The sequence below is a fragment of the Mirounga leonina genome, unplaced genomic scaffold (genome assembly GCF_011800145.1).
Source record: "Mirounga leonina isolate KUSES-001 unplaced genomic scaffold, KU_Mleo_1.0 Mir_115, whole genome shotgun sequence".
NCBI lineage: Eukaryota > Metazoa > Chordata > Mammalia > Carnivora > Phocidae > Mirounga > Mirounga leonina.
The window spans coordinates 43,703,605-43,775,693 of record NW_023270268.1 but is presented as its reverse complement, the minus strand read 5'-3'; the positions used below and the strand labels follow the sequence as shown (position 1 = coordinate 43,775,693).

General features: G+C 39.2%; 3 protein-coding genes across 14 annotated transcripts in view; all 3 read left to right on the top strand.

The window, feature by feature from the left end:
- The window catches only part of TM4SF18 (transmembrane 4 L six family member 18), a 23,916-nt gene extending 13,546 nt beyond the window's left edge, over window positions 1-10,370 (top strand). For both annotated transcript variants that reach the window (XM_034996747.1, XM_034996755.1), the window contains 2 exons: window positions 2,473-2,653; window positions 9,454-10,370. In XM_034996747.1, coding sequence (XP_034852638.1) covers window positions 2,473-2,653; window positions 9,454-9,468 — 196 coding nt within the window. In that variant the 3' untranslated portion in view covers window positions 9,469-10,370. The remainder of the gene's footprint in view (window positions 1-2,472; window positions 2,654-9,453) is intronic.
- Window positions 10,371-31,203: 20,833 nt separating this feature from the next.
- On the top strand, window positions 31,204-61,223 carry LOC117999426 (ceruloplasmin-like). Its single transcript, XM_034988526.1, has 20 exons — window positions 31,204-31,358; window positions 32,183-32,433; window positions 33,709-33,921; window positions 34,401-34,571; window positions 35,601-35,853; window positions 38,209-38,370; window positions 40,268-40,398; window positions 40,775-40,900; window positions 41,033-41,059; window positions 41,191-41,402; window positions 43,010-43,160; window positions 43,785-43,997; window positions 46,171-46,378; window positions 47,140-47,279; window positions 49,398-49,526; window positions 51,531-51,637; window positions 52,536-52,737; window positions 55,986-56,125; window positions 59,928-60,090; window positions 61,097-61,223. Exons 1-19 carry the CDS (start codon window positions 31,204-31,206, stop codon window positions 60,084-60,086), a joined length of 3,150 nt encoding a protein of 1,049 aa, XP_034844417.1. The 3' UTR covers window positions 60,087-60,090; window positions 61,097-61,223.
- A 7,048-nt stretch (window positions 61,224-68,271) lies between these two features.
- Window positions 68,272-72,089, top strand: part of LOC118004980 (ceruloplasmin) — a 59,570-nt gene continuing 55,752 nt past the window's right edge. For 6 of the 11 annotated variants that reach the window (XR_004677751.1, XR_004677750.1, XM_034996614.1 and 3 more), the window contains exon 1: window positions 68,544-68,686. Coding sequence is in view for 5 of the 11 variants with exons in the window: in XM_034996614.1 (XP_034852505.1) it covers window positions 68,544-68,686 (143 nt within the window). In the remaining 6 variants the exon portion in view is untranslated. Of the gene's footprint in view, window positions 68,687-72,089 lie in introns of all 11 variants that reach the window. The other 5 variants (XR_004677756.1, XR_004677753.1, XR_004677754.1 and 2 more) reach the window with 1 other exon arrangement.

The window sequence follows — 72,089 nt, the reverse complement described above, 5'->3', positions numbered from 1 at the left end:
AAATCTTTAAAAACAAAACAAAACTGTATGATGACCTTAAACAGATATCCCTGAGTCTCTGTAAATCATTTCCACCTCACAGAATTGACAATTAAATGGAAACAAAGCACAGATTAAGATTTAATAAATTTTTAGAATGAGGCAGATTTTATGATTAACATCATTACCGGGCACAATGTTTTATGGCTCCATCTGCTGGGTAGTCAGTAGGCTCAATCACGGGCATGGCGACTGCTGGGGATCCTGAATCAGTTCCATTCAACAAGCATTTGTGGATCTTTGCAATGTGCCAGGCACTGCCTTAGGTCTTAGGCCTGGCTATTCAGGGGTGTAGAAATCAAGGTAGGGCTCTCAGAGTACACAGCTTAGTGAGGGAATAGATATAGATACAGATAAGACAGACTTACAATATAAGGAAGTAAATGCTGTGATAGAGCTTTATATGGAGGCTGTGGAGGGAAGGAGTATCAGAAATAGCATCTCCATTCCTTCCAGACCCTACTAGTGCATTTACTACTCTGTGGTTTACAGGAAGAATAAATAAGCACCACAGTCCAGAAGAAAAATCAACACCATGGAGGTCATCTTGCTTTCAGGTGTTGGGTGATCTGTGCAGAGCGTGTACTGGGAAGTCTAGAGTGAGGATCTTGAAGGGATTAGCTTCCCTGATGGCTGAGACTGAGTTCAGAGTATGAGGGTGTATGGAATGGGTCTAGGGAAATAGTAACAGGAGATTTTATCTGTATCAGGCTTTACAGGTTCCACAGCATTTTTACACACCTTTCACCGAATTTTCCTAATAACCCCAGAGTTCCATATGTTAATCCCATTGTCCAAGTAAGACTCTAGAGGTCAGAGATGTGAAGTCTCTTGTCCAAGATCATACAGAACCAAGAGCTCCCTACTGAGTACTTTTGCCGCTTGAGACTTAAGTGCCTTTAGAAAGATCAGGAAATTCTCGGTGCTTCTGAGGGTCCCGAAGCATAGAGAGTAGGAACTAAAGAAAGGGAGGAAAGAGAGAACTAAAGGAAGGGAATAGGAGAGAAACGGGGCAGAGTGGGGGGAGGGTAGGGGAGAAGGAAAAACAAAGAGAGGAGGGAAGTCATTCATGGTGGTGGTGTTCCCTGAACTGCAGAATTCACCGGTCCCACCACAGACATCAGTGCTCCAGGCCACTTGCCCAGTAGGCTCTTTGCCTTAGCCGCCGTCTCAGGAAAAAGCATATTGCTATTGACAAGGTATTTATGAACAACTCTGCCCTACAAATAGGTTTGATTATCTTTGTTTGGAGAATTCTCTGAGGAGACCAGTTTTCCATTTTGATTCCATTGGACAGAGTGTCACCCTTCGGAGAAGCACTGCGGGGCATGCTGGATCTGGAAGTGAGCAAATGTCAGTCGGATAGATTCAGCGTGCTTTCAAGATCATCTTGGGGCATGGTTGAATTCTCGCAATCCAGTGCTAAACTAGACTGATGGAACCTTCCGAGTTTTTGCATTCCCACCTCATCACTTAAATTTTAGCAGCAGCAGAGCGCAGCAGTGTTCTAAAGCAGACGTGCTCGCACTGCGGACTCCAAACCAGCCGCAGCCGCCGCCACACTGGGAACTTAGAAATGCAAAACGTCAAGCCTCATCCAAACCTTCTGGATCAGAAACTCGGTGGTGGGGGTGGGGGTGGGGTGGGGTCTCTGCAAGCTGCATTTTCACAAGCCCTCCAGATAATCCTGGAACCACTGTTTGAAAGGACTCTGGGGACAGAGTCTAGGAGTTTCTTTTTCTTTTCTTTCTTTTTTTTTTTTAAGCAAAATAGGGCTTATAAGGGATTTATTTTTTTTTTAATTTTATTTATTTATTTATTTGAGAGAGAGCACAAACGGGGAGCAGCCAAGGGAGAGGTTGAGAAGAAGGCTCCCCGCTGAGCGGAAAGCCCAACACGGGACTTGATCCCAGGATCCTGGGATCATGACCTGAGCCGAAGGCAGACACCTAACCCACTGAGCCACCCAGGTGCCCCGAGTCTAGGAATTTCTAGCAGCATTTCCCTTTGTTATTTGGCACATCTGTGATCTTTTATATCTAACACAAGCTCAGCCTTGTCCCGGACAGCCCAGGCTAACTTCTGGACTTTTAGGGAATGAGCAATCTTTACCTTTCTTGGTATTGACACGTGCTGCCTTTTATTACTAGTGAACCCTTCAGAATGTGTCTTGCCTTCTAACTGAATTAAAATTGTCTCTGAGACAGGCTCCCTGTTTAAAATAAGCATAGCCCAATGCTTTATGCATGCTATATACTCCATATATGTATTTGAATGATTTTTTAAGTGCTTTCATTCACATTTAATAATATTATGTATTTCAGTAATATATATTAATTTCCCAAACATACAAACATCTGGAGCCTTCTTACTTGGACCAAGTATGTTGGCTTGGCCACGAGTCTTGTTGACTATATCCCTCCTCTCTCTCAGTTTCCTTACAGACTCCAGCATATGGACCGAGTGCCTGGAACCTGCACACGTAGTGGAGTGGAACATCATTTTATTTTCTATTCTCATAGCTCTCAGTGGGCTTCAAGTGGTTGTTTGCCTCATCAGAGTAGTCACTCATTTATCCAAGATACTGTGTGGAACCTCTTCAGTCGTCATCCAGGTAATAGATCACTAGTGGCACGTCTACCTCCTCCATTTTACCCCCCATTACCCAAGATTCAATGACTCTGGTTGAAAGGTTTTCTTTCCATCCCTACTGCCCTCAACAAATAGCTCAGTTTTTCCCCCGATATTCCAATGTGTCTGTTGGCTTGCCTATGTGGATTAAATCAATGGAATAGTTATAAAATCTGCACTCAGTCCTGAATGGTGAAAACGGCACAAGTGTTTTGAATGAGCCACAGCTTTGTGTAGAAATAACTCAGAGCACAAAGAGGTCTTACTATTTATTGAGAATTTCCCTGTTCATAAGATAATTGAAGGCTCACAACATTATCCCATTGAAATAATTTCTCTTCTGAATGCTGCTACATGAACCTAATAATCATTCTTTATACTGAATCATTAGTAATTGGTTTTAAAGAAGAGAAAGATGGTTTTTAAAATTTTTATTGTTATGTTAATCCCCATACATTACATCATTAGTTTTAGATGAAGTGTTCCATGATTCATTGTTTGTGCACAACACCCAGTGCTCCATGCAGAATGTGCCCTCCTCAATACCCACCACCAGGCTAACCCATCCTCCCACCCCCCTCCCCTCTAGAACCCTCAGTTTGTTTCTCAGAGTCCATAGTCTCTCATGGTTTATCTACCCCTCAAATTCCCCCCTTCATTCTTCCCCTCCTGCTATCTTCTTTTTTTTTTTTCTTAACATATATTACATTATTTGTTTCAGAGGTACAGATTTGTGATTCAACAGTCTTACACAATTCACAGCATTCACCATAGCACATACCCTCCCCAATGTCTATCACCCAGCCACCCCATCCCTCCCACCCCACCCCCCACTCCAGCAACCCTCAGTTTGTTTCCTGAGATGAAGAATTCCTCATATCAGTGAGGTCATATACATGTCTTTCTCTGATTGACTTATTTCGCTCAGCATAACACCCTGAAGTTCCACCAGTGTCGTTGCAAATGGCATGATCTCATTCCTTTTGCTGGCTGCATAATATTCCATTGTATATATGAACCACATCTTCTTTATCCATTCATCTGTCGATGGACATCTGGGCTCTTTCCACAGTTTGGCTATTGTGGACATTGCTGCTATGAACATCAGGGTGCACGTACCCCTTCAGATCCCTACATTTGTATCTTTGGGGTAAATACCCAGTAGTGCAATTGCTGGATCATAGGGTAGCTCTATTTTCAACTTTTTGAGGAACCTCCATACTGTTTTCCAGAGTGGTTGCACCAGCTTGCATTCCCACCGACAGTGTAGGAGGGTTCCCCTTTCTTTGCATCCCCGCCAACATCTGTCGTTTCCTGACTTGTTAATTTTAGCCATTGTGACTGGTGTGAAGTGGTATCTCATTGAGGTTTTGATTTGGATTTCCCTGATGCCGAGCGATGTTGAGCACTTTTTCATGTGTCTGTTGGCCATTTGGATGTCTTCTTTGGAAAACTCTCTGTTCATGTCTTCTGCCCATTTCTTGATTGGATTATTTGTTCTTTGGGTGTTGAGTTTGATAAGTTCTTTATAGATTTTGGATACTAGCCCTTTATCTGATATGTCATTTGCAAATATCTTCTCCCATTCTGTCGGTTGTCTTTTGGTTTTGTTGACTGTTTCTTTTGCTGTGCAAAAGCTTTTCATCTTGATGAAGTCCCAATAGTTCATTTTTGCCCTTGCTTCCCTTGCCTTTGGCGATGTTTCTAGGAAGAAGTTGCTGTGGCTGAGGTCGAAGAGGTTGCTGCCTGTGTTCTCCTTTAGGATTTTGATGGACTCCTGTCTCACATTTAGGTCTTTCAACCATTTGGAGTCTATTTTTGTGTGTGGTGTAAGGAAATGGTCCAGTTTCATTCTTCTGCATATGGCTGTCCAATTTTCCCAACACCATTTGTTGAAGAGACTGTCTTTTTTCCATTGGACATTCTTTCCTGCTTTGTCAAAGATTAGTTGACCATAGAGTTGAGGGTCCATTTCTGGGCTCTCTCTTCTGTTCCATTGATCTGTGTGTCTGTTTTTGTGCCAGTACCATACTGTCTTGATGATGACAGCTTTGTAATAGAGCTGGAAGTCCGGAATTGTGATGCCACCAGCTTTGCTTTTCTTTTTCAACATTCTTCTGACTATTCAGAGTCTTTTCTGGTTCCATACAAATTTTAGGATTATTTGTTCCATTTCTTTGAAAAAAGTGGATGGTATTTTGATGGGGATTGCACTGAATGTGTAGATTGCTCTAGGTAGCATTGACATCTTCACAATATTTGTTCTTCCAATCCATGAGCATGGAACGTTTTTCCATTTCTTTGTGTCTTCCTCAATTTCTTTCATGAGTATTTTATAGTTTTCTGAGTACAGATTCTTTGCCTCTTTCGTTAGATCTCTTCCTAGGTATCTTATGGTTTTGGGTGCAATTGTAAATGCGATTGACTCCTTAATTTCTCTTTCTTCTGTCTTGTTGTTGGTGTATAGGAATGCCACTGATTTCTGTGCATTGATTTTATATCCTGCCACTTTACTGAATTCCTGTATGAGTTCTAGCAGTTTTGGGGTGGAGTCTTTTGAGTTTTCCACATAAAGTATCATATCATCTGCAAAGAGTGAGAGTTTGACTTCTTCTTTGCCGATTTGGATGCCTTTTATTTCTTTTTGTTGTCTGATTGCTGTGGCTAGGACTTCTGATACTATGTTGAATAGCAGTGGTGGTAGTGGACATCCCTGCCATGTTCCTGACCTTAAGGGGAAAGCTCTCAGTTTTTCCCCATTGAGAATGATATTCGCTGTAGGTTGTTCATAGATGGCTTTTATGATATTGAGGTATGTGCCCTCTATCCCTATACTCTGAAAAGTTTTGATCAAGAAAGGATGCTGTACTTTGTCAAATGCTTTTTCTGCATCTATTGAGAGGATCCTATGATTCTTGTTCTTTCTTTTGTTAATGTATTGTATCACGTTGATTGATTTGTGGATGTTGAACCAACCTTGCAGCCCAGGGATAAATCCCACTTGGTCGTGGTGAATAATCCTTTTAATGTACTGTTGGATCCTATTGGCTAGTATTTTGGTGAGAATTTTTGCATCCATGTTCATCAGGGATATTGGTCTGTAATTCTCCTTTTTGATGGGGTCTTTGTCTGGTTTGGGGATCAAGGTAATGGTGGCCTCATAAAACGAGTTTGGAAGTTTTCCTTCCATTTCTATTTTTTGGAACAGTTTCAGAAGAATAGGTATTAATTCCTCTTAAAATGTTTGGTAGAATTCCCCTGGGAAGCCATCTGGTCCTGGGCTTTTGTTTCTTGGGAGATTTTTGATGACTGCTTCAATTTCCTTAGTGGTTATAGGTCTGTTCAGGTTTCCTATTTCTTCCTGGTTCAGTTTTGGTAGTTTATACATCTCTAGGAATGCATCTATTTCTTCCAGGTTATCTAATTTGCTGGCATATATTTGCTCATAGTATGTTCTTATAATTGTTTGTATTTCTTTGGTGTTGGTTGTGATCTCTCCTCTTTCACTCATGATTTTGTTGATTTGGGTCATTTCTCTTTTCTTTTTGCTAAGTCTTTGTTAATTCTTTCAAAGAACCAGCTCCTAGTTTTGTTGATCTGTTCTACTGTTCTTTTGGTTTCTATTTCATTGATTTCTGCTCTGATCTTTATTATTTCTCTTCTCCTGCTGGGTTTAGGCTTTCTTTGCTGTTTTTTCTCTAGCTCCTTTAGGTGTAGGGTTAGGTTGTGTATTTGAGACCTTTCTTGTTTCTTGAGAAAGGCTTGTATTGCTATATACTTTCCTTTTAGGACTGCCTTTGCTGCATCCTAAAGATTTTGAACAGTTGTGTTTTCATTTTCATTGGTTTCCATGATTTTTTAAAATTCTTCTTTAATTTCCTGGTTGACCCATTCATTCTTTAGTGGGATGCTCTTTAGCCTCCATGTATTTGAGTTCTTTCTGACTTTCCTCTTGTGATTGAGTTCTAGTTTCAAAGCATTGTGGTCTGAAAATAGGCAGGGAATGATCCCAATCTTTTGGTACTGGTTGAGACCTGATTTGTGACCTAGGATGTGATCTCTTCTGGAGAATGTTCCATGGGCACTAGAGAAGAATGTGTATTCTGTTGCTTTGGGATGGAATGTTCTGAATATGTCTGTGAAGTCCATTTGGTTCAGTGTGTCATTTAAAGTTTTTATTTCCTTGTTGATTGTTTGCTTAGATGATCTGTCCATTTCAGTGAGGGGGGTGTTAAAGTCCCCCACTATTATTGTATTGTTGTCAATATGTTTCTTTGCTTTTGTTATTAATTGCCTTACATAATTGGCTGCTCCCATGTTAGGGGCATAGATATTTACAATTGTTAGATCTTCTTGTTGGATAGACCCTTTAAGTAGGATATAGTGTCCTTCTTCATCTCTTATTACAGTCTTTGGCTTAAAATCTAATTTGTGTGATATAAGGATTGCCACCCCAGCTTTCTTTTGGTGTCCATTAGCATGGTAAATGGTTTTCCACCCCCTCACTTTCAATATGGGAATGTCTTTGGGTCTAAAATGAGTCTCTTGCAGACAGCATATCAATGGGTCTTGTTTTTTAATCCAGTCTGATAGCCTGTGTCTTTTGATTGGGGCATTTAGCCCATTCACATTCAGGGTAACTATTGAAAGATATGAATTTAGTGCCATTGTATTGCCTGTAAGGTGACTGTTCCTGAATATTGTCTGTGTTCCTTTCTGATCTATGTTGCTTTTAGGCTCTCTCTTTGCTTAGAGGACCCCTTTCAAAATTTCTTGTAGGGCTGGTTTCGTGTTTGCAAATTCCTTTAGTTTTTGTTTGTCCTGGAAGGTTTTTATCTCTCCTACTATTTTCAATGACAGCCTAGCTGGATATAGTATTCTTGGCTGCATATTTTTCTCGTTTAGTGCTCTGAATATATCCTGCCAGTCCTTTCTGGCCTGCCAGGTCTCTGTGGATAGGTCTGTTGCCAATCTAATGTTTCTACCCTTGTAGGTTACATATCTCTTCTCCTGAGCTGCTTTCAGGATATTCTCTTTGTCTCTGAGACTTGTAAGTTTTACTATTAGATGTTGGGGTGTTGACCTATTTTTATTGATTTTGAGAGGGGTTCTCTGTGCCTCCTGGATTTTGATGCCTGTTTCCTTCCCCAAATTAGGGAAGTTCTCTGCTATAATTTGCTCCAATATACCTTCTGCCCCTCTCTCTTTCTTCTTCTTCTGGGATCCCAATTATTCTAATGTTGTTTTGTCTTATGGTATCGCTTATCTCTCAAATTCTGCCCTCGTGATCTAGTAGTTGTTTATCTCTCTTTTTCTCAGCTTCGTTATTTTCCATCATTTGGTCTTCTATATCACTGATTCTCTCTTCTGCCTCATTTATCCTAGCAGTTAGCACCCCCATTTTTTATTGCACCTCATTAATAGCCTTTTTGATTTCGACTTGGTTAGATTTTAGTTCTTTTATTTCTCCAGAGAGGGTTTATCTAATAACTTCCATGCTTTTTTCAAGCCCAGCTAGTATCTTTAAAGTGATGATTCTGAACTCTAGATCTGACATCATACTAATGTCCGTATTGAGTAGGTCCCTGGCAGTCGGTGCTACCTCTTGTTCTTTTTGTTGAGGTGATTTTTTCCCTCTTGTCATTTTGTCCAGAGGAGAATAGGTGAATGAGAGAACAAAATGCTAACAGGGTAACAACATCCCCAGAAAATATACTCTAAACAAATCAGAAAAGACCTGAAGCTAGGGAAAAAGAAAGGGAAAGAAAGAAAAAAGAAAAGGAAAAAAAGAAAAAGAGAAAGAAAAAGATAAAAACAAACAAAAACAGAACAAAACAAAACAAAAAAACAGAATATGATCAAATATGATCAGGCTGGTGCATAGATCAGTGCCACACACTAGATTTTGGGTGTATTTTGGTCCGTTAGAAGAAAGTGCCTCCCAAAATTTTAAAGAAAGAAAAACTTATATATGTACAAAAATAAGGGTTGATATGATGAAGGGATGGAATATGACTGTAAAGATGAAAATTATAAAAAATTTTATAAAAGGAATTGATAAGAAGTTGTTTGAAAAAAGAAAGAAGAGGATTTAAAAAAAAAAAGGAGAGGATGTGATCAGGCAGGAGACTACAACAAAGCCATACACTAGAGATTTAGGGTATATTTTGATCTGTTAGGAGAAACTATCTCAAAATTTTAAAGAGAGAACAACATATATATATATATATGCCCTATATATATATGCCCTATATATATATGCCAAAAATAAGGTTAACTACTATGAAGGGATAGAATATGACTTTTCCAGAAAGTGGTCGCTTTTCTGTTCAGAGAGTTGTTGCTATTCTTTTCTTCAGTCTCCTGTTGAGTTTGTAGGTGTTCAGAATCGTTTGATCCCTATCCAGCTGAATTCGTGGGACCAGACGAAATCCAGGTCTCCTACTCCTCCACCATCTTGCTCCACCCCCCTCCGAGAAAGATGTTTTTATCCCTTCAAAACTGCTTCTGCTTCATTTGCTAAAATACTGATGTTAATTTCATTATGATGGAAATTGCTAAAACTACCCAGCAAGTCCAGAGTGAAGAGAAATCATGAACGAGTTATCTTGTGTCTTATTTAACAAAAAATAACGTATACCCTTCCTAGTATTTTCAAGTAGATATTTTCCTAATTCATCATGTTTTGAATATGAACTATAAATTTAAGTTGCTACCTGGATCATGGATCATTAATCAAGCCAAATTTACTACTTTATTCATTTTCTTTTTCTTTTTTTATAGCCTGGAATCATTTGAATGACAACAAAAATATTTTCCACTATCAAGATGCCATCCATCTGTCTCATATCTACTATAGACCTTAAGGCAGTATTTAAATGATGGTGATTTCTCCGTTTGGTGTTTTTTGAGCCTGCTTATAAAATTGATAGTCCTCACTGAAAGTGCCAACTATGTCACCCTTCAATTTGGAATTTTTTTCTAAGCAATATGTGCCAGGATCTTCAGGAATATCCATATTCTTTGGTCAAACAAATCCATTTCCAATAATCTATTCTATGGAAATAAATAAGAATAGAAGATAAAACTTTATGCAAATACAAATAATGCAATATTATTTAATATTCTAGAAAATTAGAAATACCCCAAAGTTTAACTTTAGGGGAAGGATTAAATCAAGAGTAGTACATTAGTTGTAATATTATATAGTCATTACAAATTATGATACACAGTCATTACAAATTATATTTTAAGATTATGAATACTGTTAATTTAAAAAGCAGATTACTAATTTATGTTTACAGTATAAACATAACCATCTAAGATAAACACCAAATAATCAAAATTTAGGAGAAAAACTCAATCTAGAAGGATTTACAGAAAAATGTCAACTGTCATTTGTCTGGATGATAGGTGACCCTTCCTACTTTTCTCTATTTCCCAAGTTTTCTTTATCATGTTTTATAATTAACACATATTTTAAAACTCATATTTCTACTATTAAAAATGTTTGCTTTTAGCCAACCTTTAAAGATATATACTTTTTCCACATGTTTTCCCACCTTGAGTATCTGTAAACATCATAAAATAATGCTTCAACCCTTCAATAAAGAAAGTATTGAGATAGAAAAGACAAAAAAAAGGGGGCACCTGGGTGGCTCAGTCGTTAAGCGTCTGCCTTTGGCTCAGGTCATGATCCCTGGGTCCTGGGATCAAGCCCCGCATGGAGCCCTGCATGGAGCTCCACATTGGGCTCCCTGCTTGGCGGGAAGGCTGCTTCTCCCTCTCCCACTCCCCGTGCTTGTATTCCCTCTTGCTGTCTCTCTCTCTGTCAAATAAATAAATAAAATCTTTGGAAAAAAGAAAAGAAAAGGCAAAAAAAGTTATACAAATTTATATAATCTAACTGAGCCTTTAACCTTATTGTCTCACTCCTGAGGATGAGTGTGGTGGGCTACAAGAGGTAGCCTTGAAATAAATGAGCAGTCGAGGACATGCTCAATGGGTTAAAAAAAAGTGACCATTGACTGGTTGATACCTATGTCATAGGGAGTTACCACTACCTGTATTTATAGACAAAAAAATTTTAGTGAAACATTTAGAAACTTTCTATCTATACCCTATACTTACTATGACCTCCTTGAGAACAGCAGCTATGTTATATATTTTCCCATTCTCCTTAGGACATAGCACAAAGAGGTATAGCAGACACTCAGTGTTGGATATTCATGCCAGGCCCATCTGCCCTTCATGGCTGCTCTGCTGAACACCTGTCTCCATCATAGGCCCCACTGGGCCATAACACTTCTGCCCCTTCCCTGTTGCTCTCCTCCATGAACATTGTCAACAATGTTCTGTCAATACCTGCTCTGTACCAAAGCCGGGCAGCAGCCTGGGGGAAGAGGGAAAAATGCTTCTCTCCTTGGCACCTGCTCTGCCCACATCCTCCTTTAAAGGAAGCTGCCCTGACTGCAGCCTTTGCTGATGTGAGTGTCTTGAAAGCAAGCCATGTTGTATATCAGATGACTTCCATGCCTGGACCCAGCCAAAAGAACTGGGATGGGCACCCAAGCCATGGGCAGCCTATTGTCACCCTACTAGCTCTGACTTAGCCAAGAGTGAAACACCATCCAAATGAAATTAGTGGTCATTCTTGTTTGAGAATTTGAACTCAAGGAAGCCAAGAAAAAAGCAACCTAATCATTGCTGTCAGGAAAATAATTAAAGGATGAGAAAGGACACCAACATACAGAGAGTATCTGATTACTCCACCCAGCCCATAAACTTGTCATATTTATCATCCACCTTTCTTAGTTCTCCCAATGACTCCTTTACCCTTTACCCTCCGGTAAACAGACTTCTGGCAGGTCAACCCCACCAGTTTGTCTGACATAGTCAGACTGTCTCAACCTTGTTTAGATTCAATATGGCACCATGCCTTGAGGGGACCATGAGCAGATGTCAGCTGAACGACTCCATTGGAAACATTGCCTAAGAACACGGTTGCAGCCAAATGCAGTAGAATATTTGTATCTGTAAATTAAATATTAACACAGCAACCCCACATCTTTAATTTAAAGAGCATCTGCTAATAATGCAGGTTTAAGGGGAAAAGCTGGATACAAATCTATGTGTGCACTGTGAGCCCAAATTTTTTAATAACCATATGATTACATGTAGACATGTGCAAACCTTCAGATACAGACAAAAAAAGACTGGAACAATACCTAAATGCTAGTAGTTAATAATTATCCTCTAATGGTTGGATTGTGACCATGTTTCTTTTCTCTACATTGTTCTATATTTTCAAATTTTCATTTGAAAATGCGTTACCTAAATAATGAGAAAAAATAAATACCATTTTAAAAGGAAGTAGTCTCTCATCCTTTTTGTAAAATCTGCTTAAGGAGCTTAAAATAGAAAAGCACTAAACATGAAGGTAAGTGTGTGATAGCCCTTTTTCTTGTTCTTTTCATTTTCTCATTCTCAGAGAGACCGAATATTGCTATTCTAATTGAGAATGAATTCTATTTTATGCATTTATTTTTTATATTTGCTATTTCTCTCTTATTTCCCTTGCTTCTCTCTCACTGTAATTTTTCTAACTTCTTAAATTGAATGCCTAGCTTAATTTCAAACTTTCTTTTTTTTCCTTAAAATAATCATTTAAGACTATACACATTTTATTTAAGTGTCAATTTGGTTGCATCTCCCAAGTTTCAATATGTTATATTTTCCTTATTATTTAGCTATAAATTTTTCTACTTTTCTTTAGGATTTATTTTTCCATCTATGTGTTTTTAAATGTGCTTTAAAATTCCCGAATATATGAGTTTGGGTTTTTAAAAAATAATCCAATCAAGAAATGGGCAGAAGACATGAACAGACATTTTTCCAAAGAAGGCATCCAAATGGCCAACAGACATATGAAAAAGTGCTCAACATTGCTCAGCATCAGGGAAATCCAAATCAAAACCTCAATGAGATACCACCTCACACCAGTCAGAATGGCTAAAATTAACAAGTCAAGAAACGACATATGTTGGCGGGGATGCAGAGAAAGGGGAACCCTCCTACACTGTTGGTGGGAATGCAGGCTGGTGCAGCCACTCTGGAAAACAGTATGGAGGTTCCTCAAAAAGTTGAAAATAGAGTTACCCTACGACCCAGCAATTGCACTACTGGGTATTTATCCACAGGATACAAATGTAGTGATCTGAAGGGGCACCTGTATACACACACACACACACACACACACACAAGGGAATATTACTCAGCCATCAAAAAAATGAAATCTTACCATTTGCAAGGATGTGGATGGAACTAGAGGGTATTATGCTAAGTGAAATAAGTCAATCAGAGAAAGACACTCATATGTGGAATTTAAGAAAAAAAAAACAGAGGATCATAGGGGAAGGGAGGAAAAATGAGACGAAATCAGCTACCATACGACCCAGCAATTGCACTACTGGGTATTTACCTCAAAGATACAAATGTAGTGATCTGAAGGGGTACGTGCACCCCAATGTTTATATCAGCAATGTCCACAATAGCCAAACTAAGGGAAGAGCCAAGATGTCCATCAACAGATGAATGGATAAAGAAGATGTGGTATATATATACAATGGAATATTATGCAGCCATCAAAAGGAATGAAATCTTGCCATTTGCAATGACGTGGATGAAACTGGAAGGTATTATGCTGAGCGAAATAAGTCAATCAGAGAAAGACATGTATCGTATGCGCTCACTGATATGAGGAATTCTTAATCTCAGGAAACAAACTGAGTGTTGCTGGAGTGGTGGGGTGCGGGAGGGATGGGGTGGCTGGGTGATAGACATTGGGGAGGGTATGTGCTATGGTGAGCACCGTGAATTGTGTAAGACTGTTGAATCACAGACCTGTACCTCTGAAACAAATAATACATTATATGTTAAAAAAAAAAAGAAGATAGTAGGAAGGGAAAAATGAAGGGGGGCAGAAATTGGAGGGGGAGATGAACCATGAGAGACTATGGACTCTGAGAAACAGACTGAGGGTTCTAGAGGGGAGGGGGTGGGGGAATGGGTTAGCCTGGTGATGGGTATTAAAGAGGGCATGTATTGAATGGAGCACTGGGTGTTATATGCAAACAATGAGTCATGGAACACTACATCAAAAACTAATGTTGTATGGTGATTAACATAATATAATAAAATTTAAAAAATTCACAGTAAAAAAAATTGATTTCCAACTTGATTGTATTGTGATTATACAATGTGGTCTATATGATTTTGATACTTTGAACATTTTTAAAACATGTTTTATGGTTACTATTTGTAAATATTTTATGTACTTTAAAAGTGAATATTTTTCCAAATATTGGGTGCAAGATTCTACAGTGTCCATTAGGTGAAGTTGTTAATTTTGTCGTTCAGAGCCTCAGTATCTTTCCTTTTGGTTGTTTGCTTGATCTATAGTATCCATGAAGATTATATGGGTGTGTATATATATATATATATATATTAATTTGTATAATCTTATTTACATATTATATATTTATGTATCTCAGATATGTGTATCATATATATATATGTATATATATATATCTCAGAAAACAGTGTTTGGCATATGGATGTGATTTATAAGTCTATAACGTAGTGGTTTAAAGATGGTTTAAAGTGGTTTAAAGATGGTTTAAAGATGTACTCTGGAGTCAAAATGCTCAGATTCAAATCGGGACTCTGCCTTATTAGTTGTACAATCCTGGTCAAGTTAACTTACAGTATCTGTGCCTCAGTTCCTGAATTTGTAAAGGAGGAATAATAATAGAGTGTGTGAGCCTGCGTGGCTCAGTCGGTTAAGCAGCTGGCTTTTGATTTTGGCTCAGGTCATGATCTCAGGGTCCTGAGATCAGCCCCATGGGTCAAGCCACACACATCTGGCTCTGTGCTGGGCATGGAGCCTGCTTAAGATTCTCTCTCTCCCTCTCCCTCTGCCCCCACTCCCCTTCTAAAAAAATAATACTAAAAAAATAATAGAGGTGTTATGCAGATTGTGAGTTGATACATATAAAGCTCTTAGAACCCGGGTGACTGAAATCAGAACTCAGTGTAGCTGGAGCAGATTTGGGATGGCTGAGATGTGGAAATACCACAAATATAACAGAAGGGGAAGGGAGTAAAGGAATGTCCTACAGTTCTAGGGAGAAGATAGGGTCAGAAGTCTGGGGAGGGAAAGTAGGCAGAGGTAAGAGGCAGGCATTTCTAGGCTAGACAAAGTGCAAGACAGGCCTGCACTTCCTTTTGTCACATGTTTGGAGAATGTGTGTCAGAATATAGCTGTCAGAATCAAGTTCCTGAGTGGTTCAGTGGGTTAAGTGTCTGCCTTCAGCTCAGGTCATGATCCCAGGGTCCTGGGATGGAGCCTCGCATTGGTCTCCTTGCTCAGCGGAGAGCGGGCTTCTCTCTCTCCCTCTGCTGCTCCCCCTGCTTGTGCTCTGTCTCCTTCTCTCTCTCTCTCTCTGTTAAATAAATAAATAAAAATAAAAATAAAGAATCGGGTTCCTAAAACCTCAGCCTCTGGCCTATATACTTCCATCCCACTGAAAAGCCACAAGGAAAGGGGGCAACTCAAGGGTACTATTATGAAAACCCCAACTATTTATATTCAGAATGACTCCTGCCAGTTCTACTTCCTGGTTTGTGAGATGAAGCTGAGAATTAGGGACAAGAGCCCAGTCTCAGAGGAACTGGGATTTCTGGTAGGAAACTGAGGCAAGAAATCAAGCTTTAGTGTGTAATTGGGCAGGTAAGGCAGGACACAAAAAACCTGGCCACTAAAATCCTTTTATTAGATGTGGTGCCTGGCCACTGCAGTCAGAGCCAACCCAAGCCTGACCCAAGGAAACATAACCAATTCAAGTCAAATGTTTTTTCTGCATTAATATGAAAACACACACACACATCTAATTTCACTCCTGCCTAAAATCACACTAAATTTATAATAAAGATTTTTTTAAAGACATAAACCAACAAATATGCAGAGATCAGGAGAGGAGACAACAGCAATAAAATTGTGGAAGCTACAAAGCATACTGATAAAACATAACTGACAAAACCAATTCATGAAACATGAAAATCCCAAGCTCTGGGAGTGGGGGTGGGGAGCAGAGAGCCAGCGTAATCTACATGTCAGAATCTTCAAAAGACTCCCAGATGGATAGCACCAGATTCATCTGGAACTGGGAGTAAAGGAAGAATACTAAAACAAGAAGGATTGAGTGCCTCCCTGTATCCCTTCTCCTCTCTATGTCACTAGAAAGTGGCAGATATTTGAAAGTTTATTCTCTGGAAAAGGTAAAATAGAGGGTCTCTGAATTGGAGGGAATTAAACTCACCAAAGATATGGACACTGCAGCAAAACCAGAGACATTAAGTGACTGGTTCATCCTGAATGAGGAATGCTGAGAGACACCTGCCCCAAACCCCTTTAGTCCACTCAGATCTCAGAATACTGGTAGCCACATTTTACCTTCCAAGTTGGAGCCTCTTGTAGGGAGTCTGGCCAGTGTAAGAGGGAAAACTTAGATACTGATTGTGGTAGGCTGAATAATAACCCCCCAAAATGTCCATGTCCTATTCCCAGGAGCCTGTGAATATGTTGCCTAGAAATGGACTTTGCAGATGTGAATAATTAAGTATTTTTAAATGGGGGAGATTATCCAGGCAAATCCAATGTAATCACAAAGGTTGTTACGGAGGGAGACAAGAATATCACGTTCAGAGAGAGAAGATACAAAGATAGGAACAGAAATCCGACAGGGGAGAAGCTGCTACACTTCTGGCTTTGAAGATGGAGGAAGGGAATCAATCAAGGAATGCAGGCAGCCTGTAGAAGCTGGAAAAGTCAAGGAAATGGATGCTTATCTAGAGCCTCCAGAAGGAACTCAGGCTTGCCAGCATCTTGATTTTAGTCCAGTGAAACTGATTTTGGACTTCTACACTCCAGAACTGTAAGATAATAAACTTGTGTTGTTTTCTGTCACTAAGTTTGTAGTTATTTGTCACCATAGCAATAGGAAACTAATATAGTGACATTTGCAATTCTTCAACAAACGGCTCACCCAGTTTACCCAACAGTGAAGTTCAGAGTCAATAAGCCCTACACATACACTCAACTTGCAATCAGCTCTTCTCTTCATTCATAATTATGAGCAGATAGACAAGGGTCCTCACACATCTAAGGAATGCCTCTCACATGAAAGATAGAGAATAAAGCAAATATAAACACTGATTTGGAGGAAACAAACTTGGAAAGAAGAAAACCTTAAAAAATATTTACCATGAATTCCTCATAAAGATAATTTCTGTGTTCATGAGAAAAGACAGGAATGCTATTTAAAAAGAAGCATTCAAAGAACAACAACAACGACAAAAACTCTTAGAAATTAAGAATAAGATAGCATAAATGAAAAACTCAGTAGACGATTTGGAAAATGAAGTCAAGGAATCACTCAGAGACTAGAGCAAAAAGAGTAAGAGTTTTTTTTTTTTAAATGGAGCAAAAACTAAGGAAAATTAGAAAACCAATCAGTCTAAGAAGTCAACACCAAATAATATGAATTTCTAGAAAGAGATAACAGATAAAATGGAGACAGAAATTTAAGATTTTATTTATTTATTTATTTATTTTAGAGAGAGTGAGAAAGAGCATGCGTGAGTGGGGGAGGGGCAGAGGGAGAGGAAAAGAATTTCACACAGACTCCACACTGAGCATGGAGCCTGACTTGGGGCTAGATCTCACGACCCTGAGATCATGACCTGAGCTGAAACCATGAGTCAGACGCTTAACCGAGCCACCCAGGTGCCCCAGGTGAGAAATAATTTTAATGCAAGAAAAGACTTCATGAAACTGAAGAGCATGAGTATCCAGATAGAAAAGGTATACCAAATGAAGTTTTAAAACCTCTGACTGAAAGAGGATATTCCATAACCTTCTGGATAAAAAAGAACAGCTCACATAGAAAGTATAGGGAATCCTATTGGCTTTAAACTTCTAAACAGCTAAATTAGAGAAAGACTGGAGCAATGCCTTTTACATTTTGAAGGAAATTATTTCCATGACACATGACATTTTCTGATGAGTAAGTTCTCAAAATATCACCTTCCTAGGAAGCTCCTGGAGAACACACTCCACCAAAATGAGAGAATTCTCCCCCCACAAAGAGGAAGAAATAAGGTTCAGGAAACAGGAGATAGATCACAGAGGAGAGCTTAGAGGAATTCCCAGGAAGAAGGAAAAGAGTGTCCCAGAATAACACCTGCTCACTAGGTGTTGAGCAACCAGTCCCCGGGGCAGTAGGACTTGAGAGACAGGTCAAGGGCAGTCGTCACCAGGAGCCTTGTTGCAAATGTACTATCCTTTTAACTTAAGGACGGCATGACTGGGTGAGATTTTTATCTCTACTTGGTCTGGCTTCACCACGTGCTGCTGATGTTCCTGATCTCCCTTCTGTTGTCCACCATTTGCATTGGCTGAGGACACTCACTTCACTCTTCGGGACTGTTCCCCTGCCCACTTCCGAGAGCGGGCAGGCCATGGGAACCACACTCATTTGCACTGTTGCCTCTTTTCTAACACAGACAAGTTTATGTTTGGTATTATTTTTTTCTTCTTCAAAAGTAAATAACATATTGTTTTGGGACCTGAATCTATCAAGTCCACTGTGGTGGAAATCTCATAGAGGAAATCTTTTTTTTTTTTTAAGATTCTGTTTATTTATTTATTTGACAGAGAGAGAGAGACAGTGAGAGAGGGAACACAAGCAGGGGAAGTGGGAGAGGGAGAAGCAGGCTTCCCGCGGAGCAGGGAGCCCGATGCAGGGACCTGGGATCCAGGACCCTGGGATCATGACCTGAGCTGAAGGCAAATGCTTAACGACTGAGCCCCATCATGGAGGAGTCTTCTGTTAGCTTCTCCGAACTGGAAAATGAGGCTCCTTGGAGCCTTTTGGTGTTCTTGGTTATGACGGGGCAAGTCTCACTGCTCTGCCTCTGAATTCTAGGCCTACTCTTCACGTATTTTGGCAGAGGCAATAGTACCCAGCCCTAGGGGTAAGGGCAGGAAGATTGAAGAAAAACATTTGCAAGAATCCTGGAGGCAATTCCTGGTATCGTGGGCCAGTTTCTATAATGTCACAAACCCCTAAGGATCAGTTCTTTAGACTGAAGATCTAAAAGGATAGCCAAGGGGAAAGATTAAGGCAGGCTCAAAGAGTTCAGGGACCCAGGTGAGGTTACTTTCATTAATTATAGGTTTTTTGGAACTCAGCGATTAGAGATAAGGTTTGATCCCTTATGTTAATAAGAGTTATAAGCCACCTGGGTGGCTCAGTCAGTTAAGTGTCTGCCTTCGGCTCAGGTCATGGTCCCAGCATCCTAGGATCGAGCCCCCCATCAGGCTCCTTGCTCAGCAAAGAGTCTATTTCTCCCTCTGCCCCTCCCTGCCCCACTCCTGCTCTCTCAAATAAATAAATAAAATCTTAAAAAAAGAAGTTATGAATGAATGATAGTAAAATCATTGAGTAAAACTATGTTTGGGGAATAAGACGTTTACTCAAAGGTCACCTTTGAAATTACTTATAAATTACAAAGGGGAAAAGATACCTTTTGAATGGAGACATCTGACGTCACCTTCTCTAAGTGACCCAACTGAGTGTAGCAGACGTGTCAGTACCTCTCACATTTCCCCTTGGTTCACCCTGTAGGGCTTCTGCAGATAGTCCAAGTACAGGCAGATGACTTTCTGCATTTCTCTACCTGAATATATTCTCTGGATGTAGGAGCATGCTTCCACAGCACATGGGGAGGCCAGAAGTGCCTAGGAGTCAACAGCCCAGCAGTGACCTTCTGGTGGTAAATTCCATACCCTCCTTGCTCTTCAATAGGATAGTTCTGAGGGGGTATTATTACCAAGTTTCTCAAAGAATCCCCAGCCTGACTGAGCCCCAGTTACCCACAGCATTAACTCACTCACTTTTTGGTTTCTCTCCCTTCTCTGCTTCACTTCCCAGTGCCAATTAAATGTAAATATTGGAGCACTTTCAAGTCACTGAAAGTAATAGAGAACTACTCAAATTACACACAAGATCTTGACAAATAAGGATCCGGCAGAGTTAGGTTAGCAAATGTTTGAAGAAATGTCAAAGAATTATGACAGGTTAAATGTGTCAAAAGAATGATTTGAGTATGATAGATTTAGAGATGCCTTTGGGTTCCCTTCAATATTTAGGCAAAATGACCCTCTTTGTGAAGGTGCTACATATATCAAAAGTGAAATGGAGTCTACATTGTGCTCTCTCAAAGCTTTGTCAACAAAAATGATAACATTTAAATCCAAGTAACACTTGATTTGTTTTAGCTTCATCCTAAGATTTGGTGCAGACTTATAGGCCTAATCAAAATTGTGTTAAATATTAGATGAAACCATGTGAAACTCATCTTTATAAATCAAAAAAGTAGGATTTCAACTGATATAAAGTAAATAAGCTTATTCTCTTATTTGGTTTCATTTCTAACAATAAAATCCTAATCAGGTATTTTATTTCCAGTTTCAAATGGATTTACTTTAGGTGGCCATGTTTCAGTAACAATGTTCTTTGGTTATTTTATCTATATTTGGGATTACAATGTCATTTGGAGGGCAGAGGTGGAATGCATCCACCACTCAGAAGACTACTTCATTGGGAGAAAAGTCATCCTGAAGTCCAAAGGATGAATTACAAATTAATTTTTGCAATCAACCCACTTTTTTTTAGCTGATAGCAGCTGAAGAGTTATGAGTGTGACATAGTGTAACTATTTTAATAAGAAACACACCAGACGGTTCATATTCTAGTGAACACAGATATTCTCAAAGTCATCAACCTGGGAAATTACACAGACATTTTCACAGTAAGGTCATGGTTCCAGATAGTTGTTGGGTCTTCTCTTCTGGTTGCCCTAAAATTCTGTGGCAATAACTTTTTTTATACTTAAATTTATTTATTTTTAATTTTTTTTAATTTAAATTCAATTAATTAACATAATGTATTATTAGTTTCAGAGGTAGAGGTCAGTGATTCATCAGTCTTATATAATACTCAGTGCTCATTATATCATGTGCCCTCCTTAATGTCCACCATCCAGTTACCCCATCCCCTCATCCTCCTCCCCTCCAGCAACCCTCAGTTTGTTTCCTATGATTGTCTCTTATGATTTGTCTCCCTTTCTCCTTTCGTCTTGTTTTCTTTTTTCCTCTCTTCCCCTATGAGCCTCTGTTTTGTTTCTTAAGTTCCACACATGAGTGAGCTCATATGATAATAGTCTTTCTCTGATCGACTCATTTTGCTGAGCATAATACCCTCTAGTTCCATCCATGTCATTGCAAAAGACAAGATTTCATTTTTTTGATGGTTGAGTAGTATTCCATTGTATATACATACCACATCTTCTATATCCATTCATCTGTCAAAGGACATCTCGGCTCCTTCCATAGTTTGGCTATTGTGGACATTGCTGCTATAAACATTGGGGTGCAGGTGCCCCTTCGGATCACTACATTTGTATCTTTGGGGTAAATACCCAGCAGTCCAATTGATGGGTTGTAGGGTAGCTCTATTTTCAACTTTTTGAGGAACCTCCATACTGTTTTCCAGAGTGGCTGCACTAATTTGCATTCCCAACAGTGTAAGAGGGTTCTCCTTTCTCTGCATCCTTGCCAACACCTGTTGTTTCCTGAGTGGTTAATTTTAGCCATTCTGACTGGTGTGAGGTGGTATTTCATTGAGGTTTTGATTTGGATTTCCCTGATACCAAGTGGTGTTGAGCACTTTTTCATGTGTCTCTTGGCTATTTGGATGTCTTCTTTGCAGAAATGTCTGTTCATATCTTCTGCCCATTTCTTGATTGGATTATTCTTTGGGTGTTGAGTTTGATGAGTTCTTTATAGACTTTGGATACTAGCCCTTTATCTGATATGTCATTTGTACATATCTCTTCCCATTCTGTCAGGTGTCTTTTGGTTTTGTTGACTGTTTCCTTGGCTGTGCAAAAGCTTTTTATCTTGATAAAGTCCCAAGAGTTCATTTTTGCCTTTGTTTCCCTTGCCTTTGGAGATGTGTCTAGCAAGAAATTGCTGCAGCCAAGGTCAAAGAGGTTGCTGCCTGTGTTCTCCTCAAGGATTTTGATGGATTCCTGTCTCACATTTATTTTGAGTTTATTGCCACAGACTGCAAGGATATTTCAACATCCTTTCATCCATTTTGAGTCTATTTTTGTGCATGGTATAAGGAAATGATCCAGTTTCATTCTTCTGCATGTGGCTGTCCAATTTTCCCAACACCATTTGTTGAAGAGACTGTCCTTTTTCTATTGGATAGTCTTTCCTGCCTTGTCGAAGATTAGTTGACCATAGAGTTGAGGGTCCATTTCTGGTTCCTTTGATCTATGTGTCTGTTTTTTTGTCAGTACCATACAGTCTTGATGATTACAGCTTTGTAATAGAGCTTGAAGTCCGGAATTGTGATGTCACCAGCTTTCGTTTTCTTTTTCAACATTCCTCTGGCTATTCAGGGCCTTTTCTGGTTCCATACAAATTTGAGGATTATTTGTTCCAGCTCTGTGAAAAAAGTTGGTGGTATTTTGATAGGGATTGCATGAATGCATAGATTGCTCTAGGTAGGGTAGACATTTTAACAGTATTTGTTCTTCCAATCCATGAGCATGGAACGTTTTTCCATTTCTTTCTTTCTTCCTCAATTTCTTTCATGAGTGTTCTATAGTTTTCCAAGTCCAGATCCTTTGCCTCTTTGGTTAGGTTTATTCCTAGGTATCTTATGGTTTTTTGGTGCAATTGTAAATGGGATTGATTCCTTGATTTCTCTTTCTTCTGCTTCATTGTTAGTGTATAGAAATGCAACTGATTTCTGTACATTGATTTTATATCCCGCGAGTCTGCTGAATTCCTGTATCACTTCTAGCAATTTTTTGATGGAGTCTTTTGGGCGTTCTAAATAGAGAATCATGTCCTCTGTGAAGAGCGAGAGTTTCACTTCTTCTTTGCTGATTCAGATGCCTTTTATTTCTTTTTGTTGTTAGATTGCTGAGGCTAGGACTTCTAGTACTATGTTGAACAACAGTGGTGAGAGTGGACATCCTTGTCGTGTTCCTGACCTTAGGGTAAAAGTTCTCAGTTTTTCCCCCATTAAGAATGATATTCTCTGTGGGTCTTTCATATATGGCTTTTATGATACTGGGGTATGTACCCTCTATCCCTACACTGTGAATAGTTTTAATCAAGAAAGGATGCTGTACTTTGTCAAATGTTTTTTCTGCATCTATTGAGAGGATCATATGGTTCTTGTCCTTTCTTTTATTTATGTAGTGTATCACACTGATTGATTTGCAGTTGTTGAAACATCCTTGCAGTCTGTGGCAATAATTTTTTTAAATGTTTTTTTTTTTAAATGGCAGCTACTCATCCACTGAAGATAGGTTGATTTTAGTAATGTGGTAAGTAAATAAGCCAGACAATATATTTGAGAATACAAGCAAGAAATGAGGTTTGTGTTTTTGTCTGGCCATACTTTATGTGTGGTTCTACCATCAGCCACAGACACTCCTCATTCATTATACTGCCCTATTTTATAAATGTCATTACTCCCCTAGTGATTGGCATAAGGCTGGGCACATAAAAACTCTCCATGAGCATCCACTGAATGTTGAATAAATGAGTGAAGACATGACTTCCTATTTATGAGTGTCATTGACATGCACCGTGAAGTAGAAATGGCTCATAGTTGGTAAACAAAAGGGGCAAAAAAATTTTTTTCCAATACAGTTTTCTATTAATCCCACCATTTTATATCTCAGTATTCCTGGCCAGTTGAATATCTCTGAGCTGTACCAGACTCCCTCAGTCCCTCCCCCACAAAAGTCCTTGATTGCTCCTAAAAGCAGGAGTGGGGGCTCTGCTAGTTTTGGTTAATCTGGCTATTTAAAATTGTTCTGTTTTCTTTGAAGAACTTTGATTTACAAAATCACTGTTTGCTCATTCTTTTTTTTTTTTTTAAGATTTTTATTTATTTATCAGAGAAAGAGAGAGAGAGAGCACACAAGCAGGGGAAGCGACGGGCAGAAGGAGAAGCAGGTTCCCTGCTAAGCAAGGAGCCTGATGCGGGACTCGATTCCAGGACCCTGGGATCATGACCTGAGCTGAAGGCAGACGCTTAACCGACTGGGCCACCCAGGCGTCCCTGTTTGCTCATTCTTACAGATACTAAGGGAACTTGGACAGGCAGGACTAGCCAGCATTGTATTATCATAGCAGGAAAAAAAAGTTTACTCATGCACAGTTGTGTGATATTTGCATCTGAAAAGAGGAAGTAGGAATATTCTGAAGGATCTGCAATGTGGTGTCCACAGAGCCACCAGGTCCTAGTTCCATCAAGTCCTTATCTTATAACTTAGTCTGAAAACCATCAGCAAAGTAGATAAAATAGTGAAGCAGAGTGACATTCATCCAGGTTTGTGGATAAGGAAAGATCCTTTAAAATAATCTGGCACAACAGTTTGTAATGAAAAGGAAAATGCTTGAAGTACAGAGAGGATAATCCACTTTCTCAACATAGCACATTGTGAACTTGAGCTCTGGAGACCAAATACCTGGGTGTTCAAATTCTGGCTCTGTCTTTCACCAGCTGTGCAGCCCAGGGTAGGAGTCTTTTTCTTTTTTTTTTTAAGATTTTATTTATTTATATGAGAGAAAAAGAGAGCACAAGCAGGGGGAGGGGCAAAGGGAGAGGGAGAAGAAGACTCCTGTTGAGCAGGGAGCCCGATGCAGGACTCGATCCCAGAACCCTGAGGTCATGACCTGAGCTGAAGGCAGATGCTTAACCGACTGAGCCAACCAGGCGCCCCCTGGGTGGGAGTCTTGCCTTCTTCCTGCTTTAGTTGTCTCACTTTCAAGGTTATAGAGATTAAATGAGTTAAACTCATAAAGTGCTTAACACATAGAAAGCACTCCAAAATTGTCATTATTGTTGCTGCTACTGTTTTTCCAGGTCACATAGCCAGTTTCAGGGTATCCTACCATGCATTCATTCAGCAAATATTCATTAGGCACATACTTTGTGCTGAACACTGTTTCAGGTGCTAGGGATACATCAACAAACAAAACCAACAAAATTTTGTGCCCTTATGGAGCTTACATTTTAGTATAAAGAGACACACAATAAATTATAAACCGGATAAAGAAGAAGATTGTATAGTAAATTGGAAGATACGTGCTGTGGACAGAAGGGAATCCCACGTGCTAGGGAGAAGAAAAGTGGAGCAGTTGTTGATATTAAATCATATGGTCAGGGTAGCCCTCATTGAGAGGGTGACATTTAAATTAAGACCTGGTGGAGATGAAGAAGGGAGCCATGAGGATACCGGAGGGGAAGTGTTCAGGCAGAGAGAAGAGTCAGTGCAAAAGCTTTCTGTTGCAGGTGTGGCTGGTAGGTCCGAGGAGCAGCAAGGAAGCAAGCCTGGTTGGAGCAGAGCGAGTGAAGGAGAGAAGAGTGGAGATGGGCAAAAAGAGGTAATGGGAAGTGAAGTCATTAAGGAGCTTTGAAAGCCATAGAAGGGATCTTATACTGCAGGAAATAGGGAGTCATTGCAAGACTTTGAGGAGTGACCTGATGGAATTTATATTTTTAAAGGGTCACTCAGGCTCCTATGTTAAGAACAGTTGGGAGGGAGGCAAGAGTAGAAGCAGAGAAACTATTTAGGAGGCTCTTACAGTTCCTTGGAGGGACACAACTATGGCTTGAACCAGGGAATTATCAGTAGAGGTGGTGAGAAGTGGCTGGATTTTAGGTTATACTTTGAACAGGTGGCAGACTGGTTGTGAAACATGAGAAAGAGAGGAGCTAAGGATGAATCCAACATTTTTGACCTGGCTTTATTAGAAGACTGGAGGTGCCATTAACTGAGATGAAGAAGGCGGTGAATGGAATGAATGGCTTTAGGAGGATGAGCAAGATCATTCCAGTTTAATAATTCTTATTCTTGTTTCTCTGTAGAGAAGATACTTTCCTCTTCCTAACTTCTTTCAAGATTTTCTCTCTAGATTTGTTCTTCTGTAGTTTGAATATGATATGCTTAAGTATGGGGCTTTGTTTTTTGGTATTTATTCTAGCATTTGTTCTCTAAGCTGCTCGAATTTGTAGTTTGGTATTTGTCACTAATTTTGGAAAGTTCTCGGTCCTTATTATTTCAAATATTTATTTTACTCCATTTCTTTCATTCTTCTTCTTCTGGCAATCCAATTTTGTTATATCTTTTGAAAATATCCCATAGTTCCAAGATAGTGTGTGTGTGTGTGTGTGTGTGTGTATGTGTTTGTTTTTTGTTTTTATTCTTTTTTCTCTTTGCATTTCACTTTTGGAAGTTTCTATTGACTGCTCTTGAAGGTCATTGATTTTCTCCTTGGTTGTGTCTAGTCTAACGAAGCCTCAGAAGCACCTTTATTCCTATTACAGTGTTTTTTGATTTCTAGCATTTTCTTTTGATTCTTTCTTTTAGAATTTTCATCTCCCTACTTGCATTACTTCTCTAATGGGTTTAAGAAAAGTTGTTGAGGGGCGCCTGGGTGGCTCAGTTGGTTAAGCAACTGCCTTCAGCTCAGGTCATGATCCTGGAGTCCCTGGATCGAGTCCCGCATCGGGCTCCCTGCTCGGCGGGGAGCCTGCTTCTCCCTCTGACCCTCCCCCCTCTCATGAGCTCTCTCTCTCTCTCATTCTGTCTCAAATAAATAAATAAAATCTTTAAAAAAAAAAAAAGAAAAGTTGTTGATTTCCAATTTGTCCAGTGCTTCTTGTTATAAGGATGTTGGAGCTAAGAATGAAAGTCTTAGAAGTTCATATTTGGGCATGTTGAGTTTGAGATGTCTATTTGGTTGTTGCTACGGAGAGTATGGTTCATAGACCTGCAGCGCTGGCATCACTAGGGAGCCAGCACAGAAATGCAGAATACTGGGCTCCACCTCAGACCTACAGACTCAGAATTTGCATTTTGAAAGACCCTCAGATTTTTCTGAGGATTCATCTGCACATAAGTGTTTGTGAATTGCTGTACTAAACAGCTAAGTGAAGATGTCGAGTAGACCACCATATGTACTGGAATTAGGCAGAGAGGTCCAGGTTGGAGACATACATTTCTGAATTTTTGTCATGTTGATAATATTTTAATAGTAGCCATGTTATAGATTTTTTTTCCTAGGGGAAATTAGTGTCAGTGCTCTCTAATCCAACCACAGGAATATGCCTGTAATTGAGTAAGTTGTGTTTATTGCTTGTTGCAATGAAAGACAACACATACCATAGAGAATCACGGAGTATCTCAGAAAGAAGGTGTTACAAAGGGTTTACAGGATTGGTGCTTGTGTTAGGTGTTTTGAGGGATGTTTAAGGAAGCAGGGCTTTGCTCTGGATTGGATGCAGGAGGGTCGATTCTATGACTGGATGTCTTAAATCTTATCTATAAGTCAGGAGGAACAAAGCCAAGCTAAAGCTATAATTGGTGAAGAAGCATTAGTCAGTTATAGCCAGGATAAGGGAATGCTTGGTTATTTGAAAGGTTTGGGCAATGTTCATGTTCCTCCTGTGTGTTCAGACATTATTTTGGAGTGGACCTATTTTTGTCTTGATTCATTGTGGTCACAGTGGTGTAGTCTGATGTTAGAGTTCAGGACATTTTGTGTCCAATAGGAGAAGAACACCAAGGTCTAACTGTGAGTCCCAGGACAAGGCCCAGCTGATAGTATCAGGCCAGTTCCAAATATCAGGGCCTGCTTTTCTCTTTCCTCTTGGTCCTCAACATTTCCCACTCTTTCCTTCTATGCCTTGTTCTGTGGCCATCTGGTCCCTCATGGAGTCTACCCCATACTATAAAAGCTTGCAGTTTACGTAGTTCCAACCTGAGAAGGACACAGGGCTCTAGCCTAAGTGTACCTATCTGCCCCAGCTGCCTGTTGCTCTACTTATTTAAACTCTTCTGATCTGGTTGATGGTTGCTCAGAGTTGCCCAGAGTAGGAGGTGGGGAGTTTAGTAGTAAGAACATCCACCAGGCTTTAAGGTCTGTGTTTAAATTTGACAATAACACCTACTTGCTTTGGTCAGTTCTTTAAAGCCCCCAAGTTCTAGTTTCCTCAACTATCAAAAGAACTTAATGAACTTTCCTTTCAGGATTTGCTGACACAATTAGAGTTACTGTTTAGAAAATGACTAAGGACCATCTGACTTTCAACAAATAGTGGTTATTGGCAGAAGAAACAGAAAGAATGGAAGTGGATGTAAATGTTGCTAACATCTTCCTCATTGTCTTTAAACTCCCCATCCTGTCGCCACGTCATTTATATCCCATTGGTCTGCTTTGTTGGAAGATAAAATTAGAGTTATATGTTCTGAGCAAAACTTAGCATTTATTAATAATGGAGAAGTATATGCACTTAAATTATGGAAGCCAATTAATAAGGTCACACAGGAGAAACATTTGATTTGGAATCCAGGGATTTCTGTTTGAACCCTGGCACCATAACTTGGAAGTGTGCATCATGCAGTGAGTTCCTAGACCTTCTGAGCTTTAGATACTTCATTTATTTAACAGGTATAAGAGTTGAGGTGAAGGAGAGTGTTTTGAAGATTACATTTTGAAGAATAATTTTTTAAAGGTAATTTTTATATATTGTAAAGCTTTTTTGCAAACAAGGTACTAGTGTCATTAGAACCTTATGCATATTTTCATGTGCTCTATTTCTGCTTAAACCATTTTCAGCTGTGGAATGGAAAAACCAGGAAGGAATCCAAATTTTCCTCCAAGGTGTTTGAACTTACACCTTTGGGCCAAATTCAACAAAGCTTAGCTAAGTAAGTTGCCTTATGCTCTTGGGCTACAAACCAAGAAAATAACCAAATAATGGTGACCAACTTGAAATACTGCTGTACCAAAAGACGGATCTATTGAGGTCTATGCAGGAAGGGAAGGACAGAAATTGTCATCTTTCCAAGCCATAAAATATAACATCACCTAAGAAAAAGTGCTGCCTTCCAGTCTCACCCATTCACCCCCACCCTCACACACACACACAAAGCCAGTTTCCCTAGTTATTTCTTGAGAAGAAGAACAGTGAGTGTTTACCAACACCATTTTCATTGTCTTGGGGAGAGGATGCTTAACTTTCTTTGATAGGCTAGAAGGTAAGTCCTCACAGCGGCCAGGAGCTTTAATTGTTACTACCTTTCTGTTATAGATAAGGGGACTTGGGGTTCAGAATGATAATGCAACTCGTCCCAAATCACATAGCTAGTATATGGTGGAGTTGGGAGGTGGGGATACATCTGTTTGATTTGAATACACTAGACTTTGCACTTCTTGGGGTGCTTACTAAATAAAAAGAAGAAAAAAAGGCAGCTGAACGGGTCTTCTATTATCCACGTTCCAAAGTAAAATCAATGTTTCTGGGAGGATGAGGAAGGAAGTCACAGAATTTCGGTATAAAGGGACACTGGAAAGCCCACTGAAGGAATCCCTCTCCCTGCCTGCTGCGTGGCGGGTCTTTCACAGCTCCTGGTCTAGGCTACAGTGACAGGGAAGGTCATAAGGTTCTTCCATATACAGAGCTAAATATGTGAGACTAGAGCTTCCAACTATTCCAACCCATGGGTCTCCTCCTTGAGGCCAGAGAGGCTGTCTCTAATCCCTCTCTCATGTGAGACCCAGCAGGTCTGATGTGAGTCTTCTCTCCAACCCTTTCAACTGTTTCCCCAAGGGTGCCACTTGTGAAACCCTTCCTCTTCTTGATTTTCCTGTGGGCAGCTTTTCTACACACCGAGGTCCCTCCAGGCTTAGCTTTTCTGACTTCCTTCCAGCATCTGCTGGTGACATTAAAACCTGCCAAAGCAGTGGACTGTTTACCCAACTTGTTTTTAAAACTCACCTATGAATTCACAAATGTGAATAATTTTTGTGATACAACAGCCTGGAAGTTTTGATTTCTGTAGAATTTAGCAACTATTGCTTATAAGGAAGATTCAGAGTCCCGTTATTTTTTAATCCAAGAAAGAAAAAATGCAAATACTTTGTTGATTTTTTAAAATCAAGTAATATAGAAATGTATCCTCCTTGTAAAAAATAATTTAAATATAATAACCCTCTCTCTTCTCAGAGCTGTATTTAGTTTGATAGGTACCCTTTTGGGCACCTCCTTAAGTGTGTATAGACATCTGTATGTGCACCCAGGAAAAATATACTTTGATTTTGTGTGTTTTAAAAAATAAATGAATTACATTCATAATAGAAAAAAAATGCTACAATTGGAATGAAGGAAGTAGACTTCTAGGCAGTGATATATAAAGGTCTCTAAGACACGTAGTTGAGGAATAAAAGCAAGCTGCAAAACAATACATGTTATATGATTGCCCCGCCTTAATATTTCTAAGTGTGGGTTTCCAAACCTCAATCAGGATACCACTTTAACTGTTGAAAGGCGTTGTGGCTTTCCGATTGTAAAGTCTCAAACAAGACCCAGTGGTAATAGGTATCCCAATAAATGATGATATACAAATCAGTGACAAAGATTCCTGTTCCTTTCCTTACGTACTGTAACTGTAGCCAAGGGACTTTATTTATTTGTTCCTAAAAATTTTTACATTTCTTCCTTGACATTTCTAGAAGATACACAGAATAAAAAGAAGTAATCTCTAGGATTTATAATCTAATGGTGGTAGAGAAAATACATGTATATTTAAACAACAGTACAAAACTGTGTAGTTAATTACCAGGCCTGGACACAGCTGGTGAATTCAGAAAGAGAGAAGTGTCTATAGGCTGAAATAATCAGGGAGGTCTTCACTGAGGAGGTAAAGTTTCAGGAGGCTTGCAAAATGGGGACAACTTGGATAAGCTGTGTCCCTAATAAGTCAACTTCCCCGAGGGAAGGGGTCCTCTAAGTGAATTATGCAGATGAACGTGGAATATCAGATTAGGGGCAGATTATGGACAGTCTTAAATTTCAAGAAATTTGAGAATAAAAGTATCAAATGACAAGGAATTTAAATTAACATCTAGAGCAACGAATTATTAAAACTAACATGCAATGAAGAATTTGGGAGAACGTGGAGGCTGGAGAATAAATTGGAGATGATTCTTATAACCTAGGAACAGAAAGTAATTGTTGGGGGATGGTGTCGGGGGATAATCTGGTAGCCCATCTACCCAGTAATTCAAGCAAGCTCTGATACCGGCCAAGCACCAGTATTCTCTATGGGTTGTGCAACATTTCACTCAGCCTGACTAATGAAAACTAAATGCATTTGGAATGGAAATGATGTATGTGTAGATGAAACCTGATGGGCTCTTATGCAACTCGTACTTATTATGTAAATGGACACAAATAAAGGAAGAAAGCCTGGGTTATAAAAGAAAGGCAGGCATCACTCACTTAGACTCTCCAGGATTAAGGTTTGAACATGAAGGCCCTTTCCCCACTGATCTTTCTGGTTTTTATTAGTTCTCCAGGTTGGGCAAAAGACAGGCACTACAGCATTGGTATTAAAGAAACCACTTGGAACTATGCTCCTACTGGTAAAAATATGCTCAATGGGAAGCCTTTTTCAGAAGATCAGTAAGTAATACCTTTGCAACGAGAAAGTCACTCTCAGAAACAGAAGTTGGTAATTGTTATTCACTGATAAAATGCTAATGAAGAATTTCCCATCGTTGACCCTTTAAGGGCACATTTGCTATTAGAACTGCTTCCTTTGTTTTCTTGATAGAAATCAGAAATTATTCTTTCTGAGAATTGTCGCCACTTCTGCCAACATGGCACAATATTTCAAGGATCATTTCTAATTCTGTGCTTATCATCAATTTTGTTTGTGTGGTGCTCAAGATATAAAACAACACTTTTCCTTCTGATATGGAGGGTATGGCAGAGATTCTAAAACTGCAGCTCTGTTCTTGATTTCTCTTTTCAAGTAATTGGGAGGGAGAAATCTCGTGGTTATGCGTGGGGGTTTGGATTTACCCTGTTTGTTGGCCAAAAAGACCCTAAGTCTACCAGCAAATCCACAAATCCGTATAAATGGGTAAACAATTCTAAGTCACTGGGATTGATCTAATGCTTGAGCTCTAAAGTGACCTTCAAGTGGGGTTAGAAGCCTTTTTGTGGCTCAGTGTGGAGAGTTTGGTAAGTCTTGTAAGCCAAAATGCCACGCATATTACTGGCTACACTTGTATTTGATCCCTTCATCATAGACTCCAACGTTCTCCTTGCTTACACCACCTTTTTTGATTCCCTTCACATTTTCTCCCGTGTCTGAGTTTTGTCTATCAAAATTAGGTTGTGAAGCTTCTTACTTCTAGTTTCAGTTGACTTAACATTTTTTTTCTTTCCTGTCAAACTTTATTAAAGTTCTCTCTTTTTGTTTCTTTGTTTATTTTTTACAGAGAGTTTCAGTCCTATAAATATCTAAAACAAAGCCAAGACAAGATAGGATCTGTTTATAAAAAGGCTTTGTATTTTCAGTATACTAATGACACATTTCAAACCATCATTAAAAAACCATCCTGGCTGGGATTTTTAGGGCCGATAATTAAGGCAGAGACTGGAGACATGGTTTATGTTCATGTAAAAAATTTTGCTTCAAGAATGTATAGTTTCCATCCTCATGGACTCACCTACTCTAAAGAAAATGAAGGTAAGTGGATCCTTTTTTCTTATATTCCTGAGCTGTTGCTTATGGGAAGTATGAGCCCAAGACCTCAGGGAAAGCAGGGTAATTATGAACTGGGAGTAGTTTGGGGTGAATGCAAACTCTTATTTTTGATGTCTTTAATGTTTATACCTGACAATCCTTTTTCAATTTTTCATCTTGAGTAAGTGCCCACCCTTGTGCAATTCTTAGGAAAGAAAACACACTTTTCACTCACAATAATAATAATACAAACTAATGAACATTCATGGCTTACTAGAGAAAGCATGGGCCACTTTTTTTTTTTTTTTTGGTAGGAGATGCTCATGAGCAAATGTTAGGTTGGCAGAAATACTATTCTACCCCCACCTCATTTCATTTTCTAATAGATGAGGATTTGCCTCTTGAAAACATCACTGTCAAGAGAAATCATTATTTTCCAGGAATACTATTCTACCCCACCTCATTTCATTTCCTAATGGATGAGGATTAGCCTCTTGAAAACATCACTGTCAAGAGAAATCATTATTTTCCAGACAGTATCCTGTCTCCTAGACATCTACACTCACAGCTGCCCAATGGTGTTAGAAAAAGAGAGGGAAGAGAAAGCCAAAAAAATAAGGTTTTATGTTCACCATGGAGCAGGGGGGTGCTGGGATATGGGTAAATATGAGAGGTTGGCCATGCTTCAAAGTCTTCTATTGAATGTAAGAACTTTATTCATAGTTATGAGGACTCTAGCCTCAAGAGATAAAGATCCGAGGTAAAAATTCTAGGAAAAGAAGAAAGAAGGAAGAGAAAGGCCCCAGATTCAGAACTGGGGTAAAAGCTCAGGGTAATGTAAGCTATGCAGAGGGCCACTTTTGGGCTCCAGTGGTCTACTTGGAGGACACATGAATACCTCTTGATGCCCTGGGTCCCAAGTGTGAAGAAAATATGGAAGGCCTGTCAGGAGTCTAGGTTTTTGTATCTGAGGTCTAGGCATATAGTAGATATACAGTAAATATTTTTGGAATCCGTCAATAATGGTGATAATAGTCTGCAATTATACTGCCTATCTCATTCCGGTTTCGTCTAGAAACTAGACAAGCTGGATATTCAAGTGGAAGTCAGCTAAGGAAGAAGAGACAGGAGACAGGAAAGAGGAGGGGAGGAATGCACACTTGATTCCAAAAATAGAAATTAACATACATTCATGGCTTACTAGAGAAGGCATGAGTGATATTCAAAATACTGTTGCCCAATGGTTACTGTGACCGCAGTGTGGATTATGTTTCCTAGGTGCCCTCTATCCTGATAATACTACGAGCGAGCAAAAGGAAGATGACCGTCTGCAACCAGGGGCACGATATACTTACAAGTGGTTTGTAGAAGAAAATCAGGGGCCTGGCCCCGATGACAGTAACTGCGTGACAAGGATTTACCACTCCCATGTAGACACTCCAAGAGACGTGGCTTCGGGTCTTGTTGGACCAATTCTGACCTGCAAAAGAGGTAACATATTTTTAAAATCTCACTGTAGCAATAGAACCAGAATAAGTGGGCTCTCCCCCTGCTCTCCTCGTGGAATTTTTCTATCAGATGAGCTCCCTTTTCCTGCCTTGACCTTGATTCTTCAGTCAAGAAAGTAAAGTTGCCCTCTCAGACTCCGAGCACTAGATGGCGATGGTGAGTCCAACACCTCAGTTCAAGTCCAGGTTGGTCACTAGATGGTAGTCAAATCCAGTGAACTTCACTTTAGCCGCCTTTTCACAAAATGACTGACACCTTTCTCCTATAGAGAAGTGTTCAATCAGCAGGGTCGAAGAAGGTAGAAAGCTGAGAGGCTGTTTGCCTGTTCCTTGCATGCATTGTTCCTTAGAGTTCTATCTGTAGGTGTGCAAGATTAAGTTGAATCAGTTAGAATCACCAGTTTATTTCATGGCAAAAATAATTATTGCAAAGAGCAAGTTTTGTTGTTCTTTATGTTTCAGGCACACTGGATGGAGACACCGAAAAAAATATCGACAGGTCTTACGTTTTGATGTTTTCCATAACTGATGAAAACAAAAGCTGGTATATCGATGACAATATTAATGCATACACTGAATCTGGCAAAGTTAATGCTAATGATCCTGACTTCCAGGAGAGCAATCTCATGCCTTGTAAGATTAAAGAAAGCTTTCTTATTCATCATACCCTATAATTCTAACTTCGGTGATTCTATTTAGTGATTTCCTTTTGTTCAAGTTTGTGTGGTTGAGTTTACATTTTCCAGTTTTCCCTCAAGGTACGCTGGTTGATATGCGAGGCATCTAGTAAATTTTGCTAGTTTGCAGAGTTTCATAGCATGTAAAGTTAGGTAGATGCATTTGTTTTCTAAAGTCTGATCTTGATCAAAAGGAGATGGTAAAAAAAAGGAAAGGTATAATTTTAAGGTAATAAAATATTATGGAAGAACAAAAACATAACTGACCAGGTATTTTATGAAAATGTGTTTCTTAAAAAAAATGTTTCTACATAAGATTTTTTCAGAAAAGCCACTCTCATTCCCTCAGTCACCCATCCTTATTCTCTTCTTTCCGGGACTTAGCTTCTTTTTATTCTTTTCCCCTCGTCACTGACCTCTGCCCTTCACTCACTTTTCCTCCTCTTGCCTGTAATTCTTCGTGCTCCTGACACTTCTAATTATATACAATATTTATGGCCTTTTCATGTTTGGAACACCAATCAAATCCCATGTTAGATTATGCATGAGAATAAAGCTGACACTGTGAGGTTTGTGTATTGAGGAAATGCGCCGAATGTATAGCGTATGGGGCGCCTGGGTGGCTCAGCTGGTTAAGCGTCTGCCTTCGGCTCAGGTCATGATCCCAGGGTCCTGGGATCGAGCCCCGCATCGGGCTCCCTGCTCAGCAGGGAGTCTGCTTCTCCCTCTCCCTCTGCCTGTCTCTCTGCCTACTTGTTCTCTCTCTCTGTCAGATAAATAAATAAAATCTTAAAAAAAAAAAAAGAATGTATAGCGTCTGGTCCTCATCTACCGTGTGTGAGAGATTAGCACACGTTTATTTTCTTGGCTCAGTCAGGAGAGCATGCAACTCTTGCTATCAGGCTCATGAGTTCAAGCCCTGCTTTGGGCGTAGAGTTTACTTAAAAAATAAAAAAAATAAAATAAAACATACATTTGTTTTCAGCAATAAATGGATACATGTATGGAAATCTGCCCAATCTCACCATGTGTGCTGAGGACAGGGTCAAGTGGTATTTTGTGGGCATGGGTGGTGTGTTGGACACACACTCCATCTATCTGCATGGACAAACTCTGATATCCCGGAACCACAGAAAGGACACCATTACTGTCTTCCCTGCCTCGCTGGAAGATGCCTTCATGGTGGCCAAGGGCCCTGGAGACTGGCAGCTGGGATGTCAGACACACGGTAGGGATTTGTGATCTTTACATAACACAGCGTCAGAGAATTTTCAACGTTGCAACCCCTCACAAATACCTTCTCTTCCAAATGATAGAAAGCGATTTCTAGGGAGGTGATGGGGTTGCCTTTTGGAAAGGCAGTGACAGGATCAGAACTGGAACCCGGGTCTCTAACACTTAACTCCATAGTAATGAACGCTTCTAGGTATATAGGGGTGTTTTGTTTTGTTTGTACAAAAAACTTTTATATTTATTAGCCAGCGAGCCTTACAAAAAGCCTGAATGGCAGAGCAGGTATTATTACTATTTGTTTTTAAGTTGAGGAAACAAGTTTCAAGAGGTTAAAACATGTGTCCAAAACCCTGTAAGAAGAATTGCCAGGAATATTGTGGGACTAAATGATACTAATCCAGAACTCAGGAAACCTTTGTATTTCCGTTTGTTTCCCTCTTCAATCACACCGTCCATTGAATCATATGATAGCCAGTTATGAAGTCATTCATCTTTTCTATACTTAAATATGACCAAACTCTACATATAATCATGCACTCTTTTGTCTTACCTTTCGATCAAAACACACGGTTGTTATTAGAACCGAAGAATTCACTTTTCTTTCTTTATACACAAATGGGTTTACTTCTGTGATCAAACCTGCCTTCTAAGTCTCATACTTTGGTTAGAATCATGCTTCCACTAGTTACGGAAATAACTACACAGCAAGTATTTATCAGGATTTGCTATGTGCTGGGACCCTCGAGGGCTCTGGGGAAAAAGGAGAACCACTCGCAGCCACTGCAACTCAAGGACTGAATTTAATGGTGAAAAGTTTCTCACTTAGAAAGGAACATCATTTTCAGGTGAAAATGTACACTCAATCCCACTCTTCCTATTTACTGACTTTGCAGATGGTGCCTTCGAGCCACGTCTGGCCCTCAGCTCTGCAGAAAGAATAGGGTCAGCCCTTGGCACAATTGAGAAGCTTCTGAGAGTTCCTTGGTTGATTTGATTGACTCCATAGCTTTCCCTTGTATTTAATCTCTTCCCGTGTCCTAGAGTTGTGTGTGGTTTTTAAAATTTACTTCAGTCTTCTTAAAATTTGTATTTAAAATGTTTTTATTTAAAATTTATTTAAAATTTTATTTTATTTTATTAGTAATTACAAGAATACATGAATAGACTTTGGCTGGAAAGAAAGGAAGGATGGAAAGAGGAAGGAATGAGGTGGGGGAAGGATTGAGGGGGTGGGCAGTAGGCAGAAAAAGCAAAAATCTAATGTGATGTATGGGAACCAGCTCATACCAGCTCAAGAGGGCAGGGAGTTAAGTCAGCCAGCTGGTAAACTGTTGGTAACTTCAAACTGGTCACAGTGGGAGTGTTTAGACCACAAAAATTAGCAAAATAAATCAAGTATGGTGTTTTTTTGTCTTTAGAGAGCCGGTTTAAGAACACACCATTAGTCCAACCCTCCCATCGCCATCTTCGTTCCTCCCCAGAGAGTAAACACTAGGTGTGAATACTTGAAAACCTGTTCACTATGCATTCTCACACAATATATATGAACATGTAGAAACCAAAAACACATTGCTATATTTTGTGTTTTGTTTTACATAAGTAGATCACGCTGCATATAATTTTCTGCTGTTGCTTTCTTCACTTATCAATGTTTTGAAATCTTTTTCCTGACATTCCACATACATCTAACTTATTCTTTTACACTGTTGTATAGTTTTCCACATTGGGGATGTATCTATCCTGAGTAATTTACCCAATTGCCTACCGATAGGCATTTAAATTGCTTCCACGTTTTTTGCTTATTAACAATGTAATAGTTAACATCTTTTTATTTGTATCTTTTTATGTTTTAACAAATGCTGCCCAGATTGCCTTCCAAAATGTCTGTCCTAATTTACACTCCCACCAACAGTACTCCAAAATCAAAGCACAGGACTGGTGCCCTCGTGGAAAGTTACCTGCCTTGATTTTCTTCCTGCCTGCTTCTAGTTAATCTAATAAATCAGCTAATTCATTAGTGACTAATGGTGGTAATTTTATACCCCTGAGGAAAGATATTTTTGGCCAAATAGAATCTCAAATTCTTCTCGGTAGACAGGCAACATCTTCATCTAGGGACTGGTCCAAAGGTGGTGATTATTCTCCAGTAATATATGTTCCTCTAACCTTTATCTTTGCATCCTGCTTTTTGTATTTGTTTCATACATTTTAGGTTTTTACACAGATTCCGTAAGTAAAATGCCTCAAATCTCTCCAAAAGGGAGAAGTTGCAGTATTGTTGGCTAAAACATAAAATATATATGGAATAAGAAAAATGTTGCAGTAACATTCTCTGCTTGGGTTTACTGTTTTTCAGATAGTATGAAGGCCTTTTTTAACGTAAGGAATTGCCGAAAACCTTCAACAGATGTTCATGGGACACATGTTATATGTTACTATATTGCTGCTGAAAAAATTGTTTGGAACTATGCTCCCTCTGGTGTAGATTCCTTCACTAAAGAAAATTTAACAACATCTGGAAGGTAATAATTCAGTGATTAAAATATTTATGGTTAAATAAAGATAATCGAACTTTTTCATAACCAGCTACTCCTAAGAAGGATTTAGGCATCTTGTCATAAAAAGATACCGATAAAACAAAAGGAGAAAAATAATTATATCAATAATTAGAAGATGTTGAATTAAAAGATCACTACCACACAAAATTTTTCTCTAAATGCCTTGGCAGCTAGCGCGAAATAAAACATACTGCTCATTTTTCCCCCTAGCACTGTTTTAAAATAGATTTATTATATGTAATTATGAGGCAGTGGATAATGTTATCAATAACAATTTTATAAAAATTCAAAACATTCCTCATGTATCATTTATACTTCCCTGCTAAGATCTGAAGGCATAATTAAATTATTGCCCATGACATTTTTTATTACTTTTTTCTTTCCTATGACATTCTTAAATCATGTTTTTGTTTTTGGTTTTTTTTTTTTTAAGATTTTATTTATTTATTTGAAAGAGAGTGAGAGAGAGAGACCATGGTGGGGGAGGGTCAGAGGGAGAAGCAGACTCCCTGCTGAGCAGGGAGCCTGATGCCAACTCGATCCTGGGACTCCAGGATCATAACCTGAGCTGAAGGCAGTCGCTTAATCAACTGAGCCACCCAGGCGGCCTTAAATTATGTTTTATAAATATTTTTTATTTCAACAGCACCTAAGAATATATTACCAATTACTATTTTAGTGACCAAAAACTACGACCAAAATACATTACCATGGCACAGCATTTAAAAGTACACAAAAAGTTTTTTTGATAGTCCAACTGCTATAATTATATTTACCAACTCAAAGATTACAGCAATTTTAAACCTTCTGGTCTATTGAATGGAAGTTATATGTCAGAAAATATCAAGTTCTGAAACCACCAAGCAGTGTTTCCCATGGTAATTATTTTTCTCTAATTTACTCAGAGAAAATTTGCGAAAACTAAGACTGTTATGTCGAGTGAGTATTTTCACTTCTTACTTCAGTTCATCAATAAATTATTCAATCTGTGGGATGGAAATTTTATATGAAGGATATCTGGGCTTAGAGCAAAAATCAGATTCAGAGTTAGGTCCAACTCTCATTTTATATTGACTAAAATAAGTATGAATTAATAGATTTTTTTTCAGCTTGCTTGATTGTCCTGGCTATGAAATTCTATGATGTGTTAGCATGACAAGTCCCTACTTCACTGCTAAGAAACTCTTTTTCTCAGGGGACCCCATTTAATTTTATTATAATAAAATTTATTTTTTTATTTTTTAAAGATTTTATTTATTTATTTGACAGAGAGAGACAGCGAGAGAGGGAACACAAGCAGGGGGAGTGGGAGAGGGAGAAGCAGGCTTCCTGCAGAGCAGGGAGCCCGACGTGGGGCTCGATCCCAGGACCCCGGGATCATGACCTGAGCTGAAGGCAGACGCTTACCGACTGAACCACCCAGGCACCCCTATTATAATAAAATCTAAAAAGAAGAATGACATCTCTCATCTTACTATTCTAACATCTCTGCACATAATTGTTTTAGAAGTGGCGTTTGTTACTACCTGACTGGAAAAAAAAAAGAACCTTGTGTTCCAGAAGAAAGTGTGTGGATAAACCGCCAAGTAGACAGGCATAGATACTTTTATACCCACACGCATAGATAAAAGACTGAAAAGAAATCCATGGAAAATGTTGACAGTGGTTATATGTAGATAATGGGATTATGAAGATTTTAATTTTGGGGGGTCAGTTTTCTTCTTATTTTTCAAATTTCCTACAATGAGCATGCATTGCTTTTATAAATATATTACAAGTAATTTAAAACAGATTCTTGCTTTCTTTTCACGTGATCACTGTTAACTTAAAAGTTCTTTGTGTATCTGCTTTCTCTGCGCAGTGAATCCCAGCTACATTTTGAACAAAGCCCAACCAGAATCGGAGGATCTTACAAAAAGCTAGTTTACCGTGAATATACAGATGCTTCCTTCCAAACACAGAAGGCAAGAGAGGAGCACCTTGGAATCCTTGGTAAAATTCTCTTCAGAGCTCTGCAGGGTTATAACCGCCGTTTATACATATTCTGTGCAATCAAAATAGTATTCACATCTCACAGTTTTAGAGATTTTAGGCTGTCATCTTACAACCTTATGAAAACAGTACATTCTGATTCACCCAATTTTAAACTACATTCTTTTGTCCCTATACATCCAATAAGAGTAATATATTCATGTGATCCAAAGTGACTTTCTAAGACCGTGAATCATCTCGAGCTCTTGCAGTCGGAGGCATTCCTGGTTCATAGCATTGTCTCTTTAATTTGTTCCTAGAAGAAACTTACTCAAGTAACACACCTGACAATTGTTTGTGAAAACCGAGGACAATTACTAATTCTGTTGGTCTCTAGGCCCTATTATTAAGGCAGAAGTGGGACAGATCATCAAGATCATTTTTTATAACAAGGCTTCCATGCCACTCAGCATTCAGCCTCATGGACTACGTTACAGAAAGAGTAATGAGGGCTCCTTCTACAAAACACCTGGAGGAAGTAAGTAATGTTTGAGGGAGGCCAAAACAAGCCACACTGCAATATAATGTCAGCTAGAAAATAAAATTTCTCCTCAAATCATGATGCAGCCCACTTTTCACATCATAACAGCACTGTGTCCTAATTATGGCCGTGATTCCTTCAGCCCCTTTCAACTGTCACCCAAGGTGCTACAAAGTGAGCAAGATACGGTCCTTGCTCTCAGAGATCTAACAGCCTAGACTAGGGTACTTCTGGTCCTAGGACCTATTTTACCAATATTTATTTCTTACTAGGTACTCCTCCACCCTCCTCACATGTAAATCCTGGCAAGATATTTGTCTATACATGGGAAGTTCCAAGATATGTGGGTCCTACCTCCTCAGATCCCAACTGTCTGACCTGGTTATACTATTCCTCAGTAAATATGATAAGAGACATCAACAGTGGCCTCGTAGGGCCTCTGCTCGTGTGCAGAAATGGAAGCCTTGGTAAAGATGGCAAACAGGTGAGTCATGGATCTATGTCCAGATAGGCCTTGGTGAGAGGTTGCCTGAGACAGAACTGCAGAGGCAAAGCAATGTGGCAGTCGGCAGGTTCAGTTTCTTCTGTGGGCTGATTTTCTCAATTCTATCCTTTTCTGAACTCCAGACCTGCACCTTCCTCTGCCCAGTGAGCACCCACCCTAGCGTGTACCAGACACCTCTATTTCCGCTTGACTGCTTTAACTCTTCATCTCCCTCTGGACAACCGCTACCTGCCCCTCTCTCCTTCACTCTGTCTCTTTTGTTAATGACGCCACCCAGCCCAGGATTTCCATCAACAACAACTCCTTTCTCACCTCCAACATTAGTCATCCACCTCCCAATACCACTGCCTTCTTGGGAGGTACCGTCCCCTCTTTCTGAACTCCTTTAACCTCCTGACTCCTGGTTCCACTCTCACCCTGCTTCACTGTAGCTCCACATCGCTTCTTTTCAAATCCAACTCTAGCGCGCTCCATACTCTGCAGTTGGCTGGCTCAGAAGTCAGCACAACAGACCCCTGTCGGCCCCTCCAGATTCATGCCTCCTTCCTTGCCACACTGTGCAGAATTAGCTTGTTAGTCTCTGAGGAAGAAAGGCTCATTCACATCTCTTTGATTTTGCCCTCTGCTCTCTATCGGGAATGGCCTCTCCTCACGGCTTTGCCTGCTGAGAGGGGAGACATTTTTAAAACTCCGACTGAAAGTTCCTTCCTGTCCTTCAGACAATATTCACTAGCTAAAGTGGTTTCTGTCAGTTACCATAGTTCCTTGCGTATGTTTCCATTGGAGCACTTATCCATGCAATTGTATTTATTGGCCTTTCTGTCCCACTAGACCATAAGTTCCTTGAAACCGTACGTGAGGGTTTTTTGTTTGTTTGTTTGTTGTTGTTTTGTTAATTTTTTGTGAAAACGACTGACCCTCTCTGGCGTGTAGTAGGTGCTTAGTAAATGTTTGAGGGATGAATTTCCCCTGTTCCTCACTCACAAGTGAACTAATATCTAATTTCTTTTTTGCACTTATAATTTATAAGGTAATAAAGCCTAATAAATCTCCCCAAATAAATATATGTATAATTGAATGTATATTTTATCTAAAAATGAGATGACATATTAACAGGCATCCATATAATTCAAGCATTATAAGTCTCATAATTCTTATAGCACATGTAATCTTTCTATTTATCCAAAAATATAAATATGTGTACATATTTAATTTCTTCATAAATGCTAAAAATGCAGACTTTCTAGAATTGAAAACATTTTATTTAACTCACTTTCTACAAAGCATCCTATGAAAAGCCACTATAAACATCTATGATCATAGAGTTTAGTTTTATGAAGTTCAGTTGTAGGGGTCCCTAGAGTAAGAGCTTTATATGAAAACAACTATAGATAATTCTCCTAACTTCTTAGTTCTGTGATAAATCCATTCACTGGGATTCATGCCTTTATCTGTGCCTGAATTTTCGAGGAGTATACAAAACACCTTGTGTAGGAAATCCTGTATGCAGATCAACTATTTGACTAGACTTTGTATATAGAGCATCTATATTTCATGTCTATTTCTTTTTCTATTCTCATCCACAGAAAGGAAAAGACAAAGAGTTTTACCTGCTTGCCACAATATTTGATGAAAATAAAAGTCATCTCTTAGATGAAAATATCAGAACATTTACAACAAGGCCTGAAAATGTGGATAAAAAGGATCCAGACTTCCAGAAGTCCAACCAGATGTATTGTGAGGGAACATGCAATTTACAAAATAAATGCATTAAGCACTTGTTTAATTTCATTATGTCTAAAGAATTACAGATTAAGAGAGACATACATTTTTCCCCAAGGATTGGCTAATATATTTCATGTTTCTTTTAAAGATAATTTCTCAACAAAAATACTATCTACTCGGATGATTATGTTAAATTCAACTTACTAAATACTTAACAATGCCTTGTTGGTGCACTATATTGTTTAGCTATTACTAAATGTGAGATAGAAAAGTCATGTATTTTTTTACTGCCAAATTTAGTGACACTGGTGGATGGAGTGTTTATTGAGTTAGGTGGTTGATTGGTTGGTTGGTTGGTTTTTGAAGACTGCAGGTGTAGGGGGAAAGGACTGGTCTAGAATCTAAAGACTTGGACTTTGATCTTAACTGTTCCAAAAATAAGCTTAATGACACTGGACAAGTAATTGCCTCTTTGGCCTTAGTTTCCTCAAATCTAAAAGGAAGGGGTGAACACAGATAATCTTGAGATTATCTTACATGATTGAGCTGCCTTAGGATTAGTCCTTTGTTGAGTTTGAAGAGATGCCAATTATCAATAAATTAAATATTCTTTTCTTTGTCCCCAATGTCTTGTAGCCATTAATGGATACATGTATGGAAATCTGCCTGGACTGGACATGTGCTTAGGAGACAACGTTTCGTGGCACGTTCTCAGTGTGGGATCAGAAAAAGACTTACATGGGATATATTTTTCAGGAAATACCTTCACTTCCTTAGGATCAAGGGACGACACCATAGCTCTGTTTCCCCACAACTCCCAGACACTTTTTATGACACCCGATTCCATAGGTAAGTAGTAGATCTTCTCTTTCACACTGAAATGTGCCCAAATTATGAAAAACAGTGTCTTGACATGCACTGAATATTATTCGTACAGAAAAAAGGGACCTTATATAAACAGTGTTTAAAAAGCCTTTCCCCTGCTCCATGTAATTTATAGGAGCAGTAATAATATCATTTCCCAGATCACAAAAATCCCCTCCACCCCTCTCGGTTTTCTCTTCCTGGGCTCCAGACTCTAAATCAATCCACACTCCTCAAAAGTGATGAAGATGCTTTGAAGCATTTTAACCTGTTTTCACTCTATTCTCTATCTGTTTGTTTCCCAGACCCACCGGTCTGCTTCTGCCTTCTCTCTACTCCTCTCCTTGCTGGCTTGGCTCTCTAGGGAAATGTTTTCACTTCAGTGAGGTCAATTGCTGCTGTGGCAAATTTTTCTTAATCAGAATACTGTTAGGGGTGTCAGAGGAACCTCCCCTCTGCTCTGAACTTAATACCCTCATTTGTAAAATAGGGATTGCAATAATTTACAATCTGCAAAAAGGAATAGACAAGGACCAGGTGAGATAGATGCAGCATAGTAAAGTGCCTGGCGTGTGTTAGACGTTCAATAAAATATTAGTTCCTTCATTTATCCTGCAGATCCACCTTCACCAAAATAAAATAAATAAATAAAACACAAATCCATTCATCTTGGTCAAAAACTACTGGCAAATCAAATGCTGGCTACACGATAAGCTAGCTACTCCATAAATGCCATGGGTTGGTATCTGAACTCTTGGTGATACCACAGATTCATTTGATTACATTTTCTACATGTAAAATTTTTTTTATTTTACTTTACAAACAAGCAGAGCCTGGGATTAAGAGCACTCAGAGGGAAACAAGAAAGAAATCTTTTCCAACACTCGTTCTCCTCTCCGCCCTGTGCACTCACCTGGTGGCAGGTGATTCCCTGCCCCCGCCCGCCCCACTTCTTCCTCTCCTTTTCCCTGGAGATGTTTTCCTGGACTTAAAAAAAAAAAATTGCTTTGTTCTTCATCTCTTTACTTAACGAGATCAGCTGCAGTAAACATGTGGAGACACCTGCTATGTGTCAAGCGCTGTGCTCTATGGGCATCAGTTCATTCTAAACAAATGCTTCTTCCCAAATCCTTGAGTCTGAAGGTTTTGTTCCTTGTCGGTCTTCCTGAATCTTACCCTCTGCAAAAAGTAACAGCAACAACAGAAACACGTACAGAGACAGAAGAAAGTATTGGTGATGATAAAGGTAACTTTGAGAAACAGCGTTGGCATGCGATGAGCATAAAATTACCAAAATCAAAGAAAGACAGCTTGAATTCAGGTGGAATATACTGGTCTGAACGAGGCTGGAGTTTTTTTGTTGTTGTCATTGCTTGGGGACTTGAAAGTGTGAGTCTGATCGCCTTCCACCGCTGCCACTCCGATCCAAGCCCCACCATCTCTCATGGATTACTTCGTAGCATCCTGACAGGTCTCCTTCCTTCCACACTTGCCCACTACCATCTGTTTCCCAAGGGTCCATGGGACCCAGCCCTCCAACCCACACCAAGCTTGTCTCCTCTCGCCCTTGCTCACTCCACTCCAGACCCACAGACCTCTGGGATGGTCTGCAGACACCAAACAGGCCCTCAGCTTAGAGATTTTGCTGCGTGTTTCCTCTGCCTGGGTCGCTCTTGCCGCGGATCCATCAGTCACCTCTCATCTTTGTCCAGGTGTCACCCTTCCATCAAGGCCTACCCTGATCATCCTATAAAATATTGCTCATTGCTCCCTGGAGCTCCCCCCTGCCCCGCCCCACCCTGCCCAGCATTCTCAATCCTTCCCACACCGGTCTGCCTTTTTTTAATCCATAGCATTTACCAGCTTCCAACATCCATTGATGTTACCTGCTATGTTTATCTCGGCAACACCCACCCACCCTGCCATATAAACCCTTAGGACATGGATTTTTAACTGTTTTGCTCACTGATGTTTCCCAAGTGCCTAGGAATAAGCCTGGCATAAAGAATAAGTATCTGTCAAATTAATGGAAAAAAAAAAAAACCAAATGGACTATCTTACTGTATTACGTTTGGGGGTTTATATCTTCTAGATGACTTCACAGAGAAAAGAAATCTGAATGCAAAGCTTTATGCATTCTTTTCTTACTCATCTCCAGGAACTTTTGATGTAGTTTGTATGACAACAGAGCACTATCTAGGAGGCATGAAGCATAAATACCACGTGAGGCAGTGTGAGAAGCCAAACCCTGATCAAACACAGTATGAGGAAGAGAAAACCATTTACATCGCTGCTGAGGAAGTTCTGTGGGATTATTCTCCTAGCAGGAAGTGGGAGAAACAACTGCAACATTTACAAGGAGAGAAGTATGGCAGTAACTTCCATCTCTAACCGAGAAGGGCTCCTTCTGGAGTCCTCCACCCTTTCTTTTCAGTCTCACACATGTGTGCACGTGTGTGCACATGTGTATTCGTGTGTATGGTGTGGGTGTGCATGATGGGTGTGTGTGCATGGTAAGTGCGAGGCACGTGTGGGCTTAGGATACGTTCCGTTACAAATCACAATGTATCTGTGTATCTTACCTTCAATTATAAATGACTTCAATTCTTTCTAAATATCTGCATCACTTATTTCTGTGCTTTGTTTCTCGCTTTCTTTTCACTCCTTGCATCCAGTCTTCCTGATGTGTATTACCATCCAGCTTGGTCACTCCAAGGTGTAATAAACATCACTTCAGCTACATTTAACATGTGGCATCAGTCAGATTTTCCTTTTGTCTTCATTTGTCTCTGTCAATCTCTCTTCTTCTGGGAACCTCAAATCGAAGACCTTTGTTTTTCTTTTTGTAAAACTTGATTTCTCTCTCTGATTTTCACTTTTTCTATTTATTCATTTATCAAAACTAAAATTTCATCCAGAAAATATGTTTTAAAGTACAGAATGAATATCCAGCCATCTTACCAGTATTAATACTTTTTTTTTTAAGAAGAAGAGGTGAAGTGGCCTCTAGACATTAATCAATTGTGTTGTTGCAATAAGGAGCTCTTCCATATGAGAATTTGTTTAATTTAATGGTTAAATTAACTAACTTTGTGGTTTTTTTGGTTTTGTTCTTATTTCCTTAAAGTAAAACAAGCATATATTTGGATAGAATTGGGACGTATCTTGGGTCCAAATACAAGAAAGTTATATACCGTCAGTATGATGATATCACATTCAAGAATCTAACACAAAGAACTGAAGATGAAAAACATCTGGACATACTAGGTATTGCTACACGATCAGACTGGTCTTCAGGTTTTTCTTCCTGTCCTCAGTCACCAGAGACTGTTGCACACCTTGAGGATATTGTTAACCTCCACCTTGACAGAGGAAAGGGCCTATAATGTTAATCCTAATTTGTTTGCCGATAGGCACTTTTACTGGGAAAAGAAAACTGATTCAAGGTTGTTTCATGGAAATTGAAGGGACCATAGAAAGTGAATGTGGTCAGTTTCAGATTACCTGGCTTCTTAGGACTCAAGAACTCTAGAGAGACTTCAGAAGTAGCATTTAGAGATCACTTCACTGATATTAAAATGAAGCCCAGAAGCCCTACTATAGTGAGAAGGGGGAACTCTTTGTTTAAATTTAAGTGTTTAATTTAAAGATTTTATTTATTTATTTTTATTTATTTGAAGAGAGAGATGTAGTGAGAGATGGAAGACAAGCAGGGGGGAGCAGGAGAGGGAGAAGCAGGCTTCCCACTGAGCAGGGAGCCGACGTTTGGCTCGATCCCAGGACCCTGGGATCATGACCTGAGCTGAAGGCAGACGCTTAATGACCGAGCCACCCAGGCAACCCTAAGTGTTTAATTTAAACATGTAAAGTGTTAATATTTAGTTTCATCTTCTGTCCAAGAGTGAGGAATATTGCAGCCCTTTCTTCTACCCTTGACAGGTCAGCTAGGAAAATTACAAGTCACCCCCAAGCACCTACATGCAACATTTCCCTAAGTCCCACAGCATTTCCAGAGGTCACATGATGTTTTCATGTGTCAAATGACACGTCTGTATGTTGCATAATATTTCGAGAAGTCACATGGCATTTCCATATGCTCAAATTTTATTTGGCTCCTGATATCTAAGTGTCTATTGGAGACTATTTTCTTCTTCTTTTTTTTTTTTAAGATTTTATTTATTTATTTGTTTATTTATTTGAGAGAGAGAGCGCGTGCACACACATACGTGCACACATTCGTGCAGAGGGAGGAACAGAGGGGGAGGGAGAGGGAGAGAATCTCAAGCAGATTCTGCACTGAGTGAGAAGCCCAACATGGGGCTTGATCTCACAAGCCTAAGATCATGACCTGAGCCAAAACCAAGAGTCGGACACCCAGGGTCCCCTATTAGAGACTATTTTCTGATGTGAGACCCTGAGATTTACATGCTGTTGGAGAAATTCTTACTCTTACTCTTCTTGGCTCCTCATTGACCTCTTGAGCTTGTCCCTTTGCAACCCCCAGAAGGAGGTCTGTGCTGTCCAGTTCCCCTTGCTATTGGGCGGGCTCCTATCTTTAGTAACAGCAGGATGTTAGTTTTTGCTAGGATTCTGGCTAAGTGCATCAAGATAGATAACACGACATGACCCTCTAGATTCCATTATTATTTATACAAAAAAAGAAAAAAACAACAACCACTTTACAGAAAAGGGAAAACAATTCTCTAGTGTTTGGGAAGGTGAAATGGCCATGGGGACAAAGAGAGGATGTCCCAAGCTAGAATCTAATGTCCAGTACGTATCTTCAGGGCTCTGATTTCAGTAATTATAGTACAAGTTTGAAGAGAATTCTTACTGCTTATTTCATCTCAAAACCATCCCTGTTTCAGAATTTTTAGAGTCAGTGACATAATCTGCTTCTAAATAGAAAGAAGATTTAAAACAATTTTTTTTTACCTCCAGTTCTTGGCCTGGGATGGAAGGGAGAGTGAATATAATGAAGGGGTCTTCAGTCTTGAGAGAGAGAAAAAAAAATCACTGTTGGTCAGTAACAAGGCCTCCAGCTCCTCCTAACTTTCCATTAAGGTGAAGGGGAAAAAGATAAAAGGTTTAAGTGATAAGGTTGGTCAAGAAAGAAAATAAAAGATTTCATTTCTAAATTGTGTGTTTTTGTAGGTAGTAACTGATGCTCATCAAAGTACGTTTTCTAAAGACTTAAATTTTCCAGGCAAAAACCATGTTTCATAAATCATCAATGATCCACTTGTTAAAAGTGTGTTTTATTTGGCTTGCATGTTAAGGAAAAAGGATAAAAATAAGTCGCTGTATAAATACTTAAGAGGACAAATGATTCATAATTTAAAATAAATAACAATTTCCACACGTTTTCCTTTTTATATTCCCTAGGTCCTTTAATATTTCTCACTCCTGGTCAAAAAATCCGAATTATCTTTAAAAATAAAGCCTCAAGACCATATTCGATTCACGCTCATGGAGTGAAAACAAACTATTCCACTGTTGTTCCAACACAGCCAGGTAACTGCTTCAGAAGAGGAAAGAAAGCTTCAGAGCTTTTATGCAGGACTATGTGCTAATGTCCTTTCTTAGGTATAGGTGTAGTTCTAGATGAGAGAGACCAGTGGACTAGTAGGAAGGGTCTAAAGAAGGAGTTGGGGAGCGAGTTCCTTTCGCAAGTCTTGAGTTTGCTTCCAGGATGGGTGCCATGAGCAAAACTACCCCGTGTATACAAGTCTCTTTTAGAACCACCTTCCCTCCCCTCTCTCCACCTGTCCAGCTGCCAGGTTTTCTTAGGCTATAGTCCATCTCTCCAACTCAAGTGCTAAAGTAGGAGTTGAATATACGATGCAGTGTGTGAAGAAGGGGGCAGGGGAGAGAGTCACTAAGAGGAAGTAATGAACCTCATGTATTAACATTTCTGTGGCATCACCACTGTACAGCATGCCATTCCACATACCTCAGACAAAAACAAATGCTTTTTTAACAAATTTTATTTATTTAGTTGAGAGAGAGAGAGCACAAGCAGAGGGAGAGAGAGACTCAGGCTCTCCGCTGAGCAGGAAGCCCAACGCGGGGCTCGATCCCAGGACCCCGGGATCATGGCCTGAGCTGAAGGCAGACTCTTAACTGACGGAGCCACCCAGGTGCCCCCAAAACAAATGCTTTTTAATATTAATGCCCAGGGAGCAGATCCTGAAATGAAAATTTGTGGGCAGATAGTGCTCTTGGGATCAAAGACAAAGAAACAGAATTGGGCAGGGGGAGAGCTTATGCAGAGATGCAGCCTCAATAGAAAGCCCAACCACCCCTAGAAGTTCTGAAGAGTGGGTGGTCCTCAGCTGTCCTGAGTTGGGGTGAGAAAGCTGGGCCTTTCTGTCCCTGCAGCTGTCATTGGATGTAAGCCTGGGTAAGGTGACTCTCTTCCACCAAGGCTGTCTCAGGAGAGGGTGGACAGCCTGTGGAGCAAAAATTCCTTCATTCTCAAAGGGGAACCTGGGAGGGACATCCAGAATCCAGTTGCCTACCAAAACAAGTAGTATCGAGGAAAGAGCCAAATTCAAAAAGGGAAGATGTGTGGGGCAGAGGGAGGAAAGAGAGATTTTGATGGCAGGTGAAATATTCCCTTTTGATTTTAAAAAAGAGACAGTCCCATGGTAGTGCTAACATGAATCTCCTATCCAAGGAGTTTGTAAGTCAGCACTCTGCTCTCAGTAGTCAGAGAAGGATCCCATTGGGTACATTCCACAAACACTGCTGAGTATCTGCTGAACCCAGGCACTGTGTGGTGTGGTGGAAGGGGAGGGCTGGTTCTAAGTAGACTGATTGTTAAAGATTTGGAAGCAGGGAAGTTGGGGATAGCATCAGTTAGTGGAGGTACTTGGGAAAATTAATTTAAGCCTCTGGAGGTGGGAGATGCACGATTATACAGCAAGGGGCAGGAGTGGAAGGAGGTGTCCCAAAGAACTTTTCTGAAATAGGCAAGAGTATAGGACTTAGATTCCGTAGGGCTAAGGCAAATGCTCTGGGAGCAGGGAAGAGCCCCATGTGATCTATAAATTGGAAGGTTCAGAGCTGGAATTCAAAACAAGTCTGTCGCGTTTCAAAGCCTACATTATCTTCACTGCAATAAATATTTGTTGAACAAATAAGTTAGATATGTAACGACTGACATTTTTCAATGGCAAAATCACTATAAGGTTTTGATTCAGTAACCCTGAGAACATGAGAGCCAGCTGTGATAGTTATATCAGCTTCACCCTGGGACCCAAGTAATGCCTTATTTGGACCATCTTGTCTAATCCCTAAATTCCCATTTTATGCTCAGGAGGAAACAGAAGGCTCAGAAACTGTAAACACATTGACCAAGACCACAAAGCTAGGAACAGTAGAGCCAGAAGTGAAAACCAGGACTATGCTGCCTAATATTTGTATAGCTTTGGGGTTTGCTCGTTATCTGGTTCTCCACAAAAACATGTGCTTTAAAAGATTCTGTTTATATGCACTGTTATTTGTCTATTTTAGGAGAGATCCAAACATACATTTGGCAGATTCCTGAAAGATCTGGCCCTGCCTCAAAGGACTTTGAGTGCATACCTTGGTTTTACTATTCGACCGTGGATGTGATTAAGGTAAACTTTAAATCAAGTCATCGTTTTCCTCCTATCTCTTCTTAGAAATTATAATGGAAGAAAGAAGGAATTTGTGTTAAAAAAAAATCTTAGTTCTATGTAATCTTTCATTTAAGCAACATAAATACTGCTCAGCTTTTAATTCTACAGATGTTTGCATTTTCCAAGAGCAAAATCATTGCGTTATGGTTACTTCGATTCACGATACTTTTCCAACATGTCACTGTGAATTGGAAAATATAATATCCTCTTGTTTTGTTGGATTTGGATTACAGAAAACAGTATGGAGTTAAAAGTCTCTGATGAATGAGAAATAAACACATACAGATGTATATATTTTTTTAAGCCATCAATGCTCGAGTTCAGTTTATTTTCACTTAACAACAACAACAAAAGGCTCATCTCCAGACTTTTAGTTATTTTGGCTTGCTTTCTGCCTAGAACCTACACGGACATTCAACCCCAAACCAAAATGAGTATAAACAAACTAAGGCTCTCAGCTGGAAGCGGCTCTGGGAGCAGGGGTATCACATGGCCAAGGATCCCAGACCTTTAGACTTCGCGGCTGGCCAACTCCAAGGCCGAGAAATTCTAATTAAAAACAAAGCTCTGGGTTTTTTGTTGTTGTTGCGAGCTAAATCCACTGAGGAATGTGACTAAAATCCCTCTCAGGAGTTAGTGGTTCTCATCAGACTTCAACTCGAGTGAGTGAGCTGACCGCTTTTCCTTAGTCAAGGATGCAACATGTCAAACATCTTCTTCCTTACTCTCAGAATCCTAGTAACTACAAACTCAGGATCTGACCTCGCTAGAACTCAACCTTGATTCGACTCGTTTCTCTGGTTGGGGGACATTTTTAGTTTTGGGCACAGCTGACAATCTTGCTTTTCCTCTGCAGGATCTTAACAGTGGACTGGTAGGCCCTTTGATCGTATGTCGCAAAAACACCAAAGCCAGCATAGTTCACCGTGTGCTCCACTTTATGATTTTTAATGAGAACAAATCCTGGTACTTCGAAGAAAATGTTAACACCTATTCTTCAGATCCGAACAACATAGACAGGAATGATAAACTGTTTGACCTCAGCAACCAAATGCACGGTAATGTCCACTAGCTGCCTCAGCAGCTGGAGCTTGTGGGGTGTCCCACACAAAGGGAGCAGATGAAGGTTCACCCTTGGCCGACTCAGCAGTTTAGAGAAAGCAATCGCATGGGGCTGTGGCATAGATCCCGTGGACCAGGGGCTGGTAAACTTTTTCCATAAAGGACCAGAGAGTAAAGAGCATAGACTTGTAAACCACACAGTCCCTACCGGAGGCTACATTTTACTCTGCCATGGGGCACAAAGGCAACCACAGACGAGACATAAAGAAATGGAAGTGGCTACGAGCCAATAAAACTTCCTTTATGGACACTGAAGTTTGTATTTCATATAATTTTCACATGTTGGGAAATATTCTTTTTGGTTGTTTGGTTTTTTCCAACCACTTGGAAATTTAAAAACCACCCTGTACTCATGGGCCACAGAAAAACAGGAAACGAGAGGGCTGGATCTGGCCTAAGGGCTGTAGACTTAGCAGTGAGGCAAATTCCAACGCTTCTGGAACCATGCAGGTGATGTAAAACCAAGAATACCAGCTATCATTTCTGGAGGGATTTCCTACACACTTGTCTAAGTGTCTTACCTGAACGGACACAGGGAGAGGTGGGGCTTGTGGCAAACTGGAGAGCACATGGCCCCATCCCATCTTCCCACCAAGCAGAACTTTAAAAAACTCCATGATCATCAACCAAAATTCTTTTGTAGGTGGCTTGTGACTAGGCACATCCTGCTTTTTTATATCCCCCTCCCATCTAGAATCATAGTAATGAGACAATTATTCAGAGAAAAAGCACATAAACAATCTCACTGAATTATAGTCACATTCAGTCAGACTTCTGGTCCCAGTCCTTTCACTGGAGGAAGCTTGGGGACGCGACTAGATGAGGGATCCTTAAGTAAGGCAAACCCAAATGTGATCTTTTTCAACTTCTTCATTCCCCCCCCCAAGATACATATAGTAAATTTGAAATTAATTCAAGGACTGCATCCTTGCTACCCATCATCTTTTAATAAGCCTCGTGGAGGGCACAGAGCACTATACTCGTGCTGAGGAGATACGAAGGCCAGTTAGATGAGGCATCTTCTCTCAAGTTGCTCACAGAACAGGGCCAGCCTATCTCTGCTGACTTGGCGGGGGCGGTGGGGGAGGGGGGGTTGCTGTAACAGAAATACAAACACAGTGCTCTCTCACAGAGAGAGAGAGCACAAGTAGGCAGAGCGGCAGGCAGAGGGTGAGGGAGAAGCAGGCTCTCCGCTGAGCAGGGAGCCCCATGCGGGGCTGGATCCGAGGATGTTGGGATCATGACCTGAGCTGAAAGCAGACACCTAACCAACTGAGCCACCCAGGAGCCCAAGTTGAGTATTTAAAGATGCATGGGAGTCTGTCTAGTAGAAAGGGAGGGGAATGACATTCCATGTAGCCGGAAGAATGTGACCTAAGAAAGAAAGAAAAGAAAAGCCTACAGAATTGTGCAAGACCTTGACTACCCTGTTAAGGATTTAGACTCGATCTAAATTGGGGTTTCTCAAGCCTGCCACTATTCATATTTCAGTCTGGTAACTATTGTGGGGGGCTGTCCTGTGCATCGTAAGATGTTTAGCAGCATCCTTACCCTCCGACCCCTGGGAAGCCAGTAACACCCTCCCCCCAAGTTGTGCAACCTCAAAATGTCTCCAGACATGGCCAAATGTCCTCTGCAGGACAAAATCCAGTCCAGAACCACTGTGCCGAAGGCACTAAAGGCACCGAACGAGGGAACAGCAGGAAGAGGTGTGTATTGGAGGAACGGCTCTGGCACTCAGCTAGGCCTTTGTGCTCCCCCTGTAGTCCTAGCAGCACCAGCATCGCTTGGGAGCTTGTTAGAAATGCAGAATTTCAGGTGAAACAGACCTAGGACGTCATAATCTGCACTGGAACAAGATTCTCAGGGCACATGCACATTAAAGTCTGAGAAGCATGGTCTAAAGCAGAGTCTCCTAGTTTTTTCTATTATATCCCTCCATCAGCTAAAAGTTAGAACCCAACCTCCCTAGATATATGGTTATAAATCATATATTTGTACCACTGTATTAATGCATGTTTGGCATTTCAAAAGATGAACACAAAATAGAAAAGCAAAAAGGAGGAAATATATATATAATTATATATATAACTATATGTAACTATATAATTAAATTAACAATGATTATATAAAATATTTTATTAAAATTTATTTTAATATTTAATCATTAAATCTCAAATAATATTTAATGTTTATTAATTATTATTTATGTGTAATTATATATAAAATATTAATTATATAATTTATATAATATATAATTTATATAACATATAATTTATATAGTTTATATATAACTATACATAATTTATATAGTTTTTATATAAATTTATATAATTTATATATTTATATATTTAAATTTAAATTTAATTTAAATATTATATATTTATATATTGATATTCATATTTTATATTTATATATAATTTATATATAACTTATATAAATTTATATAATTTATATATTTATATATTTAAATTTCAATTTAATTTAAATATTATATATTTAAATATTGATATAATTTAAATATTATATATTGATATATTGATATGTTGATATCTTGATAGTTATATATTAATCTATAATTTCATTATAGATTATTATTATATATTAATATTCATATGTTATATACTATATAGTTATATATGATTAATGATTAAATTATATATTATATACATAATTATATAATTAAATTAATATTTTCTTCCTATTACTCTTTGGAAACCACTCCTGTAGAGGATTAGAGAGAGAGAGCGGGAAAGACAAAAGGCCCAGACCTCAACTAAAAGGCCATTCTAATCATACCAGTGACAGATCATGAAGGTCTGAGCAGTTAAAGAAGAACACACTCAATTTCTAAGCCTCTTGTGACCACTTTAAATATACTTTAAATATATAGACATGTTTAAGTATCCATCAATTTAAGTATCCATAGTGGTGAAATATTCTAGTGCAACCCAATTATTTAAAGCAAAGTCAATGCTTCATTTCCTCAGGCAAGAAAAACTCTCTAGAATTAGACTCACCCACATGAATGGATGGCTTGGTCATGTTTAACAGCTTCCTTAGGCTGACTTTAACATCCTCATGGCTTCCGAAAACATCTGTGATACTTTCTATGAGACGTTTTTTTTTAAACCTACATTATTTTAAATATTTGTTGAATATAATAAATTGTGTCCCCTCACAGCAATTAACGGAAGACTGTTTAGAAATAACCAAGGTCTGACGTTCCACGTTGGGGATGAAGTGAACTGGTATCTGATTGGCATGGGGAGTGAATTTGACCTGCACACAGTTCACTTTCACGGCCACAGCTTTGAATACACGGTAAGAGCCCTGGGCAGCTTTGTTTAATTATTGTTGTGTCTTGTGAAGCAGTTACTGGGGCAGCATGGCAGGATAACAAGACTAGAAAGGAAATGACCCAGCCAGAACTGAAGTTCAATACCTACAATCTATAACATATCAGGTGCATGTAAATAATTATACATTTAGCTCTTTGTGTCCCATGGACACTCAGTAAATGTCTACGAATGAATGAAGTGCACTTCTCACTCTAATATGGTGTTACTTGATAGGTAAATAAGACTTCTATAATCATCTCGAGTTTCACCCTTTCTATCCCAACTTTTTTTTTTTTTTCAAACACTTAGTAGCATAAGAGAAAAACACTTGGAACACTCATACATTTTGCCACATTTTCTTTCTCTATTTTTCTGAACCCAATTTAAAGTAAATTGCAAACATCATGGTTCTTCACCTCTAAATACTAAATAAAGCCATATGCATCCTAAGACTAAGGAGAATCTCTGCACCATCGTGATAACATTACTATCCCCCCAATGTTAACATTAATTCAGTAATATAATCTATCATATAATCCATTCAAATAGCCCCAGTTGTCCCCAAAATGCTCTTTCTAACCATTTTGTTTTGTTTTGTTTTTAATTCAGGATCTAATTATCTATACATAGCCTTTGGTTGTCATTGTCATCTCTCTCCTAAAAAAGAGGGGTTTTTTTTTTTTTTCTCGATCCTTCATGGCATTTCATTTTTGAAGTGTCCAGGTCAGTTGCTTTGTAGAATGCCCCATATTCTGCCTTGGTCTGATAGTTTCCTCATGATCAGATCCATGTCAAACATTCTTGACATGAACAGTACATAGGTGATATTATGTGCTTCCCATGCATCACACCAAGAAGTACATCCTGACAACAGGTGCTGACATTGTTGGGGTTGTTTGATAACTTTATTGAGGTGAGGTCTACAATTTCTCTCCATTTACAAAAGCATCATCTTTCCCTTGTAATTAATAAGCAAGCTGTGAAGTGATTTTTTAAGCAAATTTTTTCTCCAAATATATTTCACCTTGTAGTTATAAAAAGGATCCATTGATGATTATTGCCAGAATCAATTTTTACAGTGGGAGTTATAAATGGTAGCTTTCTAATTCTATCATTCCTTCAGCATTTGTTATAAAATAAAAATGTGGAATTAGGTGACAATTGGCTTTGTGGTAACTTTTTAAAATAATTATCTTCATCTTTTTCTCTTTTATGTGTTCTTAGTCTCTTTATATCTCTGTCCGAATTGCTTTTCCCCCACCACACCTTCATATTCTTTACCATTGTTGTTTTACTGACCATCTTTGCCTGACCATTTCTCTAATTTATTACAAGTATTTTAAGGTTTATCCTTTCTCTTTTCAGTGTCCAAGTTAGTGTCATTTATTTACTTGAGGAGCATTTTCTTTATCTCTTCATCCTAGTCCCTTATATAAACATTAATGTACAATTGAGCACCAATTATATCTCATGCATTTGACACCTCATTTGGTCCAGACACTTGGCATAATACAGTCCATCTTTTGGCATTGATAAAAGTTTCACATAAAGCCTTCCTGGATTCTAGATGTATTATGTTCATAGCTTCTGTAATGCTCAGAGCCTATCTTAGCCAAATTCCATGAGTCTGCATGACTTGTTTTGCACCAAATTTTTATCAATGTGCTGCTTTCTTTTCTGTCCTTTAATGAACACATTTATTCTTCTTTAACTTACTTGTTTTGGCTTAAAAACCATTTTTATTATTCTAGAGAATTTTACATGACAAAGTAGACAGAATAATATAATGAACTCCTTTACCCACCACCCAGGGGCCAACAATCATGACCTTCCTGTACTTCCCTCTACATTCCTCAAATTTTAGAAGGAAAAGCCTTGATACGAGGGTTGTTATTCATAAGTGTTTACATAAGACTTTAAAAATTAGAACAAAAGAGAGAGATTTAAACTCTGGTTATAGTTTCTACAGTACGTTTGATGTTTAGTTCAGATCAGTTCAGTTCAGCAAATGCCTCTGACATTCCTAGAACCATGCCAAGAGTTGTGTGGAGAAGAGAGGAAATCAAAAGAGTTAGCTCTCAGGGGCTAGCTCTGCAAAATGATTATTATAAGGCATCAAATTAAGTGGAATTTGTGGTAACATTTCTATAATGTTAATTAAAGCTAACCTTGATTAAGTACGTCTTATGTGCCAAATGCTATGCTTAGTTCTTTGCATGGATTTCTCATTGAGGATTCCCAGAGATAGGCACTATTTTATCACTGTTTTATAAGGGAACGAAATGAAGGATTAACAAGACAAAGAACTTTCCCGTAATCAATAAGGGGTAGAAGTAGGATTTGAACCCCAGCTCTAGAGTCCCTCACTCTTAACCTCTTCACAAAACTGCTCTTTTCAGAGCAATCCTATTAAATTTAAGAAACAAAATGAACAAAGAAAAGAAGAGACAAACAGAAAACCAGACTCTTTTTTTTAAAAAAAAGATTTTATTTTATTTATTTATTTGAGAGAGAGAGAGAGCACAAGAGGGGGTAGGGTCAGAGGGAGAAGCAGACTTCCTGCTGAGCAGGGAGCCCGATGCAGGACTTGCTTGACATCTGTCCTCTCCTCAAATTATTCCAGACCCCGTCTTGAGCTGTACTCTTTAACATACCCCCATCCTCCAAATACCTCCCATTGCATTATTCAGAGCAATTCATCTCCTTCCTATGCTCTTCCAAATCCATCCTAATCCAGTCAGGCCAGGCCCCAGAGCCTCGTCTTTCAAAATCAAAGTAGCATGCCGAGGAGGTAGTCTTCTGAACATCTGGTTCTCTGCTTAGGAGAACAAATAGCCCTTAAGGCCCTCAGTCTTCAGTCCTGACCCCAGAAGGCAGATGAACTCCTCTCCCTCCTGTAACCATGAGTTTTCCCGATTAGCTATATCTCAAGAAATGGTCATCTTCACATCACCAACATCCTTAGTTAGAAAAACTTCAGCTAAAGATGAATGGATAAAGAAGATGTGGTATATATATACAATGGAATATTATGCAGCCATCAAAACATGAAATCTTGCCATTTGCAATGACGTGGATGGAACTAGAGGGTATTATGCTAAGCAAAATAAGTCAATCAGAGACAGACAAGTATCATATGATCTCACTGACATGAGGAATTTTAGAAACAAGACAGAGGATCATAGGGGAAGAGAGGGAAAAATGAAACAAGACAAAACCAGAGAGGGAGACAAACCATAAGAGACTCTTAATCTCAGGAAACAAACTGAGGGTTGCTGGACTGGAGAGGGTTTGGGAGGGATGGGGTGGCTTGGTGATGGACATTGGGGAGGGTATGTGCTATGGTGAGCACTGTGAATTGTGTAAGACTGAATAATCACAGACCTGTACCCCTGAAACAAATAATTCATTATATGTTAATAAATAAATTTTAAAAAATTAAATTAAATTTAAAAAAAGAAATAATTCAGTTAAAACTTTTGGGATTTGTAAGACCAGATGTTGTCTGAAATCTAGAGCTTTCTTCTGCAGGAGACCCTGACAAAGTATCTAACACCAAGAATGACACAAGATCTCTTTAGAGTGAGATGTTTCTCTGTGGCCCATTCCTGAAATGTTCTCAGACTTGTTCCTCCTCTAAACCCTCACTTGTACTCAGAGGAGAAGTGCAATGGCACCTAATGCTTTCTAATTGTCGTCTAACAAAGCATATTAGAATTGATAGGATGTATAAATGACTACTGCCTTTTTTAAGTTACTTAGTGGTGTTTTGTCTCCTTACTGAGGATACGGGACTGTATCGCTCTGACGTTTATGACCTTCCTCCTGGAGTATATCAGACTGTAAAAATGTATGCAAGAGATGTTGGGACCTGGTTATTTCATTGCCATGTTAGTGTTCACATTGAGGGTGGAATGGAGAGCACTTATACTGTAATCGAATGAAAAGGTAAGCCAAATTAATTTGAAGTGATCATATTTAAATAAATTCAATGTTTATATAAGGGTATCTGATCCACTGAACATTTACATGATCCGACACGTGACTCATTCATTCAAAGATTCCTGTTTTGTGGGGTGCCTGGGTGGCTCAGTTATCCACCACCAAATTCAGATTCCACCAGATCAAGTGGTGTCTGACTCTTGATTTCTGCTCAGGTCATGACCTCAGGGTTGTGAGATCGAGCCCCTCATTGGGCTCTACACTCAGCAGGGAGTCTGCTTGAGATTCTGTCTCTCCCTCTCCCTTTGCCCTTCCCCACCACACTCTCTCTCATTTTCTCTCTCTCCCTAAAAGAAAGAAATAAATCTCAAAAAACCCCCAAAGATTACTGTTTTGAGATGACCAAGAAACTGGTTTTATCTTCTTTCTCAAACTTAGATAACTGTTTCTGATCTGATAAAAGATACTCTAGAGTTAAATGTGTTATTTCCAGATTCATACAACATATGCATAAGGATTTGAACAATTTATAGAAGATGAAACACAAATGATTACTGAAACTATAAAGATATCTAACCTTGCTAATAATCAAATCACTTAAACATTGCATTTAAATAACAGTCAGATACAGTTGTTGGGTAAGTAAGCCATTGATTTGGCAACGATTTCTTTTTTCAAAGATAATATCAGTAACAGTGTGGTGAGATGGGCATTACATATACTCTGGTGGAAGTATAAAGTGTTTCTACAACTCTTGAAAAAAACTAAATAATGATTACATATTTTTTCATATTCAAGTGACAATTTCTTCTCATTCTTATCTCCCCTTTCTCCAACACATTTTACTAGCAACTTTAGGATGAAAACAGTATCTTCTTCTCTGAGACTTTCATCAGTTCCTTAGTTACTTAGGCTATCCATGAGGTCATTACCCTTTAGTCTCTTGATACGATGATTGTAATATTTTGACTCAGTTACTTCTTAGAACATCATGAAACTTTCTTTTCCGCAGCATAAATATCTTTCTCATACGAGTGTTGACAAGTCCATGAGCAGAGCGAAAGCTGCTGAAGAAGAAACACCAGAGATAAAGGAATCTAGGAGGGCCTGGCTGAAGACTCATGGCAATCTACCAGGAAAACGAGCTTGAAATAAATTTTTTTTTTGTCCGTTTTGTGTGTGAGCTGCTTCCTCTTTCTATAAACGGTGTCACTGGAGTAGAGTCTGTAGTGGTGTAACAAGGTTTTCAACACATAGCAAAGGGTGTGAGCAAGAGGAACAAAGAGAGCAGGTACAATCTGAAGTCTAGCTCAGTTAGAAAAAAAAATACACAATCCAAGACTAACCCTGCACCATCAGCAAGCATCAAAAAAAAAAAAATGTAATTCTCATAGCATGGTTGAAAATTTGTATCAGTCTTTTAAATGCAAATCCATGTATTGTTATTAGACTGCAGGTTACAGAATGTATAAGTGGCAGTCTTCCAGAACCAAGAATAAGGACTCATGCTCTGACTTTGTATCTAACAATATGACCATTTGGGATGTGTTCTGCTACAAGTAACAGAAAACCCAGCTACGGGGATTACCAATGGTGTTTGTCTCATATTTTTAAGTAAGTTAGGAGGCTGCTAGTGTTGGTTCAGCAACTTGATGGTGCAAGGGCCAGTGTCTTTAATGTCCTTGGCCTTTCCCTCATGACTGTTGCCTCATGGTTGCAAGATGGTTGTTCCAACTCCAAATATTGTATACACATTGAAGGCAGAGAAGAAGGAAAAAAGAGTAGCACCAACCACATATTCTCCTTTTATCAGGAAAGTAAAAATCTTCTGAGGAGACCCAGCCAACTTCTTCCTGTGTCTCATTGGTCAAGCCCCTCTTATATGCTGTTCTTAACTGCAAGGAAGGCTGAGAAAGAGCTTTTGTAGCTTTTGTAGAGGAAATAACAGGGAGAGGGGACTACACATGTCTTGTACGTTGGCTAACAAACAGCTTATGCCTTAGACAATAAGAATATTTGAAATCAGAAATTAGTTAAATAAAAGGATTCAACGTGAGAATTGAAACCAAAGCCAGACTCTTCATTCCTTTTACTTTTTAACTTCTTAACTTCATAAGTAATATGTAAATACCCAGAATCTTATCAAGCAAATCCCTGACATCATTTCATTTACCCCAAGATACTCCAACTTCTGTCTCCAGAAGAGTACTTCTAAAAATTAATATGCTAATAATGCTATTATAACATTGGGCAAAAGTACCCAATATATATAACAATACTACTTCACTCCCTGCTGTTGAAACTAATAAGAACCTACAAAATATGGATGAAACTAGCCATGCCCCTTCCCCACAAGAAGCATTCCAGTCTGAGAATTTTAAAAGTGTTGCTGATAAAACTACACTATTCTGTAAGAAATTGCTAAAGGTGCTGCCCCAATGTCACCAAGAGTAATGCTTACTTCATCTACTCATTCACTTAAGAACACAATCCTAGGCTTTGGGATTCAGAGATGGACAGTAGTCAGAGTCTAGTAAAATAAACCCTAATTTAATGGATACGTGAAGTGTGATTTAGTGAATGGGAGTTGTAGGGAAAGGTAGTCAGCTGCATGCATCTTAACAGGAACAGTCAAAGACTAAGAATGCATCAGTGGGATGTGTCTCCTGCACAACTATTGGAAGGTGCTCTCATTGTGATGATGAGTACCACCATTTCAACAGAAATATTGTTAGTGCAAAAAAAAATTTTTTAAAGGAATATACTTTAAGAATATACACTCTTTTAGTCAAATTCTATACTTGCCAAGAAAATTTTGTTCCATAATATGATTTTCTAAGTAGATCTATAAACAAATTTTTTAAAAGATCAATTATATGGGGCACCTGGTTGGCTCAGTTGATAGAGCATGCAACTCTCGATCTCAGGGTCGTGAGTTCAAGACCCATGTTGAGTGTAGAGATTATTAAAAAAAAAAAAAAAAGACCAATAATATATACCTATTCTCCTTTACTTTTAAATGAATAAATTACTATATTGACTGATTCTCCAAGTTTGCAAAATTCACCAAAGGGAACCCTCTAAACTAATCATCTTTTTGTAAACTGACAAAATGAAGGTTCTGAATCTGCCAACTGCCAACCAGACCCTGGCCTCAATCCTTCCACAGCACAGAGAGACTGGGAAGCCCAGCCCAACCGTGGTCTGAAGCCATGTTCTACTGTCCTCAGGATCATAGTGCATCTCTGGATCAGGGAGGACAAACCTGAATTCTGGCTACTCCACTTACTAGCTATGGGGTCCTTGACAAGGTATAAAATCTCTCTTATCCATAGTTCCCTCATCTGTAAAATGAAGATAATAATAATAATAATACTTATTTGTGATATTCTGTAAGCAAAATAATGGTCTCCCCCAAAGATGTCCTCATCCCAATCCTCAGAACCTATGGCTATATTACTGTCCATGCAAAGGTGAATGAAGGTTGCAGATGGAATTAAGGCTTCTCATCAACTAACCTTAAGATAGGGAGATTATTCAGGATTATCAAGGTGGGTCCTTAGCAGTAGAAGAGGGGGGCAGAAGAGGAGGTCAGAGTGATGCAATGTCAGGATTCGACCTGCCATTGTTGGCTTATAGATCTCACTCTCCCCCGCATGAACCAAGGAATGTGGGCAGCCCCTAAAAACCGGAGCAAGCTAGGAAATGTGTTCTCCCCTAGAGCCTCGAAAAAGGAATGCAGCCCCACTGACACCTTGACTTTAGCCCGGTGATGTAGGGGTCAGATTTCTGACATCTAGAACTGTAAGATATTAAATTGATGTTGTTTCAAGCCACTGAGTTAGTGGCGATTGGTTAAAGCAGCAATAAAAAAATTAGAAAAAAACAAAAAACTAATACATCTGCCCAATTGATTATTGTGAAGATTAAATGAAATAAACTTTACAAAGCTCTTGGCACTGCTCTGGCTTACAGTAATCAACTAATCGATGTTAGCGACCGTTCCTATGGTTAACATTTATTCATTCTCTCAATTTTTATTAAGCTGTGTGTCAGCACCTATGCTGAGTGCCTGGGATTCAAGATAAAACAAGGCATAGTCATTGGCCCCAAGAAAGCCCAGTCTAATTGAGGAGACAGTCACATAAACAGATAATTCCAATACGAAATATGCATTCATCATGTTTTTTATTTTCAATATTTTATCATGCTTTGACATCTTTGGGGACCTTGCGAGGTGGGAAAAGACTGCCTCTCCCAGAGCTAGCTAATTCCTAGAGATAGTGAACAGCTTGCCAGTGAGCCAGACTTTCATATGCAAACCAACCAATCCCTGAATCCATACCCCTAACCACCTCCTTTATGTAACTCACACACCAAGCCATAGTTCCTCTGCCTGAAATCAATCTGGAGCCAAGCACCAAACAACTAGAGACCATTCCTATGCCTCAAAGCCCGCTGAGATTATTCAAACTAGCCAATCATAAACTATTTACTCTGCCCTGCCTTGCCTTTCCTACACAAATCCCAACGAAGGTTGTGGCCTATGCTTCCCCCAGTATCTGCTTCTGCCTCCTCAACAACACTGGCCCTGCAAGACGTGCGTGCCTCTTGTGTCTAGGGGAATTGTAACTTTTCTTTCAATGGCTTTTGCCTCTTTATGTCATCATGGAGCCATCTTTTATAAATTAAGACCCAGGCACAAATCAAAGTGTTAAGAGCTATACAAAATGTGTTGCCCCAGCATGGAATAGAAGCAAGAAGAAATGAGGTTAACCACAACAAGAGAGGAAGATGTTTCAAGAAAGTTGCACATTGGGGGCGCCTGGGTGGCTCAGTTGGTGAAGTGGTTAAGCAACGGCCTTCTGCTCGGGTCATGATTCCAGGGTCCTGACATTAGGCCCCCAGCCCAGCTCCCTGCTCAGCGGGGAGTCTGCTTCTCCCTCTGCCCCCATTCTCCCCTGCTCATGCTCTCTCGCTCTCTTTCTTCCAAATAAATAAATAAAATCTTTTTTTTTTAAGTCGCACATTGAAGTTGTATGTAATCAAACCTTGTGAACAAGCTATTCTTTAACCTTTTATAAAAATAATTCTACTATTTTGGTTCCTTTTCATTGCTAACAAATCATATGCTTTGATTTCTACATTGTTCACAGTGTAAGAAAACAAGAATGGAGTAATTGGAATCCTTATGCCATTAAAAAACAAATCTCCTTCCCCATTGTAATGTAGACCTCGACACCATCAAGGCTTTTGCTAGATGAGAGTCTAGGATTTTTTTCTTCCCGTCTGTGACAGTTCTACCTGTCAGAATGTGCTGACCAGAACCTTGACCCATTAACAGGCAGCCAAAGGGGATGGAGCAACCAAAGACCAATTTGATAACCCCCTAAATAGTTATGAACTGAACAATAGAGAAGAGGATCAGCCAGGTTTGTGCTATACTAGTTCAAGTCAAAGCACTCATTATCAGAGTTCTGTATGTAGCCGCACTCACTGATAAAATTCCAGAGTTGCACAATTTCCTGTGAAAAAGATAGCATCGTGGTGGTCTGACTGGTCATGTAGAGAACGATCTGTGATTTTATACTGTTTCCTGCTGTCACAAAGTGAAAGACTGTCTTCGGTGGTTTGTTTCTTAGTAATTCTGACATATTATGTTAAAAGCCAGTTGTCATGGATCAACCAAAAAAGAAACTAGAGGGTATAAGCAGGAATAGTGGAAGTAAAGAGAGATTGAATCTTGCCAGACAGAAATAAAGCTGAAGCTTCCTTGATTTTAGCCCTTATCAGCCCCAGGATCTCTTTTTTTTAACCTTTTTTTTTTTTTGAAAGATTTTATTTATTTAAATAAGAGAGAGAGAGCATGAGTTGGGAGGGGAGGGGCAGAGAGAGAAGCAGGCTTCCCGCTGAGCAGGGCCTAACGTGGGGCTCCACCCAGGACCCTGGGCTCATGACCTGAGCCAAAGGTAGATGCTTAACTGACTGAGCCACCCAGGCGCCCCTAGTCCTAGGGTCTTAATTGCTAAATGCAGGTAAGACTCTCCAGAAATCTTTAAGACAACAAAGAAAAGAAATTGTGGAAAGTGATTAAAACTTGTGGTATGTGACTCTGCTCAGGTTACTAAACAATTAGCTTGGCTGTGCAGTAATTATTTATAGCAAACTATAAAGGTGTACCCCAGGGTTCTGAGGTAGCAACCTTCTGACAGACGTAGTTAAGTGGATGAGCTATTTGGTCCCATCCAGGTTCCTCTCTTCTTTCTTGCGATGCTCTAAGTCCGCTGAGCCTCTCCTGTGGGCCCCCTGCTCTTCTTGTCTTACCCCAGTTTATGCTGCCGTGACACATTTCTTGAGCACAGAAGTTCTCAATTGCAACATTATTCAAAGTTCACTTTTGAGGTCCAACCCTGGAGTCACTGTAAGGAGGTTTGCAGTAAATGACCCTGTCAATGGCTGGTTGCTTATTAGCCCGCAGTGGCCTCTTTTTATTTAGACAGTACTAAGACTCAGATAATTCTCCCTACTTCCCGCCATTCAGCAGCTATATGCCTTTTAATGAGAAGGGTAACTGTTACAAAACAGGACAGTAAGATGGACTTCATCACCTTCCCTGCATTGCAACATCAAATATTTACTCCCACTGGGCAGGGGTGTTACTCTTTAACCATTTCATTTCGCCCCCAATATATGGGATGCTATGATTATACGTTCTGAAGCCCTCAGTAACTACCTGGGCAGTTTTTGTTTGTTTGGGGTTTTTTGTTTTGTTTTGTTTTGTTTTTGGTGGGAGTGGGGTAGACTAGCTGAAAGAAGTGACAGGACTGTTGCTGTGATCTGATCACGGTCCTCACATCCCTCAGGGCTGAGTTTGGGCTTGGAGTAGAGGATGAGAAAGAAGGAAACGTCTGGAAAGCTGCTGGCTCATATAATAGCTTTGTGCCATTCTCCTTTTGGGAGAATGAATTGCTAAAAGATGTCCCCTCCGAGTAGACCATTTGGAAATAGGAGCCCCTCTAGGGCTCCAGTATTTAAAAGGAACAGCACCTTGCAAGGTACAGATTTTGGCCAGTTGTCCTCTCAGTGGGCATGAGGACACAATAGTTAAATGTGGCTCTAGAAGGAGGTCTTGGGACATCCTGGGCAATGTGATTCAGTTGTCTGTATCAGGGCAATTAGTTAAGATATTATGACCTGGTGAGAGAAGCCTCTCTACTATGTGCCTTAACGTGGTGAGTCATTTTAATTACCATCTGGACAATAGTCGCTGAGACTGAGATTTTACAGGTGAGGAAACTGAGGCCAGGGTTAAGTATCTTGTCTGATGTGACATGGTGCCATCGGATTTTGATTTTCATCCTGCTGTCTTCCCTGGCACTCATTATTGTCTTTCTCTGATTTGTTTTTCTCCCTAGCAGTTGCTGCTAATACTAGCTATTTCACTCTTCATTTATACATTGCCAGTCTCTCACAAGCAGAATGTAAGCTGATGAAGGTAGGGACTCATGTCTGCTGCATCCCCAGCGCTTAGAACAGGACCTGGTGCATAGTAGGTTCTCTTGGTAACACTTACTAAATTAATGAATTGTACAAACATCCGGGTCCTTTCTCCTATACCAGTCTACTTTTATAAACAACATCGGGCAAATAATAATGCATTGAAAGATTCTAGAGGAAAAGGTTATATTAACACAAAGTGTGCAATGTTACAACCAGGATTTTCTGTTAATAAACTTCTCTTTACTTCTGATAATAAAATTCTGTTTATTAAGACCAACCTTTGCCTTTGCAAGCAGATTTACTTAGGTCTGATTTCTTTGATGATAAAACAGAATTATCAGCCCTTGTTGTGCTCTGTTATTTGCATATAGTAATGCAGAATAATACGGTAAACTTTCTATGAAAGTAAGTGCAGAGCATACAAAATAGCTAAATCCTTCAAAATAAGATTCTTATTGTGGGGTACTTAAATTTGGCAAGCTAAGTATAAGGTTTTGTATCAAGTTGCAACTAAGTATTGGTAGGCATTTCAAAAGGAAAGAGTGACATGTTTTAAACCACTTTGCATAATTTCCTCCTAATTTATTAAGAGTTCACCGTGTGCAGGCCACCGTACTGTGGCTTATTGTTCGAGGAACAAAGGGAGCATTTAGAGCTGATTTTTACCCTCCTGGAATTTACGCAATAAATGGAGGAAGGCAGAGTTATGCACACTCTATTGGCTCCAACAACAACTGTCGACTTTTTATTTGTCATCAGAGAAGCCTGGCAGCAGAAAACTTTTCTTTCTGGATTTACGAGAAATGAGCTGAAGTGGGAAACGTTATTTGCTTTGACGAAACAATTTACTTTTGTGCAACATTAAGTTGTGTCAAACAAGCAAATAAAGGAAGAAGCTTAAAATTGCCTGCTTCTGATTTCACTTCATTGCTTCTCAGGCTCCAAGAGGAAAAAAAAAAATGAAGATTTTGTGGCTGAGTATTTTTCTGTTTTTATATAGTAACTCAGCCTGGGCAAAAGAGAAGCATTATTACATCGGAATTATTGAAACAACTTGGGACTATGCCTCTGACAGTGAGCAGAAACTTATCTCAGTTGACACGTAAGTCACTATTTTTATTGTTTATAGACCAAATTGATAAACTATCAATTAAAAAATAAAGGCAATAAGATAAAATATTTTATTAATTTGTTGTAAATTGAAAGAGCAAAATGTGGACTGGAAATCCAGGAAACTTTAATAGATCTCTAAATTCCTGGGCATTTTTTGGTGAGGGAGAAAGGCAGCCCTACACCTTTCCCCTCAGTCCCAGGGGATCTGCGGGCGCTCCTTATTACCTCCTCTGGTTATTATTTTGTCTCTCATCAGGGATGAGTCTTCTTGTCTGTTTATGCTGAGGATCCTTAATTTAAATAATGAGAGTGTAAAATGTTATGTTAATTTAAATAATGACAGTGTAAAATGTTATGTTAATAAATGTTATATATTTATTGGTTACTAGTAGGTAAAAAATAAAATTAAAAAATGTTTAAATAATAAAATGTTTTTTGATCCTTTAAAACATCATTTATAGAAATTAAACACAATTTTAACAACTATGACTGCACCCAGTACTTGTTGGATGACTCCGGACAGTTAATTCAGTTTAATCTCTCTCAGCCTCAGCTTGCTAATCTGTAAAATGGAGATAAAGAATACCTCATAGGGTTCTTGGAAGAGCGGGTGCATTTAAAGCTCTTAGTACGGTGCTTGGTCCATCACACATGTACAAAAAAATGTGAGATATCTATTGTGATGGCCCCCCCAAAAACTCGGTGTAACTTAAATGTTTTCATGTTTTAGGTGAAAGCCCCCTTATTTCAAGCAATAGTCACCATACAGAAAAGCAAGAGTATAGTTCTCCTTGACATTTTTATACTGGAAGTTTATACTGAGGTCATCACTTTGAATAATGCTCATTAATTGTCACCACACTCAATGCTCACTACTTGTAACAATGTATTTTAATGGTGATAAAGCACAAATGAACCCAATGACCATCAGCTGCAAAGATTATATCTTTAAAAATAGCTAAGCAAGTATGCCAATTTTCATAATCTTTGATTATGTTGATGGGTATATGCTATTCTCATTCATTTTATGTATGTTTGAAATTTTTCACAGTAAAAAATAAATGCATAGCTGAAAATATCTGTCAAGTTATTAATTTAGTAATATACAATAAGAAAAGTTTCTGACCTAAAGATAACTGATTGTAAACAAAACTAATACACCTTGCAATAATTTTTTTAAAGCCTGGTTTTGAGGTAGCATTCTCTTCTTAGGAATATGACCTCTTTTCATGACTTCACCAAGCTATTTTGTATGGTGGCAGTGTTTTCCCTGATTAAATACAATGTAAATTATATGCGGTTTCTATAGGGAAACAAAACACTATACTCCATGCCCCCATCCACCATTCTTCTGCTCTTATTCATGATCAAAAAATCAAATCAGCTTCACTGGACATAAACTAAGTGCAAGACATTGCCCCAAACATGCTTCAATAAAGAAGTCTGTAATTCCAGAAGTGAGAGAAGAGAGAGGGTGTTTATTAAGAATGCTGGGGGAGGGGAACTGGGGGACAGAGAATTTCTTTGGTTTTAAATACTCTTGTGTCTTGTCGGGGCTTAGGGAGTTTGCACAACATTGGTTTGCTAATCTGTGGTTTCAACAACAACCTAGAGTCATGTGAACTCTAAATGGCACTGCTCACTCTGCCTGTGATCTTTTTTAAAAAAAAATATATCTGAACTGTGACTATTGAACAGAGCTTTAGCAATTTCACCAATACTCTACTAAACTTTTTGTAAAGATGAGTTTAGGTAGCAACTTGTTTCTCCCTTCTCTGTCTCTGATGAACAGCATGTCCAGCAGTCTTAGTTTGTTCAGGCTGCTAGAGCAAAATATTACAGATTGGGTAGCTTATTAACAACAGAAATTTATTTTTCAGTTTTAGAGGCTGAGAAGTTCAAAGTCAAGGTACCAGCATGGCCATGTTCTAGTAAGAGCTCTCTTCCTGGTTCATAGCCTTTTCACTGTGTCCTCACATGGTGGAAGAAGCTACAAATCTCTCTGGAGTCTCTTTCAGAGGACACTAATCCCATTTATGAGGGCTCCATTTTCATGACCTAGGTACATCCCAAAAGCCCCATCTCCTTACCCATCATATTAGAGGTGGTCTTAAAACTCCAGAACCCATATGTATGAAGAGCTAGAGCTCTCATTGTCTATATTATATTCAATGGCACAGTTGCCTTTAAAATAGGGTGATGACTCAGCAAAGGAAACAGTCAACAAAACTAAAAGGCAACCTATGGAATGGGGGAAGATATTTGCAAATGTCTTATCAGATAAAGGGCTAGTATCCAAAATCTATAAAGGACTTATCAAACCCAACACCCAAACCACAAAAAATCCAGTCAAGAAGTGGGCAGAAGACATAAACAGACATTTCTCCAGAGAAGACATACAAATGGCCAACAGACACATGAAAAAATGCTCAACATCACTGATCATCAGGGAGATACAAATCAAAACCACAATGAGATACCATTGCACACCAGTCAGAAGGGCTGAAATTAACAATTCAGGAAACAACAGATGTTGGCGAGGATGTGGAGAAAGGGGAACCCTCCTACACTGTCGGTGGGAATGCAAGCTGGTGCAGCCACTCTGGAAAACAGTATGGAGGTTCCTCAAAAAGTTAAAAATAGAGCTACCGTATGACCCATCAATTGCCTTACTAGGTATTTATCCAAAGGATATAAACATAGTGATTTGAAGGGGGCACACGCACCCCAGTGTTTCTGGCAGCCATGTCCACAATAGCCAAACTATGGAAAGAGCCCAGATGTCTATTGACAGATGAATGGAGAAAGAGGTGGTATTATATACAATGGAATACTACTGAGCCATCAAAAAGAATGAAATCTTGCCATTTGCAACAACGTGGTTGGAGCTAGAGGGTATTATGCTAAGTGAAATAAGTCAGTCAGAGAAAGACAAATACCATATGATTTCACTCATACGTGGAATTTAAGAAATAAAACAGATGAACATAGGGGAAGGAAAGGAAAAATAAAATAAGATGAAAATAGGGAGGCAAACCATAAGAGACTCTTAACTCTAGAAAACAAACTGAGGGTTGCCAGAGGGGTGGTGGGTGGGGGTAAGGGGTAACTGGGTGATAGGCATTAAGAAGGACACTTGATGTAATGAGCACTGGGTGTTGTATGCAACTGATGAATCACTCAATTCTACCCCTGAAACTAAAAATATAGTATATGTTAACTACATTGAATTTAAATGAATTAAAAAAAATAAATAAATAATAAAATAAAATAAAATAAAAATAGGGTGATGATCTGGGTGTGCCTAATCTAAAACAGAGAATTCCTAGTGGAAGAAGAGGAAGAAGAAGAGATTTGAGGTGATTCAACAAACTGCTGTTGACTAACATTTG

What these genes read in the sequence shown, in the direction of transcription:
- LOC117999426 (XM_034988526.1), top strand. Translation starts at nt 31,204, where the DNA reads ATGAAGGCCCTTTCCCCACTGATCTTTCTGGTTTTTATTAGTTCTCCA. An exon ending in CAACATTTACAAGGAGAGAA is followed by an intron (nt 46,379 to 47,139) that starts GTATGGCAGTAA and finishes ATTTCCTTAAAG; the next exon opens with TAAAACAAGCATATATTTGG. An exon ending in TGTTGTTCCAACACAGCCAG is followed by an intron (nt 49,527 to 51,530) that starts GTAACTGCTTCA and finishes TGTCTATTTTAG; the next exon opens with GAGAGATCCAAACATACATT.